Below are 72,089 nucleotides of genomic sequence, written 5' to 3' on the forward strand. Positions count from 1 at the left end.
TACTCTTGAAGTAAAATGAAATTGAGCGGAAGTACGTAGACGGGCAGAGCCAGGCTAATTTATTACTGCTTAGGAAGTAAAAATTATTCCATCTTTTTTCTCACAATACAATACAGGTACAATATCTGAAGGAGAAAAAGTTTGGTGGTGCCTTCGTCTGGGCCCTTGATCTGGATGATTTCAATGGAGAGTTCTGCGGAGAGGGCAAACATCCCCTCATGATGCACCTGCATCAGCTCCTGGAAATCAGTGAGTCACTTCTTTTGCCATTCCAAAATTCATAACATCTCATTCTCCTCTGAAATTGCTTCCTCTGACACCTCTTTATTTCTTCACCATCATCCAGAGTACCCCCCTCCTCCACCCACCACCACACCTAAGCCTGGCGCCCCCACTACCACCAAAACCACCACCACTACCACCACCACCACACACAAGCCCAGCCCCGGCTTCTGCAATGGAAAGCCCGACGGCTTCTTCGCTGACCCAACCAACCCCTCCAACTTCTATCAATGCTCTAAAGGGGAAACCTACCCCCACTACTGCGCTGCTGGCACAGTTTATGATGCCAGGTGCCAGTGCTGCAACTGGCCCTAAAAGCCAGAGACGGACCCTAAAGAAGTAATGCCAACCTTGCTTTAACAATATGTGCCATCATTATTTGCACTTTTAGAGTGAAAAATATGCTTTTGTGCTGTTTGTTTGCATTTTGTTGTGAAACTACAGAGATTTACAGTATGTACTGTTTCTTAAAGAGTTTTTTAAACCTTAAAATAATGTTTCCAAAATCGTTTCAGTGATTCATCAACTCATAACAGGGTGAACGGCACTTCTGCATTCACTTTGCGGCCCTCTATCGGCTATAACCGCACTATGTAAGTTTGCCAGATCGGGTAGCGGATCTGTAGTTCGATGGAATGAGACATAAGAAACTACAAATTTGACTTGCATGATGTCGCAATACATCATACTTTCATAAAATCATGCAACATATTCTACCTTGTCTGTGGACATCAAAGCCGGAGCTGGATAAACAAATGTATTTCAAGAGCTTTACATCTGATTCCAAAAAATACAAACAAATGAAAATAAAAAGGGCTTCAAACATTTCATGGTGTCAGAAAAGCTTTCCTACTTTTACCTGGACTGGAAGTTATATCAGAACACACAGACATACTGTATCTTTGTGTACAATTACAAGTGGATAAAGGTGAGTGACTCTTTACTGAACTAAAAGAAAGATATAACTACAGTGCTCTCCGGAATTATTGGAACCCATTGTAAAGTTCACTAAAACATGTATAAAAAATATCATGATGATGTATTGAATCTCACAATGAAAACAATGAGGAAAAACCCAAACCTTAAAGAAAAGCAAATGTATTCTGAGACAAAGGAAAGGGAAAAAATAAAATAAATATTTTTAACAAAACGCATCACCCCCAATTATTGGCACCCCAACAAAATCTTATCATGTTTTAACATGGGAAAGACAAAGAGAGGAGACTAAATTTAAATAAAAGGAAAGTGTGTTGACATAAGTCAGAGAATGTTGAAAATGCCCATATTTACAGTGAAAACAATAATAAAAAAAACGTTCTAATCAACTGGAAATGTGACAAACATGCTTGGACAAAGAGCCATGGTTATCTTGACCCACACACAGTATGGAGATGGTTGGAGAGTTACAGAAAAATGATCTTTGGGTCACCAAAAAAATCTTCAAAAGTGACTTCACTGCTAAAAGATTATGTCTAGGGCATACCAAGTCCAAGCCTTTCAAATGTAAATGGCAGTAGTGAATACTACAGTGACTTTGTCTGGAATTGTGGTCAATTGTCAGGTGAAATGAAAATTGTGCTCTTTGGCAAGAAACCTTATTAAGGTGCATGCATCATGAACCCCAAGAAAAACCTGAACATTTTCAAAGGAAATCTGTCAATCATTGCCAATACACTAAAGGTGGGTCATGATTGGATCATTCAAAACAAAACAAAACAACATTCAAACATTCAAAACAAAAATGGTTAACTGAACACAAAATCAGGCTTCTGCCATTGCCTTCTAAGTAAGTAAGTATATATACTCTTTTGATCCCATTAGGGAAATTTGTCTCTGCATTTATCCCAATCCGTGAATTAGTGAAACACACACAGCACACAGTGAACACACAGGGCCAGGTGTACGTACATTTGCGAACGTAACGTTATCAGCGCCATGGACAAACCGCAGACTGCGAACGCTGACAGACCCAAGTTTCCGTCGTATTTATCAATCGTTCAATCCTTGGTGTAAACTGCGCCTTTCTCTGCCTCTCTCCGCCCATAAACGCAATTTACGAACGTCCACAACTGAATGGCAGAGCCTACAAGCACAGTTGAATGAAGTCATGATGACAACATTAAAAAGAATCAAACGTTTAGCGATCATGAAATAATACCATAGATGATAAGATGTCAACGAGCAGGGAGATAATGAAGATCAGTAGTTCTAGTCAAACTACTTGTGAACGTAGGCTATGGAAAATTGGTCAAATCTAGCAAGTAGGAAAGTTTAAGTGAATGACGTGAAAGTGAAAGTAAGACATTCAAAAGGCCAACGAAAGTTAATGTTGCTTTTGATAGTAGCCTACAAAGACTTGCAAAACTGGTGCTCTAAATAGCGATTCTGTTGTCTTTGAAAGGTTCTCTTATTGAAGCATTGAACTTCAATTTGGATTAACACCTGCTTTTACAAGGCAGAAGTATTTAGGCGCAGAATAGACGTGCGCTTTCAGGAGCAGTCTTTGTACATACCGCGGAATACATAATTAGGCGCTCTTTACTCTTCCCCTCCCATCTTTTTACGCTAAATTCCCACTTTCCCCTGGATCCTCTCATGAATGCATATGCATGACACGAAAAGCGCAATTAGACATTTTCAGCTCCCGCGACAGGCAGATTGCGCTTTTACCTCATTGCGGCCTGTTTGTAGGCTACATACCTCGCAATGATTTTACTGTAAACGCAAGTTGCGAAACAAATACGCCTGAAGTGGGCGCAAAAGCGTTAGTACATCTGGCCCACAGTGAGGTGAAGCACACACTAACCCGGAGCAGTAAGCTGCCTGCTACAGTGGCGCTCAGGGAGCTGAGCTGTGAGGGGTGAGGTGCCTTGCTCAAGGCCACTTCAGCAGTAGTAGTCAGCCGTGGATGTGAGCATGGGAGAGCAGTGCTCAACCACATTTTTCCTGGGTCGGGGATCGAACCGGCAACCCTTCAGTTACAACCCTAAAGCCCTAACCAGTAGGCCACGGCACAACAGTGGGGTCACTCAAAGAAAAAAAAAATATTTCTTTATTAAATAAACTTTCCTTTTTCTCAGAATAAATTTGCTTCCCTTCAAGGTTGGGTTTTTCATCATTGTGAGATTACAATAAATCTTTACATTAAAACTTTAGCAGAGGTGCCAATAATTCTGGAGGGTAATTGTAATTATACTATACAACCACAAGTGGAAAATTAAACAAACAATAGCAGAACACATCTCTGGTGAATATCGTGAACATCCTCACTCACCTAAACATCAGGCCCCTTCTTAACTGGCAAACCTCATGGTTTCTCTCAAAGCTATCTCACTCAGATAGAAAGCTTTCCATATTTGCATATTCAATATATCCTCAATGCTCTGGTAAAAAAACTAACACAAAAATTCAAGAAATCTAGAATTTAATAAACTCCTGAAGCATCCCCAAATGTCCAAAACTCCTTTAGACTAAAACTCTAGGGTTTCAAGTTCTTTAATAAAATGAATCAATCAAGTTCAACTCCCTCTGAAATTCCCCCATGGATATTCCACACCATTTTACCCTGACTGTGTATACGCTCGCAGACACCTGGGGCCCCTCAAAAGCTTGTGTGACTAGGCCTCATCCTTCTGTGCAGGTCGTCTCCACACAACCTATCAGATTCTCAATGACAGCATTCTGACAGAGTTGCAGTGCGGCTTGGCTTTAAGTTACACTGCTTATAAAACATAAAACATCACCTGTGCAGCCCCAGCTCAACAGAAGAAAAAACGCTCAAGGTAATGTTAAAATAGGTCAGATAGCAGAACTCTATCTTCAGTTAGGCTGATGCCTGTGAGTGCACCCATAATCAAGTATTCATAACATGATTAATATGGCTATTTCTTACCATGTGTAGGCTAGTTTGTGCAGTGGGGAAACTATTTACAATTATGGTATTGTGTATTATCTATATTATTCTTTTCTATATGTTTAGGACAGACAGTTAAGTCTACAGTGGTGCTACAACTGAACTATTTAAAGGTCAGCAAGTAAGTTTGACTCCATTCAGCATAAATGTTTCACCACACCTTATTAATCCAACCAAATCCCTATTGTTGCAGGCAGCTCACTGTGCCGGGATTAGTGTGTGCTTCACCTCACTGTGTGTTCACTGTGTGCTGAGTGTGTTTCACTAATTCACGGATTGGGATAAATGCAGAGACCAAATTTCCCTCACAGGATCAAAAGAGTATATATACTATATAATACGGAGTTGCATTACATTGGTTGCAGAAAAGGCCTTAATCTTCCCATAGTGTCCTCTGGGATGGGTCTCATCTAAATGTAATCTGAGAGCTTGTTTGTGTTATGTTGCACTGCTCTGGCTTTAGGTCTGGAAGACAGTCTTCCCATGGACACACACAGGGAGTTCCCTATGAACAGCACATGAGAGATGCAGTCGCAAGCATCATTTACATTTATTCATCATGAACTGGAGACTTGCTTGGTTAACAGGTAGGATTGATGCATATCATGTGATAACATAATTGTATTCCATATTTATTTCATACAGCATTAAGATTATTATTAAAACATGTAGAACATGTGTAAAACTATGACAGAGTTGAAGAGTTTTGTAACATTATATCTCAAATTATTCAAGGTCTGAATCTCCTCTTTCAGTTTGGTAAGTTACAGAATGTTCCTTTTTGGTTTATTATCAGTTTTTGCATGTAAAGTTTGTAATTTCAGTTTCCAGATGTATACTTTAGATTACTTGAATATACGTAATGTCTGATGATGGAACTCTGGAGGCAGATTAAATTATCTTTCTTTCAATGGCTGTTGTGCTTGTCAACTTGTTAAACTTGCCGTTTCCCCATTCAGCCACCACTTCAAAACTTGTGTGCTACTTCACTAACTGGTCCCAGTACAGAGACGGGCCGGCCAGATTTTTACCAGACAATGTGGATCCCCATCTGTGCACTCACCTCATCTTTGCCTTTGCAATCATAAGCTATGGCAATGAGCTGGTGGCCTCTGACTGTAATGATGATGCACTTTATAAATCCTTCAATGCCTTGAAGACTCGGTCAGTTCCCAGAGTACACATGCTAGTTATGTTATTGAACTATTCAATGTATCGTTAAAATAAGGATTAGGAACTTGATGGAGATTTTGACTGATTTTGATTGCTTTCTACAGGAACCCAAAATTAAAGACTTTGTTGTCTGTAAAAGGGCAGGACACAGATTCAGCTAAGTGAGTCTCTTATTTTATTGTTGCATCAATCATGCATTTTAATTCCATTTTTGTTCTGTTTGGTTTGTCGTGAATGATTTGAGAAATACACAATATTAAATTGTGGGGATTATTACACAAAATAAGTAGGGAGAGTGATAGGAGTTCATTGCTGAAGTTCTTATTGTTCACCTATGATACTAATCACCATCCTATAAAAATAAACATTAACATATACCGGTATAATTAACCACAGACAAAAACAGCGGTTTTCCTTTAAGTGGTAGGTCAACTGTATAGCTAAAGATGCTGCTTGAACATGAGAGTTGTTCATGTGATGTCAATTTTCATTTTCAGCAAATTCTCTCAAATGATGTCTTCCTCCTATGCACGGCAGCAGTTCATCCAGTCCTCCATCAGACTACTGCGGACATATGGCTTTGATGGACTGGACCTGGCCTGGCAAAGCCCCGCATCTCAAGGGCGCCCTCCAGAGGACAAGAGGAGATTTACACTACTATGCAAGGTGTTGGCAAGGAATTTAGTCTCTTTTACAATGTTCTGTTACTCACATATTTGGTTTGCCTTTTGGATTATATTGCCGCTGGCTTTTGTGCATCATAAGGAAATGTTCACCCTGGGACATGTATGTCAGCTTGATAGTTGTTGGAGTTAAATTGTATATGTACATAATAAATATAAATTTTCTTTAACTCTGCTATACAAACAATATCATGTAGCAGTGGCAAAAAGTGCATATTGTTTGGTATTTGGTATATTTCTTGTATAACAAAACAAGATCTACATGTCCCAACACTTAGTGATGGGGACGAGACCGCCTATGAGTCCGAGTCAAGACCGAGTCTTTGAAGTGTCGAGACCGAGTCTGTTGGTTTTCAAATACAGTCGAGTCCGAGTCAAGACCGAGTCTTTGAGGAAGCAAGTCCGAGTCGAGACCGAGTCCTTTAGGAGTCGAGACCGAGTCGAGACCAAGACCATAAAAAAATGTCAGTTTTCATATTCATAATTTAATATCACCCCAGTTAATAATCAACCATTAGGCCTACAGACTAAGCTAGATTGGGAATTGTTTAGAAGAGCAGTCTTAACGTCTTAATATGGACTATGCTGACCTACAGACACTCACCGGCAGCAGAGCCATAGAGATAAATAAACGGCTCTGACGGCAGTATCTTTGCATTGCATGGGATGTCATTTTCAAATAATGCCGGTCAACATTGCATTTTATTATTATTGTTGTTATGTGTTGTCTGTTTTTTTATATGTAAAAAATGCGTTGGTCTCGAGGACTCGGTCTGAAATGACGAGTCCTTCTCCTCCCACTGTGGTCCGAGACCAAGTCAAGACCGAGTCTTTGAAGGAACGAGTCCGAGACGAGACCGAGAAAGCAGAAATTGGTCTCGAGACCGGTCTCGAGTCCGGACTCGAGTACTACATCACTACCAGCACTATATAGCATCAGTGTGCTTTGTCACTTATGTGCATGGCTTCAGAAAAATATTTTAATGTTAGATTATCTTTTGAAAGAGTAAGAGTAGAGCTCAAGCCCTCTCCATTGTCTGTAATAATTTGAAGAGTTTAATTCCAAAACGCTATATCCTCCATTTTAATGAATTTTCATAAGTAATTTCAGTGGACCTGTAATTGGGTAGGCCTATTGTTATTTTGATTTATCTTTACTCAATCAAAACAACAGAACTGCAATTTTATTGATATGACCTGCAATACACAATTAAATGACATGACTTTTTTCAACGTTTTCAACATTTTAGAACCAAACTCTTCATTTACATTTACATGTACCAGTATTCATTTAGCAGACACAGTTGTCCAAAGTGACTTACATCTGTCAATATATTACAAGGGATTACATTGTCCCCCGAGCAACTTGGGATTAAGGGCCTATCTAATGGTTGTGGTATGATCTTGTCATGCCCAGGAGCTTGTGGAGGCATACAAGGCTGAAAGCAAAGCCAGAGGTTACCAGAGACTGATGATCACTGCTGCTGTGGCTGCAAAAAGAAATGTAATTTACATTAGCTATGACGTCCCACAGATCTCACAGTAAGTCAGAGGAATATTTTACACAACAGCAGTTTCAGCACCATTTGGCAACCACATACAGCTAATGACACATTCATTGAGCAATACACATGTACTTTTAGGTACCTGGACTTCATCAGCGTGCTGACCTTTGGCTTTCATGAAAGTCAAGAGAGTCTGACTAATCACCACAGCCCATTATATAGTGGGGAGCACCAAACAGGAGAGAGTCTGCATTATAATGTAGTGTGTATCCAAATTCTTATTTTCTCTCTTTCTCTCTCTCTCTCTCTCTTTGCAAACATGTCATGCTCAGGGAGTACACAATTGATCTTTATTCTCAGCACAACGGAGTAATGTAGTCTTGCAGGGTAGCACTAGTCTCATGCTGGTTGCAATGAACTTACAGTACCTACAGTACACACCAGTGGGGTTCCAGTGAGATTAATCCTTTTCACAATGACCACTATATGGAAGAATGACAGGAAGAAATGTTACTCAGACCAAGGCCCTGAGTTTGACGGCGATATCACCGGTGAATATGGTACACTCTCAAAAATGATGTGTTAAATAACTACACATTTTTTGTGTTATCACAATTTGAACACAATTTGTGTTATTTTGTGTTGTTAATGTGTTATATTACTGGAATATACTGCCCAACACAACATGTGTTAAATTATTGGCCAATCCCTGGTGTCCTGGATGAGCCGTTACCCTGAGAGGTTCTTTCTCTCAGCAGCACTTCATTTTATCTTGGCGCGCACTTGAAGAAGTTGCAAGGTGGCACTGGCACACAGTGGATGTAAATGTCTGAATAAAAGGTGAGGTAGACCCATGTCTTCAGACGTATTTGTTATGTTTATTTTAAAGACTGTTGAAATGTGCAATATTGTAAAGGTTAAACGATAATAAACTAAAATAAAATCCAGCATCGATTGTTAGCCAAGTAGCAGCTAGCTTTAGCACCGAGGTTATTGATAAGCAATCGTTGTGCTACCTTACATTAACACACTTTAAAAAACACTGCCATACTTGTAGAAACTAAAAAAATCTAACGTTATGTCAACTCGTATTGCTATGTGGGTAAATCCGCATTTTGGGTAAAGTTTTAGCTATGGACAGCTAACGTTAGCAAGCCGACCACATTGGTATGTATTTTAAGCTAGCGAATTCAGCTAGCGAATTCGGCGGAAAGGAGCTAGTTCTAGAATGCTAACGCTATGCGCTAGCTAGACGCTATGATTGCTAACATTACAGGCGGGAAACGTTGCTTTGTGTGGGAACTGGTATGACCTTGTAACAAGGTATGAAATGCTAGGGCTCAGGATGTCAAAACTACAAACTACTATCTACGTTATACATTACGATAAGTTACAACAGTATCTAACGTACTAACTACTATAAATCATGATAACCACCGTTATTGATTTAGTTGCATAAGTTAGATAACGGTGACCGTTTTATTCCGAACAATCAGTGGTTAGCAGCTATAAGCTTTAAGTGAGTCATAACAGACATAAGGTCAGGTAACGTGAGTGTAGTCCTGATTTTATATGCCGTTATATCTCTTCTGCTCCATGACATAACATTAGAACATGTTCTACTACATACAATGAATCTACAAGTTAGCGATGATGAATGAACTCGATGCATTTAGCGCGCTGCCAAGGGAAAACACATTTGTATTCCGAATGTGACACTAACGTTAACGTTAGTGAACACGGTTTGATGAAACGCTATTGCATGCAGTTAGACCCAGTGTTGAACTACATCTATGCATAACGTTATGATTAGCTATCGTTTGTAGTTTATAGTGTGTAGTTTGCTTTTTTGGGGTGCAGGTTAAGCAGTAATGTGACGCATTAATGAAACGGTAATCAATGCTGGCATTTTGATAATAGCCTAAAGCAGGGCTCTACAGTGCGCCCATTTCACGTAAAAATGATGGCGTGCGAGTGCAAAAAAAATATTTAGGCGCACTGGTGCGAATTACTTCTAACCATGTCAATGTTTGTCTCTAACGTTATGATTAGCTATCGTTTGTAGTTTATAGTGTGTAGTTTGCTTTTTTGGGGTGCAGGTTAAGCAGTAATGTGACGCATTAATGAAACGGTAATCAATGCTGGCATTTTGATAATAGCCTAAAGCAGGGCTCTACAGTGCGCCCATTTCACGTAAAAATGATGGCGTGCGAGTGCAAAAAAAATATTTAGGCGCACTGGTGCGAATTACTTCTAACCATGTCAATGTTTGTCTACAAAATACACCGCAACATCGAGAAACATTACTGTGCAAACCATAGAATCACGTCGCGAATGCAGCTTAAAAACTACACCTCCCATTAACGTTAGCAGTTTCGCGTTGTGACTTGCTAGTAGTCGCTTCTATCAAATCCAAGAGCGCGCAGAAAAAGCGGAAAGTTAGACTAGCCAGCCAAGATGCAAAGATTAAAGAAATTAGTTCTTCTATCCACCGAATTCATCGGATATAGGAGGAACAGGATGATATTCTGAGAATGCAGTGAGAGAAGGAAAGGTAACATGCCTTTTAGCCCAGTTGAGGTATTGGCTGCAATATGCAAAATGTAGCTGTAGCGAACAGGCACAAAAGTAGCCTCCTGTAATACTCCAATTTTATTCAAAGGTACATGTAGAACGCTACTGACAACTCCAGGCTTCCACGCATGCTTGTTTGTTTACACTCAATACAAGCTGAAGTGCAAAACGAAAGTTTGCCTACCTAACGTTTGCCTACTGCCCCCATCAATGCAGATATTTAAAAAAGGATAAAAATATATATCCTTGATAGCCTATGTTGGGTTTTGTGGAAGAGAAAATGGACTGTTTTAGTAGTAGTATTAGGCAGTATGCAGTCAGATAGGTCACCATGGGCATATTTGGATTAGCTACAGATGGATTCACAAATAAATGAATTTGGCAGGATACTTGATGCAAATATGGCAATGTATTATATTATTTTACATTAACAAAATGTAGGAAAATAGAACAGACTGAACATAAAGTAGGCACTGATCTTTAAAATCCTGTTTCCTGTAGCCTAAATGTTGTCAGTCATTCTTAATATTCGCAATTGGTGCACTGGCATGTTTAACTGTTAGCTGCAGTGTAATGTTAGATTATGTGTAAGTTAAGTACAGAAGTGACTGTGCGCCCAAATTTTTGTCTGTGGTCCTACATTTTTTAACTTGGGCGCACAAGTGCTCCTGGAAAAAAATGTTAGTGTAGAGCCCTGGCCTGAAGTAACATTTCGTTTCTGACCAGTTCGCTAGTCACCAAGATTGTGTGTTTATTTTGGAAATGCTGAATAATTTAAAATGTAAACTGTATGGAAGTTGAAATAAGTTATGTGTTCACAATATGGTGTGATATCAAATTTAAAAGAATCTATTTTGTTGCAGCCACAGTACAAGGAGACATGGAGATGCCCAAATCGCTTGTTACCATATTTCTGGATGACAAGGAAATCAGCAAAAAAATATTTCAGCTGGAGTCTGTCGAAGAGATAGTAGATGCCTGCAAATCGAATGCAACACTACTCCTTAACAGTGAACTCCTTGAATGTGACAGAATTCTCAAATTCTCCCCTGAATTCAATGAATTCATTGATATAGACTGCCATGACTTTGTTCAACACATGGACAAGTTCCAGGTGTTTTTCAAGACACGTGGAGCATCAATTTTGGTATGTATGATATTCTCAATGCAATGATAATTCTTTAACATAACGAATGAAACAAAGAAACAAGAAAAGTACCACTATGATTTGTATATTCTAAATAACTACTACCGCTTTAGTATAGACACAATGACCAATATATACAAGGGATGTTTGATAATAATAATTTGTCTCCTGTAACATTTTAAGACTGAACACTCGGATGCAGTGGAAATAGTCACAACAAATCAAATCAGGGTATGTACACCATCTAATGTGATAACATAATATAACGAATTAAACAAAGAAACAAGAAAAGTACCACTATGATTTGAATATTCTAAATAACTACTACCGCTTTAGTATAGACACAATGACCAATATATACAAGTGATGTTTGATAATAATAATTGTCTCTTGTAACATTTTAAGACTGAACAATTGGATGCAGTTGAAACAAATCAAATCAGGGTATGTACACCAACTAATGTGATAACATGAAAAATACTAATTGGAAATAGATATTTATGGGGCTTGCAACTTTGCAAACAAAAGTATACTTAGAGCTACTAGAATGTACAGTATAGAACAAGAATGGCTGGACAGGACAAAACATGTGATGTGAAGGTCAACACTCAAGTGAACATCTTAGCTATGTAGTAAATAAGCATTACTTGTCATAATTGTGTGACTGGTCTTTGTGAACTACTTCATTCATCCAGTAGTCAACAAATGCATGCAGTGAATACTTTCTGTACTAATGAACACTGAAATCATCAGAAATGGTTCATGTATGTGGATTTTATTTGTTTGTTTTCTTCCCATCAACAGGATCCCATTGGTGTTGAAACTCTTAGAGCAGTTCTTGTGAGGAAAGGTGCAAGTGTTCTGGCAGATTATGAGGCCTCTGGAACACTCTCAGAGTCTTCAAGAAAACTCCTTGTTAAAATCGCTGTCAGTGAGTTGATTGAGAGGAAGGGATTGTAAGTTAATACACCATTTTACAATTCACTTTAGCTTATAGGTACTTCTTCGCTTCTTTTAAAATGTTTCAATATTAATACGTCACTTCTATTGTACATTGAAAATATCCATACAATGTATATCAGTACTTTTTGAAAGTAGTGACATAGTTATAGACTGAAAGAAAGCCTGTTTAAAAAGTCTGTAAGATAGCTGTATACTCTTTTAACTCTATATTTCACTGATTTGAATTATTTGTTTTAATCGACAGTTATCCACAAAGTGAAGACAAATCCAAGTTGGCCAGATCTATGGTAGCACTTTTCCCGTCACTCAAAATCAAGATGGGAGAGGAGAATGAGGGATATGTGAGTAGTGCTCATTCATTGTTATAACAACTGTTATGCCAGCAGCCAGATACCTTGTCTTAGCTGAATTACTGAAGCTAAGCAGGTGTGGGCCTGGTTAGTACTTGGATGAGAGAGCTCCTTGGAAAACTAGGTTGCCGCTGGAAGTGGTGTTGGTGGGTGGTCAGTAGGTGGCACTCTTCTCTCTGGCCAAAATGATAGATCCCAATGTCCCAGTGCAGTTACGGGGACACTGCACTGTAGGAGATGCCGTCCTTCAGATGAGACGTTAAACCGAGGTCCTGACTCACTGTGCTCATTAAAGATCCCATGGCAAAGAATAGGGGGTTCCCTGGTGTCCTGGCTAAATTCCCAACCTGGCTCATTCAATGTGGCCCCCTAATCATTCCCCACTGTAATTGGCTCATTCACTCCCTCACTCCACTTCAAGCTGGTGTGTGGAGAGCGTTCTGGTGCATAATGGCTGCCGTGCATCACCCAGGTGGGTGCTACACATTGGTGGTGGTTGCTAGTGAGGTCCCCCCTTCCATGTGACGCACTTTGAGTGTCAAGAAAAGCGCTATATAAATGTAATGTGGTGTTATTGTAACTGGGAAAGTTAAAGTACTATAATTCGGATATGAGTTTTATAACTTAATTTAATGGATTTTTTTAAGATTTGAAATTATACAATTAAAGCATATTTACTGCTATTGTACAATATAGAGCATTCATACATACTGGTTCAGTGTATGTACATTCATGTATAGGAATGCCCTGAATGATTATTCCCTGTGGTGAGTTGGTCATCTACTTTAGAGTGAGTGACTCAACTGACAGAAAAAAATTGAAAGCTAGACATAATGACCACTATATCTGCATAGAGATTAAGCATTTAGGGTTTCCTATTATTTGTACACATTTGTATGTATTCTACATACTTTTGAGAATGGAAAACTATTAAGTTCCTTTTCTTTTCCAGGAACATTTCTATGACCCCATATCCCACAGTGGATTCCTTGAGATCCGACTCCGAAATCTAAGGAGGAATCTTCAAGATGATCAACGCCGTTATCAGCGCAAGCGTGTCAAGTCCACTGATAACCCTAGAGCGTCCATTAGGGTGGAAATGCCTGCAGAAGGGGATGATTCAGTTAACGAATGGATGACGGTTATAAAAAGAATGAGACCGTGTCAGGAAAACCTCAGCACCATCAAAGAAGCCATGGACAAAACCTATGCTAGTCGAAGGTTGTGGATTGCTGCTAGACATCCAACGTTGGAGGAATTTTTTGCAGAGTTTCCACGCTTTGTGGACATGCCATACATGGTGAGTGCATATTGTGTTGGGACAATGAAAATAATGATTAGTTGGATTAGTTGTCTTTAACCCTTTAGCCGCCAGGGTTTAAAAAGAATAAATTGGATTTGTACATCAAAATTTCAAAAGGCCATGGCTTGCAAGTGGTCAGAGATAAAGTCCTACTGTAAATGTGAAAATCATTGAGTATGAACAGAAGTTTATGAAGGGGGTAAATTTACTCATCTAATTTGCATATTATGACGTCACTGGATGGCAACCACCGTGAATTATGCACATTTCAGTAAATACTAGATGTTGAACATATTTGAGCAGTTTTACTTTATTTTTTGTCATTTCACCGACATAACAAATGAATAGGAAAACAGTCACATGATATCATTATAATTATTCAAATGACTGTATTTTGTCCATTTATGTAGTTTGACACAGAATTCGGAAAAATGTTTCCTGGGAAAACGGACCTATTCATCCGAAAATGGGAGGGAACCATCATCCCGAAAATACTGAAAATGTCCACCAGTGAACCTGCAGCTGCCTTGCCACCAGTTCCTGAGGATGATGGTAGGAGGAATTATCTCTGTTAAGCTTTTGTGCTACAGTGAATGAATGCATTTGATTTTAACAAGTAAGAGTTTACTAAATTTGTTTGTTTTTATAGTTTCATGTTACAGAGCTCTTTGTAAGCTGGTACATCTGCTGCCCCCCACTGCATCAGGCAGGGGCAAAAGGAACACTAAATGCAGTGTCAAGTCAGCGTTGGGCTACCTCTTGGATATAAAACCGGTAGGCCCCTCCTATAGTAAATGTGCTTACTGTGCTTAATGTGTGCTTACAGTATGGAACGCCTAGCCTGACGAGCCAGACCCACATTAAAATGTAGGGTCTGGGCACTCACCGTTCGCAGTGCTCAGTCCGAGGGGCGGGATAATCAGTTGTCTTTCAAATTCCCTCTGCACGCAATAGGACAGCGGCAGCGCTATGCGTCCCATGCGTGTCCCACCAGCGGAGCTAGTTGGCTAGTTCAAACGTTTGCCAACTTAATAAAAGCTTAACTCGTGTCACACTGTTCGCCAGCAGCAACATCCATCTTATTTGTTTTCAAGTAGCAGGGAATTCAAGCCAAACCGTTGCAACTCTGCCATCAATCATTATGTTAAGCCCACCTAACGACTCTATACACGATTTCATTGGCCTGATTAAGTTTCGATTTCTGGAGCTCACAAGCCAACGGAGAGTTGCTAGACTAGCCCTGGCAGCAAATGTAATTTGCTGCCGCTAGGGGCGCGTCTAGATTTCTAGGCTATGGAACGCCTATATTGTATGTTTTGCGTATGTTTATGGTGCAGTGTTATATCTGGCATAATGTAAAATGAGTATTGTCAATTTGTAAATGGCTTGAAACCCTGAATATGTCTAATGACTTGTTTATGTTCTTGTTCTTTCTTTAAAATAACAGACTGGAACCAGCATTTCTAGTGTGCTGAACAATCCTGATAGACCAGTAGAACATCGCCAGCCCCACTTGGTGTGCATTGGAGATCCCTCCGCCTCCGCCCAATACATCATTGTCGCAGAAAACGACAAACTTGCAATTCCTCTTAAGGATAACGGTTTGACCTGTGCCATTGACAAACTCTTCAAAATGATTTGGGTGTGTGATGTTGCATATCCTGTCCAGCTCACTTCTGTCTTTCACTTCTTTGAGAGTGTTTATGAAGTGCCCCTCTCTGGTGGGAAGAGAGCTAAAGTTGTGGAGCTCATTGCAAAGCTCCAAACTATGATGTAGCCAGTTTTACAAACATGTACTGTTGTCCCAGGTGTAAAATGAAAGTGAAAGATGTAAGAAAACTAATCAATCATCTTAGACATGTGCATGCATTATCTGATGGACAGGATTACACAATTATTTGCGGTCAAAACCTTTGCCAACGAACATACCATAACTTTAATTCATATGCCAGACATCTCAGGAGAGACCATCCTTATACTCAAAACTTAAATACCAATTTCACTGAGACTTTGCCGGACTTGTCACCACCATCATGCTCTAATGCTGATGATTGTTCTGAAACTGATATGGACATTTCAGAAGACAGAACTTATAACTATGAAAAGTGCGCGGCAGAATTTGCTGCTAAAATGTACTCATCTTCCAACTGCACTCTTTCTGATGTTCAAAGAAACATGACATGCTCTAAAGAGCTACTCGGCAGGGTATTGGATAGGTTGCAAGAAAAGACTGTATCTGTACTTAATAGTCATGATATGTTTTGTAATGATCCAGATGTACAAAGTTTGATGGAGGAATTTGAAAGTGGGAGGAATATGTTTGATGCATTAGATACCACCTACAAAATGAACAAATATTTTTCAGAAAATCTGTCTCTGGTGAAGCCAAAAGAAGTTTTCTTGGGATATCGAAGTGACACAGAACGAAAACAGGGTGTATTAAAACAAGCGCTAATAGCGGATACATTTCAGTACATATCAATTATTGATACCCTCAGGTTTCTATTTGAAAATGAACAAATGCAGGAGCTTTGTTGTCAAACCAATAAAAGCAGTGATGCTAAAATGTCTGATTACTCTGATGGTATTCGATTCAGGGATAATGAATTTTACAACAAATTTCCAAAAGCTTTACAAATACAACTTTATTTTGATGATTTAGAAACAACAAACCCTCTTGGATCCAAAACCAAGGTGCATAAATTGGGTGCTGTGTATTTTTGCCTGAGGAACATACCTGCTCGTTTTAACTCTTCTCTTGAAAATATTCATTTATGTTTACTTTTCAATTCCATAGACAGGGAGGTTTATGGGTTTAACTCAATATTCAAACCTTTGTTAGAGGATTTAAACATTCTTGAAACAAGAGGGGTGGAAGTACAGATACATGGGAAAAAGTCTTTATTACATGGTACATTATGCTTATTTACCGCAGATAATTTGGCCTGTCATTCAGTTGGGGGTTTCTTTGAAAGTTTTTCAGCCAATAGGTTCTGCCATATATGCCTGGTGCATAAACAAAATGCCCAACATGTATTTAATGATGATCTCGTAGAATTACGTAATAGAGACAATTACAGTCAACATGTTGAACTTAACAATCCTCCTTTAACCGGCATTAAAGAAGACTCTTGTCTTAACTCTTTGAATTTTTTTCATATCACTGAAAATGTTTGTGGCGACGTGATGCATGACGTGTTGGAGGGAGTAGCCCCGCTGGAATTGAAACTTATGCTAAGACATTTTGTATATGATGAACAACTATTCACAGAAGACCAGCTTAACAGCCGGATAGCTGGCTTCGACTATGGGTTAAACAATATGAAAAGCAAACCTAGTGCCATTATTCATTTAAGAACATCAGAGAATCCCATTAGGCAAAATGCAAGTCAGATGTGGTGTTTGTTGCTTTTTTTACCTTTCCTTATTGGGGATTTTATTGATGAGGGAAACAAACATTGGCAATTATTTATTTTACTTAGGCAGATTTGTGATATAATATTTGCACCTGTTGCAACAAAAGGATTAGCGATGTTGTTGAAGCAGTTAGTCATTGATCACCACACTTTGTTCAAGAGTCTATATGACAGGCCTCTGATACCGAAGCACCATTTCATGACGCATTATTGGCGAATGATGGTGTATTTTGGACCACTTGGTAAACTTTGGTGCATGCGCTTTGAAGGTAAGCATGCTCCACTAAAACGGCAGGCCCAGGTTGTGTGTAATTTTATTAATATCTCAAAAACATTAGCCTTCAAGCATCAGGTACAGGCAATGTTTAACTGGAAATTGGGTAGTCCTCTTAAAGATAAAATGACTGTGGCAAACAGTTTTCCAGTCTTACTTGGTTCATTAAAAGAAAATGTCTGCTTAATTGATAACCTAAAGGCGATTGGTCGTGATGTTGGACAATGCAGCTCTGTTCATGTTGCACACTCTGTGACTGTGTTTGGTCAGAGATATCAAACTACTTGTATATTACCCCTTAACCGCAATGAAAATGGGGAGCTGGTTTTTGGAGAAGTAATGCACATTTTACCAGAAAGTGAAAATCAAAATGTTCTGTTTTTCTTAAGGATACTAGTTACAAAGTTTTTCCATAACCATTTCCATGCATTTGCAGTCCAGAGAACAGAGGACTTTAAACTAATTAGTATAAGAGATTTAATTGATTTTAGACCAATGCATTTGATTTTTTTTAACAATGATATTTTTGTAAACCCTCGCTATGAACTTGTGTAAAGTTCATGTGTACAATATTTGTAATAAATAATACATAATTTCACATTACGCTGTCAGGAATTCATTTGTATTACACACATTACTTGATTGAAATAATTTCATAATTGTCTTATCTGTTAAGATCAATAAATATACTAAAAATATAAATAAAACAACAACATGCACTTAGTTCATTATAGGCTGTGACTGAATTGACATTGTTGTTTATTATTGCTACTATCCTTATTATAGTCTGACTCTGACCAACATCTTAATTTGCTCCTTGTTAAATTTAAGTATTAAATTGTCTTGTATTTGTATAGCTTTTTGACAAAAGCGTAACCATAACCAAATTGACACAAATTGTGTCAACTATAACACACAGGTGTGTTAAAATATCAACACAGTAACTGTGTTAACCATAACCAAATTGTGTCAACTATAACACACAGGTGTGTTAAAATATCAACACAGTAACTGTGTTACATGGGTTTAACACATAAAATAACACAAAATGTGTTGTCCTTACCTAAACACATTGATGTGTTAAAAATGTGTTGTTTCCAACACATCCTTTTTGAGAGTGTAGAGCATGCACAGTATTGAACGAGAGAATTGCCAGCGGGAAGGTGTGATCAAAGGCAATCAGTGGCTTGAGCCATGGTTGGTTTCAATTAATGAAAGGTTTGGCTAAAGCTGACCAATAGCAGTGTTGAGCAATTCTTTTAAATGGAATGTGTCAGATTACAGTAGCCTTTGAAATCTCTATATGGCACATCTGAATAGTTTTTCAAAGAATAATATGTAGGCCTAGCATTTCTTCTGCTCTTCCAAACATTTAAATTCACAAAAACATTGTTGTAGCTGTTTTAAACAGTGTATAACATCTGACTAGGCTGTTAACCTATGTAGTAGGGCCCAATACGATTTTAAGCAAAACATGATGCAATATAACATTCAATTATGAGTCACACTGAATTGTGTTTTAATGGAATCCTGATGAGATAGCCTACACGATAATGCCAAAAATGATCTTATACTTAATATCTGATAACTACAGGCCAACTATTGTAATATTATATTCTCATCTGGCTTTAGTATTAATTGGAAAGACATAGGAACATAGGGAGTTTGGTGTGTCTGCCTTGTTTCATATGTGTTGGCCATGCATTGAAATACTATAATACGCTCTGTGGATAAACTATAATACGCTCTGTGGATAAACCCAATGATGGTCCCAGGTGCGAGAGCGCTACGCGGGCCCCATACCGACATACTTTGGCCCAGGATGAATTAGCTCTGATACATGCAATACTCATTAAGAGTGACGTCAATTGTTTATGCAAAGGGCCTGAGGCACCGAAGTAGTTTAGAAGTTACAGATTACAATTTCAAATAAAAAACACATGACTACATAGGACCCATTTACGGAGCCCTAGAGGTGTCATCGCAAAATGTTTTGCATGCATGTTGAGAGAATGTGCGCTCGTTTTACTTAATTGTGCTCACGTTTAACTATATTGTGCACTCGTTTTACTAAATCGTACGCTCGTTTTACTAAATTGTGCGCTCAGTTTACTAAATGCAATTTATTATATTGTGCTCTCGTTTTACTAAATTGAGCTCTCGTTTTAAGCATAGTTAAACGAGGGCACAATTTATTAAACGAGTGCACCATTTACTAAAACGAGGGCACGATTTACTTAAACAAGGGCACGATTTATTAAAACGAGAGCACAATTTGTGAACATGGTTATAGAACATTGTGTGCACGATCTACTTAAACGTGGCCACAATTTGTAAAACGTGCACTCAATATTGTCTTGACACATAAACATGAGCACGTTATATCGATCTAGTAAAACGCACGCACGAATAATTAAAACGTGGGCTCGAAGAAATTAAATTGTGTGCACAAAAATGTAGTGTGGTGTCAAGGGGTATCCCCGGGAATGATGTCGGGAGGTGTGTCGCTTGTAGTGACGTAGGGGGAATCTCATTGATTGCATTGCACCTGGATATAGCCCTGTTAGGCTATAGGTGGGAGAGCAGGTGATTGTGTGTGTTTGCAAAAGCCCCTTGCCATCTTCGTCCAGCTGAATGTTTGCCGAAGTTTTGAGTGTTTGTTGAGGTCCAGTTTATGCAGAGCTGTGGTGTTTATCGCGAACGGTGAGCTGGGCTACATAGCCTGAGAAGCTGAGCATCGTGAACGTCACTGTTTATGTCTCCCGTTTCATAGTCCGTATCAAACCCAGCGGGCACCGTGATGTCAATTTGATGTCAAGAATTAGTCAAGGTTTTGACCACCATGTTGAGCATCTATAATTTCATACTATTTTAGCATTACAATGGCTTGCTTGTGGTTGTAAAGACGTCCAACAAGGGATCAATCTAACATGTAGTCACTGGTCTATAAACTTGGGTCAATATGATTGATGTTAAATCAACGTTGATTTGATATCAAGAAAAAAGGCATAGGAAAAAGGGCGTCAAAATGATATGGAATTGACGTCATTGAATTGACCACCATATGAGAACCAATAATGTTAATAATCTTAATAGTAGTAATAATAGCCCACTAGGCTAATGTTACTGTTGTTTTGACACTTCTACCAACCAGTCTGGTAATATAACAGACTAAAATGCCAACAGTAATCATTTTCACGATTGTTTTTAACGGATGCTTATCACCGCTTGATAAGCGCATGCGCACACACAGCAATTCCCATCCCCCACCCCTGATCAAATTCAAATTCGCGCAGCACTCTAGAATCTTCGCCGAGTTTGCTCATAGATATATACACTAGATGTCGCCTTCTGCTTCTCAGCATGCGTCAACACCGCCGCCATCTTTGTACAGGGATCTGAAGCGCTAAACTAGTTCTCCTGTATTGTCAGCGTTACCTATTTAGCGACGTTTGGCCATCCCCAGCGATAGAAAACCTTTTTAGCGATTAGCGACAAATTTGGGAACTTCTCACAATGATGGCAGATCGGCTTCTTTGTTGTTGAAACGTAAGAAAATCACCTTTCTCATGGCTTTGTCATTTATGAATTCAGCTACATCTCGTTTGCCCATGGCACTGACCCATGATTATAAAAGTAACGACTGGCGTAGCCTATGTAGTAGCAGAGGTAAATGTTTTACAGATCTACAGCAACTTCTGGTGAGATTACAACTTACATGAGTAAACGAGACGAGGGGTTTGTGGCCTCAACCAGAGCCTGTCTAGAAGAGCCTGTTTACTTTCATTGTATCGAACCTGGTTGCAGTTTACTCATTGTTCCTCTAGGGGCCGCCGCTAGCTAGTGCAGAATGAATGGGAGTCTATGGGGCTAGACGGGTAAAATGTATCTTTATTATTGTCTTAAGCTTAGTTTTCTCTAGACTCAACCATAAATACATGCCTGTCATTTGGAACAACCCAAAAAACAAGATAATTGCTTGAGATTTTGACGATTTATGGTGATTTTATTTTCGCTAGATCTTTGCCCAGATTGACGCTAATGCATTATAGAGGAGTGGATCACTGAAGCAAGATGGCGTCTCGATTGACGCATTCGTTCCCATGAACAGCAGTAGTCAAGGCGACATCTAGTGTATATGTCTATGGAGTTTGCTCCTTTTCAACTGCAGTCACCAGTGACTTCAACAATCAACCGTCACTTTTCTGTCATGCCTCTGACTGAATGTGTAAGCTGTACAAACTCCGCCATCATCATATCCCAGGTAAGAATTACAGTACTTTTGTATGCCAATTGAAAACGTGAATTTATTTGAAATATATTGTTTTCATAATGGAATGTTAATCAAAGCCGTTAGTCATGTTTAGAATTAGCTAGTGAGCTAACGCTAGCGATGTTAGCTGTTAATGTTAACTTTTCCAGTAGCAGACTAACTTCACTATTATGTGGAATATCTGTTTGTTTGCCTGTTTGTCTGTTTGTTAGTTTTATAATGAAATATCAGGCGCAAGTAAGTTAGCTAATAGCTATACATTTAAAGTAAAGTTAGCTACATTTAAAATGGCTGTTACCATGCAGGCTAGCAGACACAGATGAAAGTTGTTAACGTTAGAATTAATAACGGTTAACGTTAGCTCTACCTTGCGAACTTCCATGGGACATAGGTAACGTTAGGTCACTGTATTTAAACTTAATACATGTAGTGCTAGTGTTGATACATAATATAGTGTTGCTATAACTGCAAAAAGGTCCTGTATGAATTAAGTAATATATATATATATATCAGTTATCTACCCACTGATTTAAGGAACTGCAGTTTAATATAGCCATGTTTATTAACAGACCTGTCATTTAATGGATGTGATGGGTGGGTGGCACCTCAATATCATGCCTACAAGTAAAGGGATCTTTAGTTTGTGAAGGGTAGTGTTAGGCTACATGTTCTTCATTTCATAGCCCTTATTTGCCCCTTGTTTGATGTACCTGACTTGCTCTGAGGCATGTGTTAAGAAGCATGTGAGTGTAGTAGTGCTTCAGTGATGGTCTTTTCATGTTCTGTGTGTTTTGCAACATATTAATCTTAGTCTCCCTCTGTTTGCAGGTGGTGTGTTGTGAGGATTGCTGCAGTAAGAACACTGAGTGCATTCTGGAATATTCCAAATGTGTGCCACGTCCAAGCTCGCAAGAGAGTTCACTCACCAGGTAAAGACACACACACACACACACAATGTTATTTTGAAGTATTAAAAAACATTGTTGTTTTAGAATTTTCGAACGAAATGGTTGGTAATTAGCACGTTTACGAGTATAGTTTACATTCCGGTATGATGGCAGAAGTGTCTTTGTGTACTGTGTGCCAAAACTATACTATTTAGCATGGTTGTGCAGCTACTTCAAATACTGTAAGTATTGTAATTTATCTACATATAACACTACCGTTAAGCGTGGGAAAAAAGTGGAGGTGGGGCGGGGATTGCATGGAAGGAGATGCATGCTATTTCAAGAGTTGAACACCCATTCACTTTACTTTTTTAGCACAGTTAATTTGGACTAAATGCATCAGTTTTTCGTTTTTTTTTTTTTTTTTTACATGGGTTCCTCTGAATTCCCCATCAAAAACTTTACAATAAACTCATATTTTTGTTCAGTCTCTCACAAATTTGAAGGGTTTGTTACATAAACCATATATTTTTTGCATAAAACGTAAAAACTACTGCTAACGTAACGTTAATTTACCCACTGCATTACAGATATTGGTTTGTACCATCACTGTATTCAAGAGTTCGATGATGGAGAAAGTGAACTTTCTTTTGAGATTACACCTATCAAAGATTGTAGCCTTTACCAAAATAGTCACGCTGCCCCTCCATTTCAATTGTTGATGCGCCAAAAGTAGACCTATCATGCTTATCAAGTGTAACTCTCTGAAGACATCCTTAACTTGTGAGTGTTGGAATTGTTGCTAGGTAGTTCATTTAAGTTCACTCAAAATGTCAGGTCAATTGTATGGTGTGTGCGTCTCGTCACTGCTATGGCGCGTTTACATGTTATCTGTCACTGCCAGCACGTTCTATACTCAGCGTCGTCCATCCTTGCAAATTCAAGTGAGGACATAGAGTTAAGTTGTAAACAATTGTAAAAATGATTGCCATAATCTGATTACACTCAAAAGACGTCTGGTTTTGGTAGTCTACAAATTAATGTTTTACTTTTGTTATGCAATGTTAATGGTATACAGATTAAAACATGTTTTCAGTGTCTCTTTAGCTGAAAACTACTTCCAACACGCATGCCTCTTCCATGAATAGGCGCTCTTAGCCTGGCTAACGTCAGACCTCATTGAGATAGGGTCTGGGAATTAGACATTAATTTTCTCGTATTTGAAACATGGTTTACGAATGCCCAGAGCCGTTTATTGGGCGCTACGAATGTCTATCAAATGCGTCTGTACATAGCTCATAACGGCTTCGGCGTGTCGTCATCGTCTTGCTGCCCTCCCTCCCGTTCTGTGAATTGTTCCTTCGTTGAGGTGAAAACGAAGTCCATAGAATCCAGGCTGCCTAGAAGCGTGAATAAAATCGCGTGCGTAAGGCAGCATGGGAAAACCCAGGCTAAGGCACTCTAGTCCTTGAGCCACCCCCTAGTCCACCCACCCACCTACCCATCCGCCCCCCGGAAAAAAAAAAAAAACTTGGGGGTGTCACTCCCGGGATTTTAAAAACAATTCAAGTTGCTCAACATCATGTCTGATTAGCAATAACTGCTATGAAACAGAGACATTACATTTTCTGGTCAGTGAGGTTTAAATTAATTAGTTCCTGAATCCTATCCCATTTAATGTGACTTCAGAGGGCTTGAGAGGGATAGGATTTAAACCGTGGCGGACCGCCATGCTTAAATAAATGTAGAGGAAACACTGGATATTCCTTTCCTTGTTCTTCAACAACAACCTAATAACATGATCATGCTGATGGCTGATAGCTTTTGCTCTTCCCAAGTACAAGTAGCCAGGTGAGATGTTTGCAACTACATTACTTTTTATCAATCCAGTTGCAGCAGGCCTAGTTCCAAACCACAATTGTTGAACTGTGATGAACTGCCCTATTTGTGATTGTTTTTAGAGATTCTAGAGGTTTTATACTAGTGCTGCCACTAACAACTAATAACTAATTTTGTTGTATAACTCGCACTCCTCCTTGTCCACAGGTGGCAGCAGTGCGGTGGAGGCAGAGTGGCAGCAGTACGGTGGAGGCAGAGTGGCAGCAGAGCTGGCCTAAACAAAACAGTCTTCAGCCCTTGGAACCACACCTGGCTCTTTGGCCCCAAGAACAAACCTTCCCGTCATAGGTGCCTCTGATAGTGCATCACTCATAAGAATGGTAACAAGAATGCACTTAAAGAATGCCCTGGCAGGAGCATCACATATGAATACTTTCACAGACAGTTGAAGTGCTTTGCCTCTTGCCATCTTGCTGTAACTGCTGCAACTCCTGGAGAAAGTCACTTAAGTACTCTTCCTCTGAATTTGGTTTAGCAACTCCACAGTAGATGGCCACAATGAAAGGAGCAAAGTTGTGAAAGTTGCAGAATATGGGCCACATTTGGAAGTTGGAGGATTTAAAAAGTGGCACACCATCAATGTTAAAGCACAAATGTAGGTGCTCAACGATTCCTGGATGCTGAGACAAACGTTTGGTTTTGGAGTAGCATTGTCGAGAATGGTCAGAAAAATCTACCAAAAAGTTTGTAAATTAAAGGATGGAAAAAGTATGGGATTTTAAAATAGAAAATGTGTAGGAACCCTGTTAAAAGAAACCTTTTCTCTGTCTCTCTCCATTCAACTGGATCTCTCAATGTTCTCCAACATTCCATTAGTTGTTACTACATTGTACATGTTGTCATACATTGTTAATATTTAGCCATATTTATTCTGCCCTTATAAGATAACTACTAATACACTGCACATATTTAATTTATATTACTCTAAACCACCTTCTATAAACCAACTGTATACTACTGTCTACACGGCACTGTGTCTTGTCCTGTATATGCACCACCTGTCTATACTTTGTATATCACTTTTCTGCTTTTTTGCACTTCTAGTTAGACACAAACTGCATTTTGTTGTCTTTGTACTTGTATTCTGCACAAATAATCAAAATATGTCAATAAATGCTGATGTAATTTTGACATCAATGTTTGTCGCATTTATGTTTATTTGACATTGAAGCTTGATATTGAATGATATCAAAACAACATCAACATCTTGACATCAAATAGATGTAGAATTGACATCAAATGCCAACAAAGCTTGACATGGAAATGACATCTTGATGTAGAATAAATGTTGAATTGACATCAAAGCTTGACATTGAATGATATCAGAATAGCATCAAAACGACATCAACATCATGACATCTTGATGTCAAATAAATGTCGAATTGACATCAAAGCTTGACATTGAATGATCTCAGAATAGCATCAAAACGACATCAACATCTTGACGTCAAATAAATGTTGAATTGACATCAAATGCCAACAAAGTATGACATCAAAATAACATCAAAACGACATCGCGGAGGTCAAAATCTTGACGTCAAATTGACATCAGTACATTGACGTCGATACAACTTTCATTCTAGACCTGTTTCTAGACGTAATTTTGACGTCGATGTTTGATGTCATATTGATGTTGAATTGACATCAAATGCCCACTGGGAAGCTTACCTCGTTGTGTGCATCATATCGGTGTGCGGGTGGGTTATATGGTGAGGCCCATCGGGCGCTATAGGGAACCTTATTGTATTGGGTGGGTATTAGGCTACTACTAATACGCAGTATAGCCTTTCAAAAGCAGTAGGTCTACGTGTTGTAATTATGAGCGCCGCGCAGCGAAGCGGCGGTCATATAGGTTTAGTCAGTTTTTTTTTTCTTTTTTTTTTTTTTTTCTTTTTCGCATGCCCAAATTTCCGTCAATGATTCCCGGGACACTGAAAGATCGGGGTACACGAAACTTGGTGGGCATGTAACCCCACATGGATAGCATGGAACCATCGTTTTTCGTTTTGATCTGTAGCCCCCCCCCCCCCCCCCCCCCCCGCTGGACTGGACACCCCAAAAGGAGGGTAGGGCAGACACAGTTTTCTGTGAATATCTCGAGAACCGTAGGGTTTAGGAGGACCATTTTTTTTGTATGTTGATCTCAAAGGGCCATGTCAACCCATTCCATAACCACTCATTGTTGTAATCACAGGTATCTGTGACCTAATATAGTCAAAACTGCACGAAATTGGAAGTGTAGGATCATTATGACACCCTCTGTATGCACGCCAAGTTTCGTGGAATTCCGTTCATGGGGGGCCACACAATAAATTAATTTATGTTACTATACACCAACTGGCCTGTAGGTGGCCGGAGACAGTTTTCTGTGAATATTTCGAGAACCGTAGGGCCTAGGAGGTCCACCTTTTTTATGTATGTTGGTCTTAAGGGGGCATGTCAACCCATCCCATTACCACTTATTTCATGTATAGCGCCACCTAGTTAAAAATTAAAAAGCAAAAAATTAGGTGTTTTCATCACAATATCTCTGGCTGACAAGGTCAAAACTGCACGAAATTAAAAGTGTAGGATCATTATGACACCCTCCGAATGCATGCCAAGTTTTGTGTACTTTCGTTCATGGGGGGCCTTACAATAAAATAATGTATGTGTACATTTAGTGACGTACACCAACAAGGATTCCCGGGACACTGAAAGACCGGGGTACACAAAACTTGTGGTACACATGGATAGAACCGTCGTTTTTCGTTTTGATCTGTTGCCCCCCCGCTGGACTGGACCCCCCGAAAGGAGGGTAGGGCAGACACAGTTCTCTGTGAATATCTTGAGAACTGTAGGCACTAGGATGACCATTTTTTTCCGTATGTTTGCCTCCAGGGGTCATGTTAACCCATTTCATGTGCACACATGTGCACAAACAGATACACACACACACACACATACATTCACAGTAATCATACGTATGACACATACTCACACAGTAGACATATGTACGCTTGCATGCACAGGCACATACGCAGGCACACACACAAGCACGCACACACTCACTCACACACACACACACACACACACCCACACACATAACATAAACATGTACATGCACACAATTAAAGAATTTCTCAGAATTATGAACAGGCAAGATAGAGGTGGGGTTGTATAAAATTTATTTTACATGTGAAATCTATGAACTAATCATGTTTTGGTACTTGTTGTCTAGCAGATATCAGTGAGAATTGAGTGTGGATAATGCAATTTAGTGAGACAGTTAGAATCATAAAGGCCTTTCAGCGTGATTTATTTTTGTGGAAAAAATTTGCTGGACTGGGCGGCGGTCATATTTTGTACCGCTCTGCGGTACATCTAGTTGTTTGGGAGCTTGTCGCTGTGTGTGCTTCGATTGCCTTCTAGACCTCACAGTTAACGTAGGCTTTAGTCAACAATCCAAGAGGTAGTGGAAACCGGTCATTACAACAGAGCCTATGTAGCCTAGTAGAATTTCCCCATTATGGGTCTCCATAGTTGGCGGTTGACACCACAGGTGCCCCTGCTACAAAGAGTAGAATTCCGCTATAAACCATCCTGACCACCTAAAGGCTTTAATTAGCTGCCTACGGTTATCATCACATTACCAATATGAGCTGTCACAGACAGCTGTAGGCCTAGTCCATGCCAAGGTAACACGAAGTTGCCACCACAGCACAGCGAACGGTGAGAAAATGTCGGGAATTACTAAATGTGAGCACAAAATACATATTTCGAGAGCTCAATTTAGGCCTACAACGGGGTGACGTTTTATTAATTCGAGGGCTCAATTAAAGGAAAACGTGCTCACGTTTTATTATTTCGAGGGCTCAATTAAAGTTAAACGTGCTCACAAATTATCACGACCAGAAAAAATATCACTTAAAAGTGAGCTCTCCCGGGCTTCGTATCCACTAGACTTTTACGGAAAAAATTTGTTTCGTCGGCCGTGCTGGGCCCCCCGAACCGCAAAAAAAGCAGTTTTTCCTAAATAACTACCTGAACCGTGAGGATCAAGAATCTTTTATGGTATGTTGGTCTCAAGGGCCCACATCAACCTGGCCCATAATCACTCATTTGTGATTTGCCGCCCCCCCCCCCCCCCCCCGGTAAAAAATGAAAATGCAATATTATTCTGCTTTAATCGCCCCTATCTTCAGTTAAGATGTTCAGAACTGCACCAAATTTTATGTGTATGATTGACCTGGCATTCTCTGGGGGTATGCCAAGTTTCGTAGAATTTCATCCATGGGCGGGTCCTAAAACAATTAGGTTATGTGTACATTTAGTGACTGTACTCATTGGCCTGTAGATGGCGGTGCACACATATACACATGCACACACACACAGGCACCCACATACTATCGGTATTAGAACGGCCAATACATAATTACAAATTCAGTAGGATTAAAAGAAAGCCAAAAATAAATATTCATCATCATGGCAGAATTTCCAGTATTGGCGATAAGTAGTCGTTTGTCCACTAGATGGCGCATCGTTGCAGTGAGACGTAATTTTGTTGGAAGTTAAAAGTGGGTTGGAAAAACAATGGACGCTTCCTACAAGGACTGTTTACCGCAGAGAACGTCTAATAAGGATAGGACAATGTTCACATGAAATGTAATTCCCATTTCTTCTTGAAGCCGAAATAAATCTGAGGATGTTTATCGGACATGCTTGGTTTTTACTGCAGGTACGTTAATGTTATAATATCAATAGGACCTAGGTAATGTTACCGTTAGCGTTGGTTGAGTGATGGAAGCCAATTTGATTGATTGCAAAACTATAAATGCGGTTATACCAAGCAAATTGATAGCAGCACTGTAATTGCCTGTTTATTTTGTTTTAAGTGCGTGCAGGGTGTGAGAGGGGAATCGATGTGCTTTGATTCCAGCTTGGTAGTTGTAGTCTGTGAAATTAAAAAGCATGTGTGTGTGAAGTATCCAAACAATGACACCTTAATTTCATTATGGCTGCTTTAGCAACACACCTTAAGCTACTGTGTGGGTCCCATTTAGAAGTGGCTACTTCATTCGCGCTTTCCTTGACTCATGGAGCTGCGTGAATGTTATTACAACTTTTCGCCACGATATGGCAGTTTAAGTCCGCTTGATACTGTAAGGCGTAAGCTATTGGTTTCCAAAGGAGATTTTATTTGTGTCGCCAGCATAGCCTATTGACAATTTATGTTGTAAATAGGCCTACCTTATAAGCCTACCTGTAGCTTAGGGAAGCTAACAGCTTTCTATTAGGATCTAGTTTGTTAGTTACAGTTTTGTCATAACTCCCTGATGCATTTTTGCATTTAGAATAGCCAGAGCGTGGATATCTCAATCGGAAAGTTAAACAATATCGGGTGCCTATGGACTAGGCTGGGTGAACCCAGCCTGATCTGCCCGCTATTTATTTTTTGATTTCTTAAAAGATTGAGCTTGGTCTGGTGAAAGCCAGACTAGCCATGGACCTCAGTTACACAATGCAAGGGAACATAAATCAGCCTATATTTGCACAAACACTAACGGACAACAGCTCTTCAACTTTGGCCCGTTAAAATGTGTGAACAGTCCTGCGACGCATTTCATCAAGGCCCATTTGGACATGTCAGTTATTTGCACCACTGGTTAGATGTAAAACAGCATTTAGTTTCAGACTACTGTTACTTAATTTGTGCATTAACAATAACGTTTCAGACTACTGTTAATTAATTTGTGCATTGACAATAAAGTATTACATGAACTAAAGATGACTAAAATCTTATGTAGAAGAAGAAACATTCACAAAAAATCCATCCATCCAAAAATGACCTTTGTTTTTGATAGCTGTTGAAAACGGCATGGAACTGCAGAGATGTTTTTGTTTATTTATAAATAAATAAATAAATAAATAAATAAAATGATGCTGATACCTTTTGCTTTTCCCAAATACAATGTAGCCTACAGGTGTAAGTGACCTTTCATCAATCCAATGCTACATCTTCTTTGGCTATTCTACAATCTATTCACCTTTTCAGCACCAGTAGGCTTTCTGTGCAGCCGCACACACACACTCAGGCATGCCAAACAAGCATACACAAAATATTCAAGAGTGGGGGATGGAGTAAAATATGGAGACAAATTGAAGTGTGATTTATTTTCACGGAACGGATGTACAGGACTGAGCGGCGGTCATATTTTGTACCGCTATGCGGTACATCTAGTTAATGCTGGCTCTCGTATATTCAATGGACAGGATAGCTAACCCACTGAGCCTCTCCTGCCGCATGCTGCTCCTTAGGTACGTCTTTATAAGTTAGAGTTTGGAAAAAGATCGCTCAGCTGTTGCCACAGTGCAGGCAATGTCAGAAACAACATGAGAGCAGTACACACTTCCCCCGAATGTGGATGTTACACTGTCATAATCTACTACCAGCATTTTGGCAAGTTGAAAAATAGATGACTTCTGTGAAATCTCTGCTTTAAAGCAAGACCTGAATGAGAGGAGTTGTGTTGGGAATGTCGGTGCAATGTCCCTGCTACAGTATAATGGTCTGACAAACGTCTTGCCTTTTCAAGCAGTTCATCATCACCTGCAAGTTGAAGGGTCAGGACGTAAAGACTCAAACACATGACAAGTTTCCCGCATACTTGCAAATCTTTGGGAGAGCTGACTGATTATGATGTCCAGAGTTGCATTAAAGTATCTCTCTGCATCGGTTAAGCGCTCATCTTCCGATAGTTCGTCAAAGTGACGCTTCGCTCTCCGTGCTCTAACATTTTTTAAAAAAGGAGGCAGGGCGGGGGTAGCGACGGGCCCCGGGAGGTCACGGGCCCTGGTGCGACTGCACTTGCTGCACCTACTATAGTTACGCCACTGCTAATTGGCCTGGTTTATTTATGTGTTTTTTAGACTATGTTTTAGAATAAGTTAGGATACTTTTTTTGTGCACACTCCTCCTTGCATGTACCTATCTACTCTTCATGCCCCTACAATTTTCCAAATTAAAAAGCGCTGTATGAATGGATGAGAGTGGACCAAGATCAAATAGTTCGAAAAGAAATTACACAACTATACCTGATTTAAAGGTACACTATGCAAGATTTTCACCTTAATATAACCTTTACGAAGCCAATATAACCTTTACGAAGCCAATTACAAGTTTGTTTGGTAAACGAACTTGTAATAGGCAAATCGTTCACATATATTCAACATAGACATAGCAAGCTGTTTTTTGGCAAGCGATAGCTCCATATACATATTTTGGAACTTGCAAAATTGCAATCGTTTGCACGGGAGTGTTAGCCTAGAAATCTAGACGCACCCTAGCGGCAGCAAATGCAATGAGAGCAGTACAAATGCAATTTGCTGCCAGGGTAGTCTAGCAACTCTCCATTGGCTTGCGAGCTGGAAAAATTAAACTTCGATAAGGCCAATCACATTGTGTATAGAGTCGGTAGGCGGGCTTAACATAATGATTGATGGCAGAGTTGCAACGGTTCGGCGTGAATTCCCTGCTACTTGAAAACAAAGAAGATGGATGTTGCTGTTGGCGAACAGCGTGACACAAGTTAAGCTTTTTTTAAGTTGGCAAAAGTTTGAACTAGCCAAATAGCTCCGCTGGTGGGAAAACGCATGGGACTCATGAGTTGTAGGGCTCATAGATATATATAGAATGTCTAGATGTCTCGTCCCGCTGCTGGCCAATGGAGGTCGATGTCCGCACCGGGCGGCCATCTTGCCACAGTCAGCTTGCTAACTGATAATATTGTGTTTCAATGGTGCACTGTAATGACAGGTAGTGACCTGAAGGTGTCATTGTTATAGCCTGGGGGCATTGTTCTGCCTTTAGTAGAAGAAGAGCCATCAGGTACCACAGAGCCAGAGTCCGTTTACGGAGAGCCGGATCACTCCCTATTAACTCCATTGTACCTACAATCTGTTGTAGTTCCGCTATGGGCGATCACGAATAAGTGGGGGGTCTATGGAGCTAGACAGCTAAATGTGTCTCTTTCACCTGGTTGTCATTGAAAAACCGAAGATTTGATTGTGGTGTCTGCAAGCTCAATATGGATTATAGGTCAAAAGTTGAATGAACGAGTACTTATGTCTGTTCGATTTCTTACAGGTTGGGTTGTTGTTGCCCACAACATACTAGCTTTCTGCTAATGAATGACGTCATTGACACATTTGAAAGGCTTTTTAGAACAAATAAGTGACTCAAAAAATATAATACTCAGCAGTGTGTATTTTCTCTGCCCTCTCTTTCGCATGCAACATTCAAATTTCTGGGCAAAACATGATATCCCGGGAAAAGTGGATTTGAGGGGTACAGCTCCATAGACCTCCTTTCATTCTGCACTTATTCGTGAGCACCCTCATGTGGAGCCAGAAAAGGAACTGCAACCAGTTCAGAAACCGGAAGTTTCCCGAGAGTGGCGGTTCTCCCCTTATTAGACAATAGGCGTGTTCGACTTGGACTGAGTCTGACTTGGTCTGGCTTTCTACGTAAACGTGATCTTCAGAGGCTAGCCGGGAGGAGCTACAACAGAGGGCAGCTCATCCCGGACAGACAGGCTACAGTCTGCCTGACGTGACTCGCGGGAGATATCGCGGAATGTTGTTTGCAATAAACACAGCAGAACTTTCATTCTTACTCATTAAAATGAGCATGATGACTGACGAAATAAATTCTTATGATGTAGTTTAAATAAACCACTGTTGTCATACAGTTAACAGGCCTGCATTGTAGCACATAAATTCAATATCAAGTGTTTTCCCTATATGTGTGTCTATCTATTTAGCCAGCAGCAGAAAAAAACAGAATATCCAAACGTTTTCAGTAGGCTAGCCTGCACAGATCTGCCTCAAGTCGAACATGCCTATTCTCTGACAGAGCCAAAGATGGTTGATTACGTCCCCGGAAATGTATGCAAATAGGGTAGCAGTAGTACAAGCCCTGCACAAGGGGGGGGGGGGGGGGAGGCACTATTCCCCATTTATGCAGTGATCGGGCTCCCTTTTTAACATTGAGGTCTATTGCAGAATCCAAGAATTTCCCAGAATTTGTCAAAGCCTTATTTTTCTGAGCAATGGATGCACATTTCGGACACGGTATCATGATGAATGTCATGACAATATGACACTCCAGTCGGGAGAAAATCAACATTAATGAAGGTGTACACCAAGTTTGTTTTGTACTCCGGCAACCCACCCCATGCATCAACCACGTGGAACCGAGGCGTTCTAACGTCAGTCATACGTCAGTGACACGCCCCTGTGCAGGCAGGGACTGAACCAGAGCCCGTCTCTGACTGAACTCCACTTTTCCCTCATAGACATGAACTAGGACGACCCATTTTGCTACGCATTAATTATCTTTGACAGAGCCCACCAGATAGCTTGTCTGTGACAAGATGGCTGCCGGTGATGCCGTTGGAGACTCCGCCATAAGACATCTAGCCATTCTATATATTTATCTATGGTAAGGCTATCCTATTGCGTGCAGAGGGAATTTGAAAGACAACCAATTATCCCGCCCATCGGACTGAGCACTGCAAATGGTGAGTCCCCAGACCCTACATCTTGATCTGGGTCTGGCTCGTCAGGCTACGGGAGTGTATGTTCCCACAGCCCTATGTCCCCAAAGCCCTATGTTACCAGACCCTAACCCTACCTAATCCTAACCTAGAAGTGGGACCATTGGGCTGTGGGAACATAGGGCTGACCCCTTTTGCACATTAGCCTATAGCAATCTTATATTGGAAACAGAGGGTGGAAATATAGGCTACTAATAGCAGCAGCAAGCAGCCTACAATTATAAAACCGGTCTAGGTTGCCTTCTCTTGAACTGGTTAGTTGACCTATTTAATCAACAATCGTCACATTGAGATACCTGTAGCATAGTTTGAATAAAGAAGTGAACCCTCTCTATAACTCCAAATATCAATTCAGCAAATTACTTTAATGACATATGTGATATAGTAGGCCTACAATATGACACAATGACATAGCCACCGTATCCTACTCCTACTACTAATGTCCCATTCTTACCATAAAGGAATGTTGATGTATTTGCTGATAGAGCCTAGATCATAATTTAACGCGGTTGCATGCGATTGGTCTCGCTCATTTCAGAGTCCCCGCTTTTGACTTTTTTCCTGAACTTCCCATATTGCCGGAGACATTTATATTTTAACACGCCTGAGCGAGAGAGAATATTTTGTCATGACATGGAGACGTCGCCGCCAAACTCGGGGCCTAAGTCTGAGAGCATGTTTGAGAACTTGGATAATATTGTCTGAAGCTATTTTTGATTAAATTATTTCCAGACTGGAATTAGCCATCACTGATGGCATTCTCATACATTTCCTTTACTTTGGCCTCCAGAACTCTGCCATCTTATATTGGCAGGAGCAGGGTGCCCCAGCGGAGAAGCTACTGATGGGGTTTCCTACCTTTGGACGCCCGTTTCTCCTCACTTTCACAGAGACTGGCCTTGGGGCCCCTACCAGTGGCTCTGCTGTGGCTGGACCATATACTCAAGAGATGGGTCTCTGGTCTAACTATGAGGTGATATAGGGTGTAACACATTTATAACCAACAACCAATTCATATGACCAGACAGGATTGGAGAAAGGGACCGGTGGACCAAACTATCACTCATCTGTGCAATGTGACAGTTAATTTTAAATTCACAACAGATTTGGCAAATTTATATTACCCCGCAGGTACCATTGCCAAAAAGCTTGAACTACATGATAGGTGTGCAAATATTTGAAAATGAATGGATGTTCTAAAGATCAAATCAAAATAGGGAATTCAACCAAGCACTGATATAAGTTATGTTATATTATATTATACTATATTATATTAGTACATAGAATAAACTGTATGTGTGTCTTTCTTCAGATTTGTTCCTTCCTCCAGGGTGCAACAGTAGAGTGGATTGATAACCAGAAAGTTCCATATGCTCTGAAGGGACGTGGGTGGGTGGGTTTTGACAACCAGACTAGCTATTATTATAAGGTATTTATATATCTATTTTGTATTGTATATTGTATACTGTTAACAGCTGATGTTATCAAGGAACTTTTATTTGTGCGACTCTGTATCATAGGTGCAATATCTAATGGAACATAAACTCGGGGGAGCCGTTGTTTGGACTCTTGACCTGGATGACTTTTCTGGAGAATTCTGTGGTCAGGGGAGCTCACCTTTAATACGATACCTGAAAACACAGCTAGAAAATGGTAAGACACTTCATGAGTAATTCAACACAAATCAGTAATGAGAAAAATACAGCTAGGAAGAGTTGCCTAAATTTCTCGAACAAAATGTCAAAGCAATGTAACAATTTTGCCACTTTTTGAGGTATGTTATTAAAAGCAACTGATTTTGGTATGATGGTTGGATTTGGTATGCAAAGTGACAAAGTGTCCCAACTTTTCAAAATTGTGCTGGCATCAAATTCAAAGTGGACATATATTTTTTAAAGATACAATATATTTTGATGTGTTAGTTACATGATTGGTAAATCATGGTGCTGATGAGATGATTCTATTAATCCATAAACGCTATCAAATACAAGACTCTTTTCCTCAGTGGTTTCTCATGGGTGGATTGAGTTGCCCTCCTGAAATGCCCTCCTTAATGTCAAAGTGAAAGTATATTTCTAAAAAGTAATGTTAATTAATTAAAAATATATAATGCAAAATTGATTGCATAAACATTGTGTGAACATCACCAGCTCAGAGATGGCTACACACCTGGGGTGTGGGAGTTCTGACTACACAATGGCTCCTAGAACATTGTGTCAACTTCCCTACCCATTTTGTGATGGTTACATTCTAGAAATCTGCTTTCACTTTGACATTAAAGAGGGTATTTTTGTAAAATTCTGCAAAAAAAAAGGCCAAATTAAATTGATCAAGATTACAAATAAAAGCAGTAAAAGGGGAAATATCCAAGGTTGCTTTGTTATTAGTATGTGACTTCTTTAAACTGAGATATAATTCAACCACAACAGGTGCCCAAATGATAGTGAAAAAAAAAAGATTGAATTACAATGATTCCCACAGAATTGGATTACATTTGTGGCGGTGACTAGAGCATGCACGAGTAACCTAGTCAAAATTGACAAGCAGTTGTAACTAAGCATGCTTAACTCGACATCCAAACACTAACGTTAGCTTAGAGATACGGCTTGATTGCATAGTTTAGTCTCCCTAAAGCTACTATGTTGTGATAAAACCTTATCAGAGTTAACTTGAATGCTGCAGTTTTGAACAAATTTGCGCAGCATGGTCACGATGCTAAGCAGAATTAATAGCAGTTTAGCATGCCGTCTTCTATGCAATGTTTCTATGTGGCAACATCAATCCTTCAAATAATGTTTTGTTAAATGCACATGCAGAGGAGAGGCAGCTGGTTCTTTAGAGAAAGCGGGGAGGGGCAAGGAAAGGCTGCGTGTGTAAAAGTGCAGCTCAATGAAATTGATAGAATTTTTTTTTTTTTAATTATTTAAATAGTACAGCATAGAACATTATTGTGTTGCGGCCGGTTTTGATTTTGTGGCGGCCCGCCACAGGTTAGTCAGTGTATGGGAAACACTGATAATTATATCCCAGACTATATATTATAAAGTAAAAATAATGCTGGTGCAACACAGATGTCTTCTTAATTTCTCTCTCTCTCTCTCTCTCTATATATATATATATATTTTTTTTTAAAGGTGCATAACTTTACTCTACACTGTCTTGTCCTGCCCTGGTAGCACCGGATTGTTGTGGTTTGCAGAAGCGCAGAGAATTCTCTCTTTTCTACTTGAAAACTAATATATTATATCCCACATAGGGGTGCAGTTATCATCTACAACTGAAGATCCTGTGATCACGCATATAAACCTGACCAGCATTCCACCTACCACGTCCACCACCCCTTACAACGTCACAACCCCAGGTCACACCTCCTCAACTATTATAACCCATTCAGTCATGTGTGAACCTCTCACAGTTCAGGTCTCTTCAAACCTCTTCTGTAGTGACAAACCAGATGGTTTCTATCTAGAACCAGACAACCCAGCCTTCATGTTACAGTGTTCTGATGGTATCACACATGCAGCATGGTGTCCTGATGATAATTCAGGCCACAACATCGCAGGACAAATAAATCCCTCACAGAAAATAAGCATCATAATGGTGGGAATTTCAGCCCTACTCATGAATGCATGGGCAAACAGATGATTCTCACAGATGAAAGAACCAGGAGCCTATCAAGCTTATAAATGCCTATGATGATTTTTGATAATGCAGGTGACTGACTTTTATTATTGTGTGATTATTATGATTAAAGTATTGAAACTACATATGGAGTCTTGTGAATATGTACACAAACCCTTCACATACCATAATATTTTCATGTGCAATGGATAGCCTAGGCCTACAGTGTAGGGTTGTGCCGTTTTATTATATAAAACATTGTATTTCCTGCATATAAACAGCAACCAACTCCTCCAAAACAATGCAGTTATTTGTAATTAGCCTATAGTGCAGTTATTATGACCTTGGTGGGCATGTAGCCTATAGTGCAGTTATTATAAACTTGGTGGGCATGTATCCCCACAAGGATGACACGGAACCATTGATTTTCGGTTTGATCCGTCGCCCACGCGTCAAAGGTGTGTAGGCCGGACACAGTTTTCTGTATTTTCTCTAACCGTAGGGCCTAAGATGACCAAATGTTTTTATATGTTGGTCTCAAGAGGCCATCTCAAACCATCCCATAACCACTCACAGGTATCTTTGGCTGACATCTTCAAAACTGCACGAAATTTGAAGTGTAGGACATAGCCGTGGGAAGTGGGGGTGCGGCAGCACCCTCTGCAGGAAAGCACGCGTATTTATGTGTCATACCACTCACGATTAGCCTGACGAGCCAGACCCACATTAAAATGTAGGGTCTGGGCACTCACCGTTCGCAGTGCTCAGTCCGAGGGGCGGGATAATCAGTTGTCTTTCAAATTCCCTCTGCACGCAATAGGACAGCGGCAGCGCTATGAGTCCCATGCGTTTCCCACCAGCGGAGCTAGTTGGCTAGTTCAAACGTTTGCCTACTTAATAAAAGCTTAACTCGTGTCACACTGTTCGCCTGCAGCAACATCCATCTTATTTGTTTTCAAGTAGCAGGGAATTCAAGCCAAACCGTTGCAACTCTGCCATCAATCATTATGTTAAGCCCACCTAACGACTCTATTTTCATTGGCCTGATTAAGTTTCGATTTCTGGAGCTCACAAGCCAACAGAGAGTTGCTAGACTAGCCCTGGCAGCAAATGTAATTTGCGGCCGCTAGGGGCGCGTCTAGATTTCTAGGCTAACTCACAATCAGAAAAAAAGAAGCTCTCCGTCCCCCTGTCTATTATTATGACCGCCGCGCATGTCCAAATTTCCGTCAAGGATTCCCGGGACACTGTAAGACCGGGGTACACTAAACTTGGTGGGCATGTAACCCCACATGGATAGCATGGAACCATCGATTTTCGTTTTGATCTGTAGCCCCCCTGCTGGACTGGATCCCCTGAAAGGAGGGTAGGGCAGACACAGTTTTCTGTGAATATCTTAGGATGGCCTAGGATGACCAATTTTTTCCGTATGTTTTCCTCCAGGGGTCATGTTAACCCATTCCATATGCACACATGTGCACAAACAGATACACACGCACACACATACATTCACAGTAATCATACGTATGACACATACTCACACAGTAGACATATGTACGCATGCATGCACAGGCACATACGCAGGCACACACACACACACACACACACACACACACACACACACACATAACATTAACATGTACATGCACACATGCACACAATTCAAGAATTTCTCAGAATTATGAACAGGCAAGATGGAGGTGGGCTTGTATAAAATGAATCTTACATGTGAAATCTATGAACTAATCATGTTTTGGTACTTGTTGTCTAGCAGATACCAGTGAGAATTGAGTGTGAATAATGCAATTTAGTGAGACAGTTAGAATCATATAGGCCTTTCAGCGTGATTTATTTTTGTGGAAAAAATGTGCTGGACTGGGCGGCGGTCATATTTTGTACCGCTCTGCGGTACATCTAGTTAAAAAGAATATTGCAAGGTTGCAAGGAGACCTTGAGGAAACTGACTGTTGAATTTTTGTTCAAGTGGTATTAATAATATGGGCTAGTTTTGAACTCTCAGCTCTTATACAATATACATGATACATGTATACATGTGTACAACATACATCAAGTGCCAGCATAGGTCTAAAAGTAAATCAAACATATTCACATTCAACAAGATAGCCCTTCTTATTCCAACTGATGTGAAGAACTACTCTCCTTATTCCTTTCTTGTCAAAGCTTGTCAAATGTTTTGGAGAAAGTACTTGAAACAAGTATGTGACTATCAGAATAACCTACTAGACCCATACAGTCTGGTTTCAAGAGTGGTCACTCTACTGAAACTGCTTGAGAGTAGTGATGTCCTCTACTCAGTTATCAGTAGGCTATTAATGGTACTAGATTTATCTGCAGCCTTTGATACTGTTTACAGAATTTCTGGGAAAGCTCTTGACTGGTTTAAATCTTATCTTAAAGGGCGTTCTTTCTGTGTGTCTTGGCAGGGACAGGTATCAAAGTCTTATGACCTCACCACAGGTGTGCCTCAGGGATCAGTGTAGGGCCCCTGCTTTTCTCTATTTACACCACTTCCTTAGATGAGACCATTAGCTCCCATGGATTTGACTATCACTGCTATGCAAACGACAGTCAACTTTACCTATCTTTCCCATCTGAGGACTCTAGCGTTTCCCATATCAGAGTTCTGCATGCCTTAAGGATATTTCAGTCTGGATGAAAGACCAGCACAATTTTTGGTGTTTTGGTGCTAAAACAGTTATTCCCCAACAGATTAACATCCAGCTTGACTCATCTTCACTGACCCCAACTAGATCGGCATGTAACTTGGGGGTCGTAATTGATGACCGACTTCTCTGAGCATGTAGCCTCAATTGCAAATTCATGTAGGTTACAACATTAGGAAGATCAGACCTTATCTGACAAGATTCCACACAACTTCTTGTACAGGCCATGGTTATCTCCTTTACATTAATACACAGGATTAGATGTTAAAATCCCTTGTGCCAAAATCCAAGGTAAAAACACATTCAGAAGCCCCTGCTCAAGTTTAACTTTAAAAAGCACACTACCCACAAATCCGCCAACAAATGGTCACAAGCACAATGCAAATGGCCTATCCAACAGCAGTAGCCTATATAGTATGCGGCATGTCATTGGGGTTATCAAGTGGGCACCCTCATTCACCGATGTTTCGTTAAGTTAGGCCCACGACACCTCATGAAGGCTTAACAGTGAAACCAGCGTCCTGGAGACACTCCCCTCCATGCTACCACCATATTACCACATTGAAATATCCAATACTCAAAATACTCTTAACCAGCCCAGGCATGGTCTAAGTTGGCTAGGTCGGTCCGTCCCGTTGATGTGGACTGAACCATAAACCATAAAGAACCTTAGCAAAGTACCATCACCCTAGGCACAGCCCATCACAAACACAAAACAAATTAGCCAGTTAGCTTAGCCCATTATCTTAGGCCCCATCCCAAACACAAAACAAATTAGCCAGCAGTTAGCAGTTAGCTTACGCCCCATGCTGCCCCATATTACCACAACAAGCATCCAAATACCCTTAACCAACCTAGGCATGGTTTAAGTTGGCTAGGTCGGTCCGTCCCGTTGATGTGGACTGAACCATAAACCATAAAGAACCTTAGCCAAGTACCATCAACCTAGGCACAGTCCATCACAAACACAAAACAAATGAGCCAGTTAGCTTACCTTAGCTTGCGCCCCAGGAAGGGTAACTTCTCCTTACCCACGACCAAAACAAATGAGCCTGTTAGCCTACCTTAGCTTGCGCCCCAGGAAGGGTAACTTCTCCTTACCCACAACCATTCGCTTGCCCGTTCTGCTGCTAAGGACATGTTACTAACCACCTGCCTTAGACTTCGACCACAAATGCCCAATTCAGACAGCAAGCCAATAGCAGATCTGGCCACAAACCCACGTGCACCGATTTCAATAGGCCTTAATCGTGCACTCCAACCTCGCTTAGCTGCCTCCTCTGCTATTTCAGTATATTTAGCTCTCTTCAGCTCATTGGCCACTTCCACTCTGTCTTCCCAAGGAACAGTGAGTTCAATGAAGTAAACTATCTTCTCTGAATCCGACCATAGAATTACGTCAGGACGTAGCTTAGTACTCACTATATGTGGAGGTACCGCCATCTGCTGGCCAAGATCAACCTTCATTTCCCAGCCCGCCCCATTTTTCAACTGGCCGGTTTTGCACCTGGCCTTCGCGGAACAAGGTTTATCCCCCTGACGTACAAAGTTAATTTGCCTTACCCCTTTACTAGCTGCTAATGAATTGACTTCTCTTCTTTTATCCTCTAATGCCGCTGCCACACATTTCAATACCTGGTTATGACGCCACGTATACCGCCCCTGGGTGAGACTTACCTTGCATCCTGATAGGATATGGTGGAGACTGCCCACACACGAGCAAAGTATGCATTTATCATCCTCACCAAACCATTGACTTAAATTCTTGGGAGATGGGAGCACATCATATGTAGCACCTAACATAAATCTGATCTTACTAGCTTCCATGCCCCATAGATCTTTCCATTTAATCTGTCTTTTTTCCACCCCTTCCCAGTTCACCCACTGCCCTTGTTTTGCCTGCGACACTGCCTTAGTACATCTTACAGCCTCCTCCTGTCTATGCATTTCCTCCACTACCATTTTCCTCTTTTCTCCTGCAGAAGCCTTACTCCACAAGGGTTTACTTGCACCCACCCCTAGACCCCCCCGCCCGTGCTGAACATGGCCCATTATATCTCTATGCTTCAATGCTGATTGAGCTTGCTTAACTGCCTGCTCTGGGTTCCACTTCCTCCCTGCATTAACTGAGGGTGCAACTTTCCTCACCACTGGGTCCTTGGACTGAGTAAGAGTCAATTCCAATCTAGCCTTAGCACACTTAAATTCCTCTGTCAGACTAGATATTGGCAACTCTACAATACCCTTCCCATACAAGGCTACACTGCTTAAGCAGCGTGGGACTCCGAGCCATTTTCTGACAAAGGAGTTGATCATTTTTTCCAACCTCTCTACCTTTGACAGAGGAACTTCATAAACTGTCAATGGCCACATTAGCCGAGGCAACAAACCAAACTGCAAACACCACAGCTTGAGCTTACCTGGAAGCCCCGACTTGTCAATTTTTGCAATACCTTGCCTAGTGACCTGTCTCAAGTCTTCAACCTGTGATTTATCACTAAGGCTTGCATCATACCACCTTCCCAGGCTCTTCACTGGTTTCTCCAGAACTGTGGGAATCACCTCCTTATTTATAGCAAACTTCTTATCTGTTACCTTCCCTTTAATAATTGAGAGACTCCTAGACTTACTTGGTTTCACCTTCATTCTGGCCCATTGCAGATTACTATTTAACTTACCCAGCAACCTGTTGGTGCATGGAACGGTTGTCGTCAAGGTTGTCATGTCGTCCATGAAAGCCCGAATCGGGGGGAGGCGTGGCCCTCCCTGCAACTTCTCCCCGCCCACTACCCATTTTGAGGCCCTAATAATGACCTCCATTGCCATTGTAAAAGCAAGTGGGGAGATGGTACATCCGGCCATGATTCCCATCTCAAGTTGTTGCCAACCTGTGGTGTAATCAGCTGTAGTAAAACATAATTGAATATCCAGAAAGTATGCTTTTACTAGGCTTTTAATGCTACCTGGGATTCTGAAATAATCAAAGGCCTCCCACAACAGACTATGCGGCACAGACCCAAAAGCATTAGCCAAATCCAAGAACACAACGTGCAGGTCTCTCTTCTCACGCTTTGCTAATTGAATTTGGTGCCAAATCATGCTGGTATGCTCTAAGCACCCGGAGAAGCCAGGAATTCCAGCTTTTTGCACCGTGGTATCAATTAGTTTATTCCTTTCAAGGTAATTTGTCAGTCTCCGTGCCACCACACTAAAGAAAACCTTCCCTTCAACATTCAGTAGACTAATTGGCCTAAATTGATTAATCTCCACTGCGTCCTTTTCTTTGGGAATAAATATTCCCCCAGCCCTCCACCAAGCCTTGGGAATACTCTGCTTTTTCCAAACTATCTTCATTAATTGCCATAAAAATCTTAAAACATCTGGTGCACTCTTATACAACCGGTAGGGCACTCCATTAGGTCCCGGGGCTGAAGAGGCCCTTGCACGTTTTATTACTTCTTGCACCTCTTTCCACCTTGGTGGACTATCGTCGCATTGGCTACTTAATTCACCAATAGGTGGGATATCAGCAGGAAGTACCATCTCCCTGAACCTCTCCCTATCTTTGTGCACTCCCTCTAAATACTCCTCAAGCTTCTGCTTAGGTTCCAAAAGACTACCACTCTTCTGCATTACGAATAAAGACTTAACAAACTTAAATGGGTCTTTATAGAATGCTAGTCGGGCTCGTGATTTCTTCTTCCTATTTTTCCTAATATTTTCAGCTCTTCTTAGCACTACTAACCGCTCCCTCACATCTGCCTGTAGACAGTCAATACCTTCCTTCTCATCATCTGTAGCTTTTCTCCACTGCTTCTTAAGCTGCCTCCTCTCCTTGATAAGTTTATCTATCTCCTGCTGGCGCCTAGATTTAACTACCTCATGTAGCCGTTTTGTCCTTCTCTCAATAGTCCCAAATCTTTCCTTACCATAGCTATAAATAATGTCTCCCATTTTCTCTAATTTGCTTTCAGCCGTCCCCTTGAGCTGACCCAGGATACTGACCAAATCACTATTAACATCTTCCCACATTCTACATTCTGCTGCGCCTGGCAATCTAACCCCAGGCCTATGACCATTAATCTTCTCCCTCCTTGGCTGACTGGCCTCTCTCTCTGCCTCAGTGCTAGAACTTACCTCAACAACAGGGGTACTGATGTCCTGCGAACTGTGGGTTTCTTCCTGTCGCTGGACTTCAACCGACTGACTTGATGCACTTCTTAAGAAATAGCTATCAATGCGGGGACCCTGTGTTCCCTCTACCAAGCACTTCTTTTTCCCTTGATGAATTTTCAGGCCCTTTAGACTTGTAACCTTCTGCCAACCACACACACACATCTGCAGCTTTTTCTCAGTTTTCTCTGAACTAGTGGCTTCCACAAACATGTTTTCCTTACTCGTAATCAAATTCGTTCCAGGGTCAGTAACCATGTCTATCACAAGTGAGTCATCTTCCGCCCCTGCTCTCGCTGACTCTAGGGGTATTTTTTCATTATGTCGTACTGTAGCTTAGTAGGGTGCAGCCCATAGCTTAGTGAAGCCTGGGCTACTGCCACAATGAGCTGCTAACCCATTGTAGCCCCGGCGGGGTCTATTCCCTCCTGTCAGCCGTCTTTCCGTGCTGTCACAAGGTCTTCCCCTAGTTGCCAGCTGCCCTATTCACAGCAGTCACTAGCCTACGCTAGCTTCAGCATTACATTAATACACAGGATTAGATGTTAAAATCCCTTGTGCCAAAATCCAAGGTAAAAACACATTCAGAAGCCCCTGCTCAAGTTTAACTTTAAAAAGCACACTACCCACAAATCCGCCAACAAATGGTCACAAGCACAATGCAAATGGCCTATCCAACAGCAGTAGCCTATATAGTATGCGGCATGTCATTGGGGTTATCAAGTGGGCTATTATAATACACTGTTAGCTGGCCTACCTGCGTGTGTAGTAAGATCGTTACGACTGATTCAGAATGCTGCAGCACGCCTGGTCTTCAATCAGCCAAAGAGGACACATGTAACTCCTCTCCTAGATAGTGGCTACTCTCCATTGGCTCCCTATAGTGGCTAGAATTCAATTTAAATATCTAACTTTGACCTTAAGGACACTGACTGGAACTGGCATGCTATCTTAATTCAATGATCAAGATAGGCCTAGGCCTACATCCCACACCGCCCACTGGTCTTCTAATGAGAGTCTGTTGTGTCGACCAGCCATAAACGCTTGGTCAAATTCAAGACTCTTGTCCTCGGTTCATTGTTGGTGGAATGAGTTGCCCAGTGCTCTCCGGTGATTGGGTCTTTCAAGAGGGGTCTAGGGATCTGTTCAGCATAAACTTCATTTATTGAGCGTTTCTTATGCGTTATAGTTTGTAATAGTATCTGTTTATTTTCATTAGGCTTTTGATTGAATTTACATTGTTTTTTATTATTGCTATTCCCCTTAATGCCGTCTTACCAACTTTTTAAATTGTTTGTTGTTAATTGTAGCCTTTGTAGCCTATGTCGCTTTGGACAAAAGCCTGCCAAATCCCATAACCATACAGTAAGCATCCCTATTCCTTGACGTAGCCCATCCCAACATACTGTATGTCCCACCCCACCCACTCTGTCTGAAGTATGACGTCAATAAATTCGAATTCTAAAACTGTAAAAGAGATCAATCAACATGTTACCCTGAAAGTTAACCAAGTGTTAGTTGTTCCTGGAATACTTCGATTACTACATGTAGGTTTTACACAGTAGAGTAGTGTGCTAGTGAAGACGTACTTTGCAAAGACAAATGTCTATGGTGTTTACACAACAGGACCGGGGTTGTCCAGCCGTCGCCATCTTATTTCCATAAAGAATCCGAGCTAGAAAGAAGAACAGGACTGAGGAGGGGACGTCGACAAATAAAGAACGGAGAACGATATTTAATATTCCCATTTAGTTAACTGGTAATTACATCAATATACTGAAACCCTGTTACATCGTTTGACTGATATCTATCTCAACGAGCTAATGCGAATTAGAATTGTAGAAGCTATAGTGCTACGTTAACCTTTATCCATTATGCTAGGTAGCTAGCATTAAGCTCGCATGGTCGCTTGCTTGTCTAGAAGCTAACGTTAGTTAATATTTAGTTTGCAATCAGCAACCACACATTATCGATAGTTAGCTAATAAAGTGTTCATCTAATGTGTACATTACTGTACAGAGGTAAAGTTAACTTGCCATCTCTGTCTGAAAGCCGTGGCTTAGCCAAACAGTTAACGTTAGCTGCTACCTGCTAAATTGTGTTAAGTATAGTCTGTCGCTAATATTAACGCTAATGTTAACCTTAGTTCTCATGTGGACTCGCATTTAGCAGGAATTGTTATATTCATGTTAAATGAATAGCTAAATAATTTTAACTTTTTTGGCACACTGACTTAAATTCTGTTAGGTAGGTTAGAAGCTAGCTAGCTGGTGAGCAACTAGCGTTGTTGAAAGGCCTGCTAATGCTAGACTAACTAGCTAAACTGATATTCCAGTAAATGTTTCGAAACATCCCTGGGTGGGTGGCTGGCTAGCTGCTAGCTAACGTTAAGTTACTGATATTTATAGATGTGCCTGCATTAGGTAACAACAGTAAATGACACGAAGATAGCTAATGCTGACCAACCTTTTGTTGCAGTAGCAACGAGTGAAGATGAACAGCGCGTTCTCCAAGTAATTCTGGTAAAAGAAACAGTCTTATTGCTTTTCTGTCCTGTGAATTTATTGTAGCTAGTTAGCTACCCGCCACAGTGGCATCACGTACATTTCTGTTAAGATCGATAACGTAACGGTAAATGATGTGCTGTTAAAGTTATTGCCAGTTTATGGTATACTACTATAAGATGTATAACGTTAGATCCTCACTGTCTAATTATACTTTTTTGTCACCCAGTGTATTCATTAGGTGCCTCGTGTCTTTACTTTCCATGACATGGAATGGTTCTCTTACTTGGCTTCATGAAAATAACATTACCACGGATGACGAAAATGGAAAATCCCCATACTTGAATCAGACACTGTATTTCGATTCTGTAACCTAGTCTAATCACAGTCTAGAACTACTGTTATTTCCGCAATATATAGTGCGGTGCTGATGGTTGATGGTAACTTGTCAAATACATCAGTCCTACTCTTTAAATCAACATCTTTGATTGACTAATTGTGCCTGAGGGTTAGACTATTGTCTTGCCATCAGCCACTTGTTATGGTGTCTGGAATCTTAAAGTATTGCACATGATTTGTGTACATTTTATTTTAAATATAAAGGGCACCATTGTCTTAATTCTGGATATCCGCACTTTATTGTCGGTGTCCAGATGCCATTTCATGTCCAGTTCACCTCAAAGATTCTAGCATCTGTGTGTGTATGTCGGGGAGTGTGTTTCTGTTCTCTCTATCTAGGTAAAGAAGCTTCATTTCTGAAGATTTTTTGGATATGGAATAATTCTTTTTTTTTTTTTGAAGAAAGAAATGAGATTTCTGGAAGAATGCCATTTTCTTCTATATATTTTTTTACCTTTCATCTGTTGCCTCTTATTTATCAGTCTGAAAAAAGTCCACCCTCCACCCCTTCCCTGTCAATCAACACTTTTTTTCTTCAAACACCCACTTATCAGAAGATTCAAGACCTCCCCCCACCCCATAGTATTGTTTTTTTTGATGCCCTCCCTTGCTTTTCTCTTCCTCGGAGAAACATCCACCCAGAAGATTCTTTTTAAAATCTATCCTCCCTCTCACCCCTATATTGTCTTCATTTTGTCACTATTAATAAAAAAGAAAAAAAAAAAGAGACTCTGGCACCATGGATCGGTAATAGTTGATCAGGCTAACGGGAGCAGTAGGATCTGTCTCGACGTGCTTGCACTCTTTACTCATGGATCAAGTGTTCCTTCAGGATTTCAGCCTCGCCTCGGATCACAGCACTTACGAGAAGAGCAGGGGAGTTCTTCTCAGCCACTCCAGGTGAACACAGCACCCATGTCTACCTTTTTTGCCTGTCCCATGCTAGGACCTTGTTGAGTGTCAGTAGAAAGGTCTGCGTTTGTGAGTCAGCCATTGTTTTCTACCATTAAGAGCAGAAGCTGTGCCTTGGTGGGAAGTGGTGCCGCAAGTCTGTAACTAGGTGTACACTTGTGTTGTTAGGGAGAGCTCAGGCCCTGAAGGAGACAGCCAGTGAGAGGATCCAGAGTTACCTGTCCCAGCATGACCAACCACGGTGATGACTGCTACTTCTTCTACTACTCAACGTGCTCCAAGGTGAGCTCCTAAACTCAAGCAGCTTGAAATAATGAAGGAAAAAAAAATGTTCTTGTGTTTACAGTAATGGTTGTCATACTCCTGAGCTTTCTTCTGAGATTCTAAGTTGTATGTCTTTGTTCGGCAGGGCGACAGCTGCCCGTTCAGACACTGTGAAGCGGCCATGGGCAGCGAGGTGGTGTGCAGCCTCTGGCAGGAGAACCGCTGCTTCCGCAAGGTGTGCAAGTTCCGCCACATGGAGATCAAGGTGAGCAGTGTAACTATAGACCCTTTCAACAATAAAAACAAAAACAATGCTTGAACGTTCTATTTGGTTCCCAATCTACTTCCTCTGCATTAAGATAACATATGGAATGTTAAAACGGAAGCCTTGTGGGGCCAACTATGATGCTGATAATGGAACTCTCTTGAAAGGGTCTATACGTTCACCCTAACTGGTTCCCTGGCTCTAGATAACCATTAATATTGATCTTAGTAGACTCAAACATTCCTTTGGGCTATATTTGATGGATCTGTTTGAAACCCTGTCCACAGAAAAACAGGAATGTGATCCCATGCTACTGGGAAAATCAGCCCTCAGGATGCCAGAAGCCCCACTGTGCATTTCACCATGAGAAATCCCGCTTCATAGATGGAGTCTTTGTTCCTGCTAATATAGGTAAGTCCATAAAACCGTGAGCACAGATACATATACAGTAAAGACATGTAAATTTCACAGGCAGTGAAATGCCATTCAGTGTTAATGACGCTATAGTAACGTCATTCCAGCTTCTAAGTGGGATTTAGCAGACACTTTTTTGCATCAACGGGTTCGGGTTTCAAAGTTGGGTTGACCATTTATCAGATGGCGTTGCGACCGCTGTTCCACCACGGGCCTATGACTGAGTAGTTGTGTCTTTGCTTCTGCAGGCTCAGCTGTGAAGAAGGATGGAGAAGAGGAGCCTGCCCAGCAGGAGCCAGCCCCCCCAGCCCCCAATCCCACGAACCCCCAGCTCCGCGGCGTCATCAAGGCCGACACGCAGGAGAATGTGCCCAGTCCCACTCATCCACCGGTGGTCATTAACCCTGTGGATGACGAAGACGAGGATGAGGACGGTATGTCACAGAAATCGCAGAATTTCAGGGCTACTGAAAATGAGTTGTTCTGACCAGATGGTCTGTAACATTAACTACCATTCTTGACATCTGCAGATCAGTTCTCGGAGGAAGGAGACGACAGGTCCAAAATGTCCTCCCCAAGGAAACTGATAATTGGCCCAAAAGGTAAAGCTAATGTAAAACAAATATGCTTTCATTAAGCCAAGTCAAGTCAAGTCGGCTTTATTGTCAATTTCTTTACATGCACTGGTCATACAAAGAATTGAAATTTCGTTTCTTACTTTCCCATGCAGACATAGACATACTTTAAATACAGACATAGCCATAGACAATAAAAAATATAGAGACATACCACATACAGACTTGCTGCCTGCGCAGCTGCTTCTCGAGACTGAAATATAGAATATATATCAAAATATAGAAATATAGAACATATATAAAAAAAATAGAGGTAGTTGTGTTGTATATTTACATAGTCCTAGCGTAACCTTCTGACAGAGTAGTAGTAGCAGCAGCATTGTGGCAGAGTGATAAATAAATTTAACAACAAAAAAGCACTGCACGTTCAGGAGAAGCAAGGAGTCGCTGCATCTACATGTGCCACTCAACCTGAGTGGCGCAAGCTTGTGTTCCTGGGTTCCCTCCTGCCATTGGCTGTAGCGTAATGTACATGTAATGCCTCCCTCTCATGTAGACGACTCTCTGAACTTCAATGTGCGGACACTGGAGGAGATCCGCCTGCGCAAAGCCCTGAAGGCCAGTCTAAAGAAAGCAGGTAATAAAGACTCGTCTTTCATATCTGAAAAAAACTCATACAGTAAAGCAAAACTACGTTTCTCAGGACCAGTGTCCATGCACTGTGCTGGTGAGTTACAGCACAGAGGCTTTGTGATGCTTATGATTTAACCTGCCCTGTGTGTGCTTCCAGAGGAGGCAGGGTTCACAGTACCAGGCCAGCACAACAACGGCAGCACTGGCGAGAAGGAGAACATGTGTTCCACCCACCGCCCAGCACTTTTCACCGCTAAGAACCGTAAGAAAATGTTCAAACATTTGAACATCAAACACATGGACATCAAATAGCCAAGCAACCCCTGTCCCTTGCCGTCTCTTGTGTGAGTGTGCTTCTCTAAAGTCCTTCTTTCAACAGGTCCTGAAGAAGCAGGAAAGTTGAGAATTGCGGATCGACTCGAGAAAAGAACACTGAACGATGGTAAGCTGAAATGCATGTTCCCCCTATGTGAGTGGTGCAGGTAGAGTGGTGGGGCTTGAGTTTACTGTGTGCAGTGGTAGTGATGCAAGCTTACTGGTGTTCTACACAGGTGTGCCCGTGGAAGGGGAGCTGCCTCTAAAGCGCAGCCTGGCTCAGCGTCTGGGTGGGAAGGTGGACAGCTCAAAGGAGGAACCAGAGCAATCTTCTCAGCGGGGTGAGTGGCTGAATGATCTGTTGGGTTTGGGGTAAGGCTAGAAGATGACTGGACTCGGAAATTGAATGCACACTCCAAAAATAATGTATATCGGGTCATTCTACCCAATATGCATACATCTCTAGTCTGACTATGGATGAGTGTGGGGAGGGGGGCAAAAACACTCTTTTCATTTTGTCTTTCACGCAAGTGTTCTTCAGTGGTGGGCTGATGCATTTTGCTGAGCTGTTGCCCTGTGTCCCTCAGGCGCACGTTTGATGCGGGAGAGGCTGAGCCTACCTGCAGAGTCCGGCGGCACTCCCAGCCCTGCGGCCCCCAGCCAGCCGGGCCCACCTGGAGAGATCCGCATCAAGACGCTGGAGGAGATCCGGCAGGAGAAGGCCGCCAAGTCCCAGGCGCAGGCCTCCGGTGACTCCTCCAGCGATCCATCCAAGAAGGTCACCAACACCACCGAGACCCTCCTCGCCAAGAAGCAGCAGGGGCTGCAGAAGAGGAAGGTGCGCGAGATGACCCAAGCTGTGAACGTCCAGCAGGGTAAAGAGGCCCCAGAGGCCGCCCCTGTTGGCAAACCCCCAGCTCCCACCCAGCCAAGCGGAGAAGTGCGGGTGAAGACCCTGGAGGAGATCCGGCGCGAGAAGGCTGCCAGACTGGGAGTCCAGGCCCAGAGTCCACCGACACAGGATCAGAGCTCCTCGTCAGGGTCTGAGGACGGAGGCGCCCCTAACAAGAGGCGAATCCTGCATATCAATAAAACACCTTCACCTGGTAAGCTTTGTCGCTGCAGTTCCTGTTCAGCTATCTTCAAATTCATTTGTTGGTCACATTTGCACAGAAACTTATCGTTGGCCTTGACTTTTCAGCGTCATCTGATGTCAAAGAGCAGAAACCTGCTGAGCTACCTGAGAAGTCCAAAGCCGGTGGCGAGGTAAGGTGCTCTTCCATCTAAGCCATATGCGATATGTCCAGTTTGTGTTACTGAAATGACTGAGCCATAACATGTGCTCTCTCTGTGTCGTAGGCGGTGGCCAATGGGAAATCCTCGGCTCCCGCTGTTGAGAAGGCGCGTCCGGACTCCGGCTCGGGTGCGGTGAAGGTGAAGACGTTTGAGGAAATCATGCGAGAGAAGCAGCTGCGCAGGCAGCAACAGGAGCAGGAGGTCGCCCAGTCATCCCAGGGTCCCGCAGCACCAGCTGCCCCGAAGCAGCCCGTCACGGTCGTCACGGTCGTCACCACCGCCGCCGCCGCACCCCCGTCCACCTCAACCCCAACACCCAGCCAGCCCGCCCCTGTCCCTGCCCGCCAGCGCATCACTGTCAAGCCCAAGGTGGCCCCTCCAAAGCCCGCTGTCGCACCAGCCGCCACCGCAGTACACACCGCCGAGCCCCCTGCTGCTGCAAGCACAGGTCCCAAACACTTGCCTGTGAGGTTGTCGAAAAGACTGACGACCACTGCAGCGGCCGTTGCTGCTCCAGTCCCCACCCCTGCCCCCATGCCTGTCCAGCAGACCCCAGTCTCAGCTGCGGCACAACCAGTAAGTTTGGCGAAAAAGCCGATGACTGCTGCTGCAGCTCCCGCTCCTGCGCCTGCTCCGACACCCCCTTCTTTGCCTGTCCAGCAGAACCCTGTCTCGAGCACAGTGCAACCAGACCCCCCAGGGAGTCTGGCAAAAAGGCAGAAGATTGCTGCAGCTCCTGCCCCAGCTCCTGTCTCCTCTGCTGTCCAGCAGAGCCCTGTCTCAGGCACGGTGCAGCAGGACACCCCATTAAATTTGGCGAAAAAGCCAAAGACCACTTCATCTACAAGTCCTGCCCCAGCCCCTGCCCCTGCCCCCTTGGCTGTCCAACAGACCCCTGTCTCAGGCATGGCACAGCCAGACACAACCCGGGAGACCAGCCCGCTTAAGAAGTCCCCTGAGAACAAAGGTAAAGAGGCAGAGCTGTTTTTTCATGCCTTTGAGCACCAGCATATTCCCACAATTAAAGATGTACTTTTGTTTGGTGTGGCTTCAGAATGGCTGCCAGATCCTCTGACTGCAGCTAACGCCTAGTCCTTCCCAGCATGTAACATATCTTTGTGGTCCTCCCTGCAGTCAAGCCCAAGGTGAACGTGAAGCCCGTGGTGAAGTCCTCCTCTGTGAAGCCGTCTGCACACGTGCGACCAGGCCAGAAGAGGAAGGCGGCGGCTGGCCAAGGCTCGGCCGTAGCCGCGGTGAAACCCCTGAGTGCAGCTTCCACCGCTGCCGACGAAGTTCCCGAGCTGCAGGAGCCGCCCTGCAAGCGCTCCGAGGTGAGGCACCCGCGCCTGGTCACTGTAAACCACCACAGCTCCTCTCCAGTCCACATGTGCAACATTACTGCCCTCATCAATACCGTATATCAGCTTTCTCAGTTTATCCTTTATCGGGTCCGGCAGACCCTGTTATTAGACCTACATCGCACCCTCACTAGTGATTGGGAGGTTATTGGAGTCTGTCTCTCCACGTATGTGTCTTGCTTGGGTTCTGAGTGGTCAGTGTTGTGTGTTAATGGATAATTCTGATTCCTGTCTGCAGATGTCCACTCCGGGTCCCCTCCAGGCCCCCGCCATCAGCAGCTCTGCTCTGGAGCGTAACACGCAGCTAAATGACGAGCCCCAGACTGTTCCTGTGTTTAAGCAGAGCCCGGCCACAGAGACGAACAACAGCTCGGTGGACAACCTCATGACTGTCCCTCAGAGGTGAGTAATTTACTGCTGGAACTTCATGGAATCCTAATGGTCTGGGCTCTGGCCCCCAATTGCTTTCTTACATTTTATTAGTGGTGAAACTGCGGGAAATTCTCTTTGGGGTTAAGCCATTTGAATATTGTCTCAACTGAAAGTGGATGCAGATTTGAAGTCCCTGCATGTGGAAGTAAAGCATTAGAGATGTAGAATTTCTCGTGACATTGACGCTTTGTTCTCCCCCCCCCCCCAGTCCCTCTGTGCTGAAGACCCCCAGCCAGATGAGATCGCGCAAGGGAAGCACCACCACCCCCACCCCCCGTGCCACCCTCACCTCTGCTGCATCCAGTACTTCAGCTGTGGACGACTTTGAGGAGCTGATCAATGAGTTTGAGATGGACGACGAGGTCGATCTGGAGCCTGACAAGGGAGAGGACGACCTTCTGCTGGAACTGTCCGAGATGATTGGCAGCTGAAGGGAAAACCAGACAAGCCCCTCCCTCACCCACGTCTTACTCACTGTTACTGCCATCAATAATGGGGGGAATAAAACACCATTTCTTTTAGTAATTTTCTTTTAAAACTGAACTCTGTTGCATTTGTTTGGGTGCATTGCAATGTAATTATTGTTTTAATGTGTTGGTGTTTTTAATTATCATTTCAAGAGGGTTTTTGTTTTTTTCAATGCTTCTCTTTTCCTCAAAAATTTTTTTGTTTTGCTCATTTATAAGCTGTTGTGGACTCAGCTTTTTTGAGGAAGCAAGCCCCTCTCCCCAGCTCTGATTCCACCAAGAAAGTGGGGCAGAGGGAGACTGTTGGACTAGACTAGACTCCCCAGGAGGAGGAGAATCATGTTGGTTATTCCGTATACTGTGTATGCAAACATCGAGCATCAAAGAGACATGGAATAGGGCTGGCTCAGCAAAGTGAAGTGAAACCACCCAGGAACCTTTCCTTTGATCTCTAGTGTTTCAAATCATGTACAAAGTTGTATTTCCCCTCTTTTCCTTTTAAATGCAGATGCTCATTGCTGTTTTAGTCTCTTAGCCCAAGAAAATGTGACCAGTAAACCTTTAATGTCTGACCCCTTGACGCTCTTAAGCCATAGAGTTCATGTGATATGTCCATGGTATTTTTGTGTTCATGGTCAATCCCCTTCTTAAGAGTGCTATTCTTGTTTGTTTGGTTTGCTTTTTAATCACTGGCATCTGATCTTTACTCTGCTCCTTGCTCTGAGGGACCATGTTGTATCTACTCGCTTTCAGTCACAATTATGGCTTGAAAACCGCCTCTCAGGGACTGCACTTGAGCTGTCTGATGGTTGCTGAACAGGTTACAAATGCTTTTTTTTGTCTGCTAACTTGTACCCTGTGCTTTTTTTTCCCATTGTGTGTGCTGCCACATATATTTCAATCTCAGAGATATGAGTTACTGTGTTTGTTCACCTCTTTGGTTCACATCTTCAATCCCGCTGTGTAAGTCTTTGTAAATAATAAAACATCTTTTATGAGAACTTGGGGGTTTGAGTTTGGTCAGTCATATTGACAGCACATGGCAGATTAGTGACTTGATAAGTGCTGCATAGTTTTCAGTCACCTAATGAGGAAGTGCATTCTAGAAATCTTGAATATTTGTCTTGCTCCACAAAAGCATATTTAGCTTTATTACTGAAATATTTAGACTTACTCAAACTGTTATTATTGATTGTTTGGTAGTATTCCCCAGTTTGAGTGAGGCTGACCCAGGCCACTTGAAACTTCCAGGTTTTGTATTTATAGATTTGTAATACAATTACTTACACAATTTGTTTTGGTACAGTTAGAGATGTTTGCAGTATCTCTGGTAAATAAATCGTTTTGCGACAGAATAGAACAGTCATTCTCAACTGGTGTGCTGAGACTGAGGATGAACCCAATGCGTTTTTATACAGGCTAATGAAAATAGGTTTTAAGGGTATGTTTGGATATGCCCATCACTGTGGTGCTTAAGAATCAACACCGCTGTCACAGCCCATAATAATGTGTGACGGTCCTTAAAAGTCAGTAACCAGTAACGCTGTGCCTTGGCGTTTTGGTTTGGCCTTTGGTGTGCCTTATTCCCAAAAATATTGAGAACCTCTGGCATAGAAAACAAAAAAAATGGAGGCCCTCGAACCACAGGAGGCGCTGTAGATTTTTTACCATCCCAACGCAACAAATGCTTCCTTGCTAACCCGGAAGTTTGCCATTTCTGAACAAACCAACGTGAAGACTTCGTCGCCGCGCAAAATTTTGTGCAATACAGTTATACGGAATTCTTTTCTGGTAGAAAACGAAATAATATTTTAAATAGAATGGCATACCGGGGACAAGGACAAAAGGTCCAGAAGGTTATGGTCCAGCCTATTGTATCCTTTCACCGGCAGTCTTTCCTTCCCTTTCATTCAAACTCGCTAAGCTAACGTTAAACTAGCGAGGTTGCATGCTCTCAACAAAATATTTTTTTCCCCGATTTATTTTCTTGTAAATTCTTGTTAGTACACGTGGTTTCAGACTGTGATGTAGTGTGTAGCACATCATAGTAATTGCATTGCTTAAATGAGTTCAGTAATGTCATGTTAACGTTTAGCGTTGTTTTAACAGCTAGCTTACATTAGTTCAGCTGCTTAGCACGAGTGTCAGTTAATGTTAGCACCTTAGTATGTTTCTGTGAGTGATCTCAACTCATGCTAAAGATCCTTATTTAGTGTAGGCCTACTTTTTCCAACGTTTATGTTTTCCTTAACTGTCATCACAGAATCTAATTTTCAGGTATCTTCAAAATGTAAGTATACTACTATCGTTACTATGATGAGAACAGTAGCCTACTAGTAATAATGATGATTATGGTCAAAGTTCATTTATTGGTTGAGACAGTGAGCAACATAAGTCTTACCATTTACTGCTTGGTATTTATGATTTCTGGCCACATACATATGTTCATGTTGTGGACAGCCCCGTTGTTGTCAGAAATGTGTTATTGTCATCGCCTAAATATTTTGAAGTTTGATTGTTGTAGGGTTAATGTGTTTAAACTGGGGTTGGAATTTGCAGACTTTTAATCACACCCTTTTGTGTCTTTGTAGCGGTCCCGTATTCAAGTCTGGCTCTATGAACAGGTCAACATGCGGATCGAAGGATGCATCATTGTAAGTCCACATCTTCCACACTGAGTCTATCTGGCGGGTATTCCAAGTATAGTGACAAGTTTAGTGACAAACCTGGGTAACTCAGAGTAAGTGGTAAACCTCTTAATAGAAGAGCTGCATGGCTTTATTTTCCTAACAAAACAATGGTGTAGCTCTTGTTGTAAGAGGTTTACCTCTTACACTGAGTTAACTTACCCAGGTTTGTCACTAAACCACATACTTGGAATATCTGTCTAGAACTGGCTGGCTGGCAGCAGCAATGACTCTTGAACTCCTGGGATAGCGTGCTATATTCGGAGACATTATTTCTTTAGTCCAAAACATCTGTCTTTTGTGTACACCTCTGTATCAGTACAGAGTCTCAGGGAACATTATGTACATTGGGTGCATTTGCATTTCAATGCATCATAACATATAAACTTGTTTGCCCATTAGTAGAATGGGTTGTCTGGCCATCCAAACAGACATTTTCCAATTGCAACACCAATGATGATGCTTCTTTCTGTAATTTTTTTACCATCAACATGCTGTAGTAACTAAATGGATAAAGGCATGTTTCTGGATTTGGTGAGAAAGGGCTCATATCAACTCTAATGCATGTTCCAGGGCTTTGATGAATACATGAATCTGGTTCTGGATGACGCAGAGGAGGTTCACATGAAAACCAAGAACAGGAAGCCTCTGGGTAAGATCACAGGTGTCCCAACACACCAGCAGTTTTTAGATGGTTTTGCTTGTAAAGCTGAAGAAGAGCATAGTTGCTGCTGTCCTTTGAATATCTAGACACAAACTTAATATTTAGTAGCAAACACACAAAACTACAGCTTTTTGTTTTCAGTAATTAAATGATTGGAGATCAGTGGCGTGATTTATTGTATTACTGTTGAAGGTCTAACTTTAGACCACATATTTAGACACATAACGATAGACCACATATTTTGCTGTCATTTAAAGGAGCTGTTTGGAATTCTGTAGGCTTCCACTAGTCTTGAACAGTCACACAGCACTCTTGCCATGTCTTGCAGTGCATTTAATACAGATGCCACAGGTCAGGGACGTTGGAAGTGGGGGTACGGCCTCATGGCTACACAGGACATGCAACTTTGTCTTGTTCCCAAAGCTTGCTTTCTCTCTCTATGATCTGCAGTGTTAGGGCCTCCTCGACTAGGAGATTGCTGGTCCGCGGACAATTTGCAGCACAATTGCTATTATGGAACTGCGTATCAAAAGAAAAAGACACTAAACATTTTCCAAATTAGGAAATATTTCTTAATTTAGTGTTTAAAGAAAGACATAAAATTAGGGGGTAGTTGTGTGACCGCTCATTGAATGTGGGTGCGTCTGTGCAAGTGAAACTGAACCACTGGAGACCAACTGGAACCACAACGAACAAAGCAAGTTCTTGCTGTCCATGAAAATAGCATAGAGATGAACAAATGGAAATAACAGGTCTTTGAATTGACAAAAGTTAAGCTAAGGTAAGTCAAACAATAGTTAACACAATTATATTCCCTTTGCAAAAATGCTTTTTTGAGATGGGCTTCAAAAGTTTATTTTGAATTTGTTCAAATGGTGTGTTCAGCAATCAGAATTTCAAAAAATCCCGCTAACAGTGTTAGGAAGGTTACTTTTAAAGTGCCTGTGCCCTGAATACAGTGTAAAAAAACACAGTCTCTGTGGACAGCCCAGGCTCCAAAAAGAGCAACAAAAACAACCTGGTCCAGCCAATGCACAGGAGGGAGGGGGAGGAAGTAGTGAGACAGCTCTGTTTTGTTTGAACGTCAACAGAAGTGACATTACCCAACATCGGTTAGAGCACCTTTAAATACAGTTACCCATATTTTGTATTTTAAATACGTAATCCGGAATACATATGTTCAGTTACTTCCCAACACTGCCTGCTAATATTCGCATCCCCTCAGAAAACACTTCCAATGTCCCTGCCACACGTGGTACAACATGAATATAAAAATAATAGACGACACAAGATCAACCATTGAGACAGAGTTGTGAGCCACAGGATTAATTGCAGCCTTTGCAATTCAATAATTACGTTAGTTAAAATCATGATTTCTATTAAAAATAAATCTGCAACTTCAGTAAATATCTTGACTAACTAAAAATGTCACGTAGCACCTTTGAAATAAATTACATATAAAACATATAATAATACATATACTGTTGTACAAGTTGTGTACTCTCTGATGGGTCTTGTGTTTAAAGATGGCTCTGGAACCAGAAGTAGAAATTACCATTTTGGAGCAACTGTAACTGTTAGCTTGCACTCAGTAACCATCCGAACTTGCTTTAAACATGTTTAGGGCTTACTTCCTTGTTTATTGATGGAAATTTTAGTCTTTGATAAAGCAAGAAATACAATATAATGTGCAACAATTAATCAGATAACAAGTAATCATCTCCCAAGACAAACATGTATAATAATTCATTGTGGTTAAAAAGAAAAAAATCTGCATATCTTATGTGACTTTCTATCTCATACAGGTCGGATCATGCTGAAAGGAGACAACATTACCCTACTGCAGAGTGTAGCCAGCTAACCATCTACCCATGATGTGATGTGGACGTCTGATTTTGTTTTTGTTTTCCCATTGTGTATTTCTAGAATGTGAGGATGACTGTGTTTTCTTTATTCATGAGTGTTTGTAAGGAGGACGCTTGCAATTGTTAACTATGGTGGGAGCTTTTGATAAACCCCTCTACAATTAAAGACTTTCGGTTTGTTTCTTACAGTATTGGTCTGTTTTGTTTTTCAATGCATCAATCTATAAACAAATACTTCACACCTTACGCCCTGTAATGCAACACTAGCTCGACTGACAATTTTACTTACAGCTGGTTTTTGCTTGTTTACATTATTGTAATGCATGTTGATCATGTTTGCTTCCATAGAAAGGCAGAGTTAGTGATGGCAATTAATCAAAGGTCAAGGTTTTATTCTTGTATCAAGACTTTGAGTAGATTCAACTTCATTAATTTAGACTATGTTGAAAGTCTTGATGCATTCATCTAAATTGATCATTACGCAACATGTATATTCAATGGGCGAATCTACCGAATTCGTGCAAATTGCTGTCCCAGACCCTAAAAATTAATTTAAAAAGCATTTTTTACTTAAAATGTTACATATTTATGAAGATCGTTTTATTATCTATTAAGAACTAAAACAATATTTCAGGTAGCATCAAGCTTAATATATATAAAATCATCATCTTTAGGGTACTTTCAATTGAGAGGTGGCTGTCCCAAACCCTAAGGCCTAAATTTCACATTCTTTTCAAGATCTTTTGAATAACTATGATAAAAGCTATCGAAAAAATATATTTATTGCATATTTTTTTCAAAAATCATAAATCATTATGTAAAAAATGTTGTCCCACATTTTTATGTCACAACCGAAACACTGTAAGGTTTAGCCCATAGGATAATGATTTTAGCCACACTGCTCCATTTTGGACCAGGAAGTGTGTGCATACCTCTCTCTCATGGCCACATGGTAAGTAGATCAGACCAATCATTTTTGAGTAGGCCTAAATGCATTCAAAAGTCTCAAAATCAGGCTGGTGACATTTAAGAACGTCACTACCGAGCACATATTTATTTCAATTAATGAAGTTGTTGTTTTTTTTTTTTTCAAAATGTAGTTTTTAATTGTGTATAAATGTTCAGAACTGTGATATCTAACCATGTGCTGACTAGCATCTTTGCGATAGGCTCAAAAATAGTTTCGGTTGTGACTAAATGGAACGCTAGGTCCTATATTTTGGCAAATCAGTGATATTTCCAATTGCACATTTATATATATATATATATATATAAAATACATTTTAGCATATTTCAGACTAGGCCTACAACCTGAAATAAAAGTTTAATTTCAATGATTAAGCTGGTGCTATTCATGGGTTTCATCAGGTTCCTTTCCACAGGTGTATTAGTCAAGCACCATGCAGTCTGCATTCATAATCTATGTGCTTGATTGTATTCACCTGTGGAAAGGGACCTGATGATAATATAGAAACAAATTGCCAACATGTCTAAACATAAAGGAAAAAGTGGAGCAGAAAGACTGATAAAATATAGACACAAAAAGTGTACCAACATTTTTTTTTTGTGTGTGATTTCCTTTCTATTTAGGATTAAAAAAACATCTTACAATTTTTATTTTTTTAAATTTATTTTTATTTTAAATTTTATAGCATGTCCCCTGTGGTGGACAAAAGGACCGTTTTACTATGAAAAAGTAGCCATGAAAATAGACAACAATGGACAAATTATGCTTTTAGTGGTATTAAATTAAGGGTAAACTTAACCAAATATAAGGGAAAATGTTATTTATCCTTCTAGACTACTTTATTTGCCTTTTTGGACAGTTGTATTTCTTTTTTCTGGATTGTTCATTTCATTTTCATGTTTTTCTTTCATCTGCGATAATTCATTTTTTAGTCTTACTCTTCCTCGCTATCTTCTTGAGGCACAGGTTCATAGTCCTCATCTCTGTTTCACTCACTCATCACCTGAGAGCTCCAAATCTGACCCCCCCTCATTCATCCTATACAAATGATCTCCTAAATTTCCCAAAAAATCTAAATATTTTGGTCCTGGTGTCCATTATAATGGACATTCATAAAGTCACTATTATTTCAAAATGTAAATAACTTAACTTTTTTCAAAATGAATCATATGATTCCTGACATTTTCATTAACAAGACCATATATTGCCATCATAATGAATGCTTAATAAGAAGACACTATTTGACTTATCTCTCCTCCTTCCATAAAATGTGCTTGTTTTGATTTCAACCATTTTTGAGAACCAGGAAGAGGAGGTTCCCAGCAACCCAGCCAATCACATGATATATCATTAGAAAGCCCAGTATGTCCTCTTTAAAAGACCATAGGAATTGATAGAATAGCTCAAAGGGGTAAAGGGGTATGCTTCTAGAACTTATGTCCACTACAGAGGACATAGGTCTATGGATTGGTTCTCAGGAGGATATTGAGGGATGACTCAGTGAAGTACCAAGAATATTTAAGAAAGGAAAGTGAAAGACATCACTGTTCAACTGCATCTTTTTGCAGAAGTATTAGTTAGGAAGACTGAGGGCCCTATCTTACACTCAGGCGTGACACAATTGTTTTCCTAGTTTTAAGTCAGCACATTTTATCATTATTCCGCCAGACACCCATACTGTGTGATCCTTGCACACCCACGGGTGCATCGATAAAAAAAAACAGGTGTGGTCAGGCATATGATCACAAATTGCTATTTTGACGCCACAAAAAATGATAACACCACTGACCAAGGAACGTGGTCTAAAGTTAAATGGGCATTATTTCAGTTATTTTGAGGGTGCACTGTCAGGAATCGAACAGCCTGGTAGTAAGACCTAAGCCAGTGTTTCTTAAACTGGAGGTCGGGACTCCCAGGGGGGTTGACAAAAATATGGGAGGGGTCGCAAAATGTTTTGCAGAAGGTTTTTTAGACCAACATGTTTAAAAAACTGGGATATTCAGTAGACCTAGATATAGGGTTACAATTTACAATGTTTCCATAATGTTCCTCCGAAAGTGGGTGCTTTGTTTTACGTAAACTCAAATCTCTACCTGCGTCTCTTGCAACGATAACTTTAAAGATGCTGTCGCCTACCAGTGACAGAACATTATGCAGCCTGTTCTTGCCACAGGACTGCCAGTTATATATATTGTCAAAGGCTTGGTTTTGATGTTGACATAGCGTACTGATGAGAGAAAACATTTTCTGCCTCTGCCTCCAATGCCAGTCCTACAACATTTTCCAAAATGATAGGCTACCCAATTTTATTGGCTGGAGAGAAGGGGGTCTCGAGACTTGGCCAATATGTTTTGGGGGTCGGCAGATAAAACGTTTAAGAACCACTGACCTAAGCAACGAGTCACTGGCAACGCAATTCAAAGACTGTGCTGGTGTGCTTGGATGAATGTCCTTAGCATTTTTAACATTCATTGGAATGTTATTGGGGTGTTAGGAAGCAAAGTACATGAGCGTAGACAGTACACAGACACAAACATACTCCATACACCTGGGGACGCTGGTTTGCCTGTGTAATCTGTGTTGTGTTGGACCACGTGGCTTAGCCTGTCACTCGTCCGGACTCGAACCCGCAAACAGCAGCACCTCGGATAAGGAGTCAAGCATTCTTGCAAAAGCAAAGCAAAAGCAAAGCAAAGAAGCCCAGGCTGCAACACTACTCTATAGGTGTCTGCAGGGAGGTTTACCAACATACTGCACACCTACCGTTACACTTCTAAAGCCCCCTAAACCTCACTCCTGATCCGGGTCATGGTCCAGGATTTCTACACAGTGGACCACCCCACCCTCGTTTTGTTTTCGTTGTTGTTGAACCTTGTCTTACATTTAAAAAACAAAAACTGAACTGCAGATTTGCTTAACTACTTGGGGTGTCTGACCGAGTGAGTCAGAGTTTAGGCTGGCTATGATGAGGCAAACTGGCGTCGCCTGGTTTCAAGCAAGAAAAGAAAAAAAGAAAAGAGAAAAAACAAAACGGGTGGCCGCCGGGAGATGACCTTGAAATACGGGAGAAACCATGAGTGTTGGCAGGTATGGGTTATACCTAACAAACATTCATGCTTAACGGGATACTCCAGAGTAAAAACAATCAAAACAAAATAGCCTTACACTTTACTACAGATAAACCGAAGTATTGCAAACTTAAACCCTAGGTCATTTTTACTTTGAAGTAGCCCTTCAATTAAGGGACATTAGAACAATCCTTTTGAACCATGCACCTGGCGTCTGATCACTTATTCTGCTGTCAAAGTGAACTAGACACTCCCTACATACACCTGAACCATGCTTCAGATCATGCGTCTTAGATTGTCAAAAAAGGGCCCTGAAGGTAACAAATTGAACACTAAAATGAGATCTGGAGGTTATATGTGTTCTTTGAGCAATTGTTAACATGTTAGATACTTTTTAAATGTGACCATTTTTGAACACTTAAATCTTTCTTGAAGGATAATAAAACCAAGCATACATTTTCTATCTTGCATCCCAAACTATCCATCAGCTGTTCAGTGAAATATTAAACAGATTTCTTTAAAAAAAAAAAAAGTCTGTTATGTGCTAGCTGCATTATGTGCAACATTTGAGACTTATTTGTCATTTTTTATCAACACAAAATACTGACAGTCTACCGACAAAATACTGACAGTCTACTGACCGTCTACAAAATACTGACAGTCACTACCGAAACACTACCTTCACTACCGAACATGTGCTGTCACAACCGAAACACAGGATGTTTTGTTAAAAAAAGAGTATATCTAATCATCTGACAAGATAACATGGTGGTGTTTGATTAAATATATATTTTTAGTAATACATCCTTAAATTTGAAAACGGTATGATCAACTTTATGCGTTTTACAAAGAAATATTGTTTTTAAAATGCAATTAATCTCATAAATGACACTTATTTTGTGAAAAATACAAAAAAAGTATTATTGTTATCAGATGAATCATGGAAATGCTTAAAAAAATTCAAAAAAATATATTTAGAAGGTATATGTAAAGAAATTCCTAATAGGTTATCACAAAACTTCTTATTTTGTTCATTGTTATTGTGTTTCGGTAGTGACACATTTTGGGAGAAGGAAAACATTCCAAAACTGTATAAAAAGACAATGAAATTAAAATGTCCAATTATTAGAAATGTGTACCTTAGATGTTATACAATGCGTGTGAATTAAAAGTTTTGGGGAAAAAAGACACTTTTTTTCAAAATGTTTCAACCTCTGAATTTGCACGAATTCGGTAGAATGGCCCATATTCACAAGTTTGCAAGATCAGAGTGAGCTTGCCTTATCTGATGCAGCTTTAAAACATAAAGCACAAGTTAAACTTCTTAATCTATGTTGTAAAACTCAATCACGTCATCTTTTTCACATTTTCATGTTTTTATTATTACTGATGATGGGTTAGTCAGTGGACAGGAGAGAAGATTATCTGGTTTGTGAGTGTATGGATGTTTTTGAGGAAGGTTGTAATGACCAAGTAAATTCACTAGATGGAAGTATATTTCTGTGTCATGCCCTCCAGGTTGGAGTTCATTTCAACATTTGGACTTCATATGTAGTAGAATTCGGAAATGGCATTTTTTTGTGCGTTTAACTGTTTATTTCAATGCATTGATTACTTTCATATGACATTAATTCAGCACATATGAGAAGTTTTAAGCCAACCCAGTAATGTCTGTGAAGGGGAGAACGGTTAGGGTTGAACGATTCCCAGGAAAATATATAACGGATTTTGCCTGATGGATATTGCAATTACAACATGATTTTCGATATGATTTTTGAAAGTAAAGCTTCAGTTCAGTATTAACAACACTAGCCTATATAGGCATTAGGTCTAGCAATTTAGGGAACATCGAAATATTGACTTTTTTTCCTACTAATCCAAGGAGGAGAATGAATAATATAAAAATCGCTTCCAAAAGCCTCTGAGTTGGACAACTTCTGATGATTGAATCTCTCACACAAGGAGGATAACATACATTTAAAAAAACAAGTTGCACAATTAGGCCTAATTGCAGCCTTTGTGATTTGCTATTTGCATTACCTAAAATTGTGATTTTTGATTAAAATTGTTTAGCAATCTTTCAGCCCTAATATGGGCCCCTCTTGTAAGAGCAGTTTTACTCTGAATGTCTGCTCACACCTGGGGGAGGGGGTCACGGGCCGGGAGTTGGTGGTTGGGGCCCCGACACGGGAAACTCAGTGGTTTTGGGGTCCCTAGGTAGGAACCCACTATCAATCTGAGGCGGAACCAGCGCCTCAATCACAGAGGCAAGGCAGTGCATTAGTGCAGGCTGATCCTCACGCTCGCTCGCATGAAAACCAGGTGCTGACTCCAGAAGCTGCAAATGCTGCACAAGTTTACCACCACTACTGAGCTGCACCTGCTCTTACCGTTACCATTGTAAGACTGTCATTCTATTTTTCTGTCCTCTCTCTCTCTCTCTCTCTCTCTCTCTCTCTCTTTTCAATAATAAACTATTTTTCTATTTCTATTTATTCTATAACTATTTTCTTATTAAAAACAATCCTTTAACAAATTATATTTTTAAATTAATGTAATATGATGCTATCTGAATCTGATGATTCATGACATGAACAGATTAGATTTTCTTGACAAATATAATAGAAAGCACTTTGTTCTCATTGTCTTGTACTGTATTGTCCCTTTTCTACAACTCCACAGACAGTCTCTAACAGCTGATGTTTGGATGAAGCCTCCTGAATACCCCCTCAGTCAAAGTCAGGTAAGTAAGTAAGTAAGTACATTTCAGTCATATAGCACATTTAAAACCAAAATGCATACAAAGCCACAACTCCAGACTATCCACCATCCACAGTCTCAACAGTCAAAGACAAGAAGAAAGATTTAGATTTAAAAACAGGGACAGATGGAGCCTCTCTCAGGTCACGTGGGAGACTGTGTCAAAGTGTCCCAAGCATGGAGAATTATTATTAGTGTTCAAAATCAAGACAGGAATCCTGTTCATGGCGTTGATTCTGTGGGAAGTGGTGCAATGTCAAAGTGGGTAGGTGCAATGGTGTAGTCTAGTTAGCTGTAGTGGGTATACTGTGATCAACCCCAAATGTTAATACGTATCCTTGCCTATTTTAAGTGGGTATACTGAGAGGGTGATGCTTTTTAAGTGGGTATACTGCATAGTCCTGCGTATCACATGCACTGGGTAGGTGCGGAACACAACACATGGTGCCCTTTAGCTAAGGTATGCCCTTACTTCCATCCCAAAGTCCTGAGTATTGTCCCTGTAGTTCCGCCAGCCTCGTTCCCCCCTCTCCCTCTCTCCCTGGCACTCCATGTAAAGCCAGCGGAAAAACTGCCCAGGTCAGATTGCTATCGACTAGCTCCCAGGAGCTTTCCTGTTCCTCCAAGACTCTTTGTTCTCCTGCGCCGTGGCCATACCATTTGAACTCTTGACCTCTCACCTGCCGCCTCCCCTCTCTCAAACCTGAATGTCTTAACCTCCCTTGCCACCCACCCACTCACGCACACACAAAACCATGTCTCTATTTAGCTCTCAATTTTGTGATGTTTCTATTTTCATTTGTCATTTGTCTTTGTTAATCCCCGCCATCTTTTTTGTTTAGACAGACCAGCAGGCCCCTGCCCAGATGAATGCCACAATTTTATCTGCAATCACTCAACAAAAAAACAACGGTGTAATGTATCCCGTTAACTGATTTATCACCTCCACAGTCAACAAACAGAGGTAGGCGACACGACACACACAATGCTTTAATTGAAATCTAAGTTATGGAAAAAATAACAGTCACAGTTCGTGATGACCACTGTTTTTTCTTTATGGTGGATCCTGCCCAACACTTACCCATGCCAGCTTATACTGGTTGCTAGTAATAGCCTCACATTCATCTTGGTGCAAGTGATATGCCTTGTGTATTCTTAGAGCTGTGCATTGTAGACTGCGCTCCTTAAGCATGCCTATTATTCAGGAGATGCAGACTCTGACCTTCTACACCTTCTCAGTTTGTCTGTGTGGAGTCACTGATTTAACATGGCACTTACTTATATTTTTATACCTCGCACATGGCACAGAGAATTAGTGTTGAGCACGTGGAAAGGGATATTTCATTATAAACATTTCGTGGCAGTTATTCTTTACTTTCAGTTCTGTAATATCATTATCTCTTCTGGGGTCTATTTATTGATGGGAAAATGGGCTGTCATGGTGACGATAATTGCCATGAAAATAATTACTAGGTGCTGACCCACATATATTCTCTTGTCTGGTGCAGCTGTCCATCATTAGGTTGTTCTCTGTTGAATGCAATGCCATAATTGTAATGGAGTAAATTTACACCACAGCCTAGAAAGTGGTAAAATAGGGAAACTCTGGTGACCTGTTAGTGGTCTTTCACTGGTCTGTGTTGTGCAAAGTGCAGCAGGGTCTCTCTCTCTCTCTCTCTCTTTCTCTCTTCATCTCTTTCTGCTGAACATCATTGCTCTTATCTTGTGTTAACAGGGCAGTCACGATTCACAATGCCTTCATTTTTCACCTATTAACACGTAGAATAATATGCAGGTTCTGATAAGAACTTTTATTGTTCAAAATAAGCCTGTAAAAACAAGGATACATGGCTGCATTGAATTCTTTGGCCAAAGAACTGTACACAAGAGCGTGAGTGTGCGTATGCATATGCATATGCATGTGTGTGCAGTGGGGGTGAGTTATATAGTCCGGGTGTCAGCATTGAAGTTGTAGGTGACAAACTGGAGATAACCTGCTTGGGCAATGTGAACAAACAAGCTTATTCTCTCCGGAACCCTCTGCCTTAGCAAAGGGCGTGTGTGTTCGGAAAAAGCTCATTACCTCTGTGAGACACTTTAAGAGTCAACCGGTCCGGGACTCATAACATATATCACACATCACACAGCAACCTCATCAGCCACTCTGAGGGAAGAAAATAAGCTACGTCTGTGTCCTGTTTATCTCTCCATGAAATAAACATCATGCACACACACACACACACACACACACACACACACACACACACACACACACACACACACACACACACGTACACACAAGCCCGGAGGTGACTCAATATGAAGTGCCTGCAAATGTGGTGGAACAAAAGATCTGCAGGGGAGCAAAAGGAGAAGGGGAACAGAAAACAAACGACTAATGAAATTATAACAATACGGAGGGAGAGCGAGAGAGAGAGCGGGCCGAGCGAGCCACAATGGAGGGGAACAATCGCGCCGCGTCAATGGAAAGAAAGGAGGAGGGGGAGGGGGGGACACCGGACAATGGAGCCGGTGACAGCGGCACAATGGCCACACTGTTTTCAATTAGACATTATCTCATGGAGAGAGTGGCAGGTCACATTGTGCGAGGAGGCTATTTTCAGGGCCGGCCTTTGTGTGGGTCTCCGTCGGTCCTCCCCTCCAGCCCCTGCCGCGAAGCCTTTATTCTCCTCTTTCTGTTTGTTTTCCACCGAACCCCTCCACTGTCCACCTCCACCGCCACCATCACTCCCCAACAAAAAAAAGGAAAACATAAGATAGTGTGGGTGGTAATGGCTGTGGTCCTGGTGACCAGTTGTCTGCTCAGCCACCATGCTATTACCTCCATCCCCATCACTGCCGCTACACAGCCATGTGGCCTAATCTTCCCCCTGCTCCAACCGCCATGGCTGCTCGCTGTTTGCACTTTCCAACAGCAAGCCAAGAAACCATTTTGGTTCCCCTCAAAGGTTGTACATTGAATACTATGATTCCAGGCTCCTCACTGATGAGTAAGATTTTGTTCAATGTTGGGGGCCATGAACAATCTTTTGGCTGTGACCTGAACCAAAATGAGAAAATTTGAAGATTCAAAATCAACCTTCTTTTAAACCTGAAATATAGTGTACATTTTGTATATAGTTTTGTTATGCAAACTATTCTTGTTATCATGGTCCAATCTGTATATCATCATGCGTTATTGGATTATTGGATAAAGCAAATGGCCACATGCAGGTGTATCAAGTGTCAGGGTGTATCAAGGTGTTTTGCATTAATGCTGTTTTGCACTGGCTTAGTGATGTAAATTGTCATAACACAAAAGCAACGGTTAGCTGTGATCTACATTTGTAGTTGCACATGACAAAAAAAATGGACATTATGTTGTTTTTCCTTTATGCGCAGCAAAGCAGAGATATTTGCAGCGCTCCGTATCTCTGCGGAAGGAAGAACGGAATTGAGGGTGTTGGTGTTGCGGTTTTCCGATGCTTCTCAGAAATAATATGGTGGCAGTTATCGGAGCACACATGTATGAGTTCTCATCAGTACGTTTGTCGTGTTTGCTGTTCTATATCGCCCCTAGTTCTCCTCTGCGGTTGGCAAGCGTATCCACCTCAGCTCTCTTTCCAGTTTGCCTTTGCAGTTTGGTTTTGATTAAAACGCACACGTGGGTAAAAGTGTCATATTGGTTTCCCTGCTTTTACAAAGTGCACCAGGCAAGCAAAAACCTCACACCACTTTTTTTTAAGGTCATGCTCTTCTTTTTGAGGGCCTCAGCTCATGAGAGTGTGCAGGGTACCATCCCGATCCTTTCCCAAGAAGCAGCTGTGAGCTTGAACAGGTAGACCTAACAGTCTGTTCAAGCCTGTTGTTAAATTAATGCTGAGGTCATTTATGTCCTCCTTGCATCTCAAAGATCCATTTATTTCTCACAGTCATGAAGACTGAAATGAACTCAATGCTTTGCATAGACCTGATGTAAAAGCGACCTTTTCAGCTTCACAGTGACACCATAATACTTACTGAGTGGCTATTTTATTAGTTTACTTGTCTTATTGTTTTTTTTTTTGTTGTTTGCTTTAATGGAAATAGTTCCACCTGTGCAAAAAACTCTGTTTCCTGCCCAAGAAAGTTCATTAGCTGTTCAAACTCCACAGTTATTTTCATAATGATGACAAGAGTGCCTGTGGTTTGATAAAGATCTCTGCCATCAGGCAAGGTGGTGAAGGAAGAGGCTGTCATCTCTGCACAAACGGGGAGTAGGCTATAAACAGGAAGAGAATGCAACGATACATCTGTGCTATCAAGTGTCAAAGCCTACACACACATTAGATAATTGTGCGCAAGTCTTTTTTTTCTGGTTCACTTTTCAAAGAATGAAATTCACCTCCGTGTCTTGATGCTTATCGCACTACAAAGTGTTGCACTCCCCACATTTATTCTGAGTTGAAGCAAAGCTTTGGTTTTCTTTACTGATTAAAAAATGTAAGCAAAATGTCAATCCAGTCACAGTCTCTTACGAGCATAACACCTCCTTCAGGTCTCGTTCCAGTGTTTGTGATTTTGCAATGGGACCAGTACAATCTGTACTGAGGACCACCCCAACCCAAGAGCTGACTTTGTTAACAGTCTTCCCTGGAGGCTTAGGAGACAAATTGACATCAGCTGTCTGTCTTGATGCTAGCATGCGTGAGGTCTGATGGTGCTCATTTTGGAGATGGCAGCAGAATAGGAGGCCTTTGTCTACTGTGAGAACCTGTCTGCCTGGACCACATCACCCAGACTGACTCTATGATTCTCCGCTGTCGCACGGAACATTCTTGCATATGTTGCATCTTAATCAGTCAAGCTTAAGCAGTCAAACAGGTGTGATGAAGACATGACATCGACTCAACTAGTAGGGCGCCACACACAGCATGACAAAGGTCTCTCCTCTGGTACTAGCGGTGCATGCAGACGTGCCCATCACCTCTTTGGAATGTGAAGGATGCAAACATAACCATTTTGATGGCCCCTCTGGCCCGTGCCCCTTAGCTCTTTAATGGGGGATCAATTCCTCATCGCTGGAGATGCCAATGAGTTCTCGCTCAGGTCCCCCGGGCTCTAGGGTGTCCATTAAAGAGTGGAGTGTACAAAACGGACAATGAGGGTTTCTCCACGGGAGCGTCTCTTGTGTGTCTGGAACATGAGAGGAGCCGGGTCTCCTCCTCTCTCCTGGTCCACACAAAGCCCACGCTCATTTAATCCTCAGGGCTCAGGACAAATGACAGAGGGGGAGAGAGAGAAAGACAGAGAGACAGAGAGAGAGAGAGAGAGAGAGAACAGGCGGTCGGGGTGAGGTTGGGGTGGGAGGGGGTGAGGCTAGGGGAGAAAGAATGAGTGAGTGAGAGAGAAAGAGAGAGAGAGAGAGAACTTGCCAACTTCACCTCTGCTCAGTGGGAGAGACAAAAGTGGAAGACCTGAAAAGTGTAAGGAGGAACAAAGGTGGGAGTGCTCGTGTAGGGTTCCCGAGTTGCTTAGTGACAAGAGGC

The 72,089-nt window shown here is 41.3% G+C and overlaps 4 protein-coding genes across 7 annotated transcripts in view; all 4 read left to right on the forward strand.

Annotated features, from left to right (window-relative positions):
- The window catches only part of chia.2 (chitinase, acidic.2), a 2,775-nt gene extending 2,178 nt beyond the window's left edge, over positions 1-597 (forward strand). The window contains exons 8-9 of the mRNA XM_076267407.1: positions 117-249; positions 347-597. Of these exons, the coding sequence (XP_076123522.1) occupies positions 117-249; positions 347-597 (384 nt within the window). The remainder of the gene's footprint in view (positions 1-116; positions 250-346) is intronic.
- A 4,508-nt stretch (positions 598-5,105) lies between these two features.
- LOC143104842 (acidic mammalian chitinase-like) lies at positions 5,106-37,707 on the forward strand. Its single transcript, XM_076269175.1, has 10 exons — positions 5,106-5,359; positions 5,473-5,529; positions 5,866-6,034; positions 7,469-7,593; positions 7,695-7,818; positions 35,029-35,211; positions 35,551-35,667; positions 35,759-35,894; positions 37,561-37,599; positions 37,682-37,707. Exons 1-10 carry the CDS (start codon positions 5,106-5,108, stop codon positions 37,705-37,707), a joined length of 1,230 nt encoding a protein of 409 aa, XP_076125290.1.
- Positions 37,708-46,180: 8,473 nt separating this feature from the next.
- On the forward strand, positions 46,181-55,551 carry zc3h11a (zinc finger CCCH-type containing 11A). 4 transcript variants are annotated; one of them, XM_076269303.1, is made up of 18 exons: positions 46,181-46,475; positions 47,195-47,238; positions 48,452-48,519; positions 48,700-48,813; positions 48,941-49,060; positions 49,348-49,471; positions 49,723-49,908; positions 50,005-50,076; positions 50,606-50,686; positions 50,840-50,944; positions 51,062-51,124; positions 51,234-51,338; positions 51,585-52,103; positions 52,199-52,263; positions 52,357-53,260; positions 53,428-53,624; positions 53,890-54,053; positions 54,292-55,551. In XM_076269303.1, the coding sequence occupies exons 4-18, from the start codon at positions 48,760-48,762 to the stop codon at positions 54,512-54,514; spliced, it is 2,982 nt and encodes a 993-aa protein (XP_076125418.1). In that variant the 5' UTR covers positions 46,181-46,475; positions 47,195-47,238; positions 48,452-48,519; positions 48,700-48,759; the 3' UTR covers positions 54,515-55,551. The 4 variants fall into 4 exon arrangements, with proteins under 4 accessions (XP_076125418.1, XP_076125420.1, XP_076125416.1 ...); XM_076269305.1 differs by having other exon boundaries at positions 47,198-47,238; XM_076269301.1 differs by having other exon boundaries at positions 47,195-48,519.
- A 706-nt stretch (positions 55,552-56,257) lies between these two features.
- snrpe (small nuclear ribonucleoprotein polypeptide E) lies at positions 56,258-59,952 on the forward strand. Its single transcript, XM_076268460.1, has 5 exons — positions 56,258-56,424; positions 56,814-56,840; positions 57,142-57,204; positions 57,811-57,889; positions 59,707-59,952. Exons 1-5 carry the CDS (start codon positions 56,371-56,373, stop codon positions 59,760-59,762), a joined length of 279 nt encoding a protein of 92 aa, XP_076124575.1. The 5' UTR covers positions 56,258-56,370; the 3' UTR covers positions 59,763-59,952.
- Positions 59,953-72,089: the final 12,137 nt, after the last annotated feature.

The sequence above is a fragment of the Alosa pseudoharengus genome, unplaced genomic scaffold, assembly GCF_046254945.1.
Source record: "Alosa pseudoharengus isolate Yale_2024_CS ecotype anadromous, Long Island Sound unplaced genomic scaffold, YU_APseudo_1.1 YU_APseudo_1.1_scf_5, whole genome shotgun sequence".
In the NCBI taxonomy this organism is placed as follows: domain Eukaryota; kingdom Metazoa; phylum Chordata; class Actinopteri; order Clupeiformes; family Clupeidae; genus Alosa; species Alosa pseudoharengus.

What these genes read in the sequence shown, in the direction of transcription:
- LOC143104842 (XM_076269175.1), top strand. Translation starts at nt 5,106, where the DNA reads ATGGCTGTTGTGCTTGTCAACTTGTTAAACTTGCCGTTTCCCCATTCA. An exon ending in AGACTAGCTATTATTATAAG is followed by an intron (nt 35,668 to 35,758) that starts GTATTTATATAT and finishes TCTGTATCATAG; the next exon opens with GTGCAATATCTAATGGAACA. An exon ending in AACACAGCTAGAAAATGGTA is followed by an intron (nt 35,895 to 37,560) that starts AGACACTTCATG and finishes CCAGCATTCCAC; the next exon opens with CTACCACGTCCACCACCCCT.
- zc3h11a (XM_076269301.1), top strand. Translation starts at nt 48,760, where the DNA reads ATGACCAACCACGGTGATGACTGCTACTTCTTCTACTACTCAACGTGC. An exon ending in GGCCAGTCTAAAGAAAGCAG is followed by an intron (nt 50,687 to 50,839) that starts GTAATAAAGACT and finishes GTGTGCTTCCAG; the next exon opens with AGGAGGCAGGGTTCACAGTA. An exon ending in AGTCCAAAGCCGGTGGCGAG is followed by an intron (nt 52,264 to 52,356) that starts GTAAGGTGCTCT and finishes TCTGTGTCGTAG; the next exon opens with GCGGTGGCCAATGGGAAATC.
- snrpe (XM_076268460.1), top strand. Translation starts at nt 56,371, where the DNA reads ATGGCATACCGGGGACAAGGACAAAAGGTCCAGAAGGTTATGGTCCAG. An exon ending in AGGTTATGGTCCAGCCTATT is followed by an intron (nt 56,425 to 56,813) that starts GTATCCTTTCAC and finishes CTGTCATCACAG; the next exon opens with AATCTAATTTTCAGGTATCT. An exon ending in TTTTCAGGTATCTTCAAAAT is followed by an intron (nt 56,841 to 57,141) that starts GTAAGTATACTA and finishes GTGTCTTTGTAG; the next exon opens with CGGTCCCGTATTCAAGTCTG.